The following is a 72,089-nucleotide window of genomic DNA, read 5'->3' as shown; positions in this document are numbered from 1 at the left end:
GGGTGTAGTGTATGGTAAAGGTGGGACATGTACTGGTGTGTTTTACATGTCCTAACAGTGAAATACTGCTAAACTCAGCTTTCACTGTTGCAAGGCCTATCTCTCTCATAGGTTAATATGGGGGCTGCCTTTAAAGCCTTCAAAATATCCCTAAAGTGTAGATTCCCTTTCGGAGCAGATATAAATATGGAGTTTGAGGCTCTGAACTCGCAATTTAAAAATATATCTTTTGGTGACGTTGGTTTTTAAATTGTCAGTTTGAAAATGCCCCTTTTAGAAAGTGGGCATTTTCTTGCTTAAACCATTCTGTGACTCTGCCTATTTGTGGATTCCCTGTCTGGGTCAAACTGACAGTAGGGCTGTTTGTGAATCCCCTCTAGACAGTGACACAAAGGGAGCTGGGGAGTGGCCTGCATATCCTGATGGGTCATCTGAGCTAGAGTGGAGGGAGTAGTGGTCTTTTACACCTGAATGGGCTGTGCCTGCCCTCAGAAAATGCAGTCTCCAAACCTCTCGTGTGAGTCTGGAGCCTGGCCTGGGCAAGGCAGGGTCTTGTGAACAACAGAGACTTTTCTTTGAAGTTTGCCAACTTCAAAGGCAGAAAGGGCTATAAGTATTGGACCCAAAGCCCCTAAAAATCAGATTTCTTCAAGGATTCAAGAGGAACCTCTGCCAAGGAGAAGAGCTGAGAAGTGCTGCCCCTGCATGTGACTGTGCTTTGTTGGGCTATCCTGCAGTTGCTGCTTCTGCCTGTTAAAGGGGACAAGGACTGGACTTTGTTGTGCATTCCTGCTTGAGAAGAATATCCAAGGACTCTTGTTTTGAAGTCTCAGGGCCACCAAAGACTTCCTTTGCCAGCACCTGGACTCTCTGCTGAGACTCCTACCCTGCCAAGTGGTGCCCCTTCCAGTCCCCGGGCCCTTGAAAGGTGAAGCTGGTGGAAAAGGGCTGAAATCCACGCACAGACCACCGTGCGAGGGCATTTTTGACGCACTATCTGCAATATGGCTGATAAACGACGCGCCACTGGCCTTGCGGCTGAAATTGATGCTCCACCTGCATCACGGCTGGAAGATCAACACATCGCAGCTGGAGAAAGGACGCGGAACACCTGCTTGCGGCTGCTGGTAGCGACGCAAACCCCATGCAGCGTGGTTTTTTGGCACCTTGCGACCAGATTTCAAACATAAGATCGCTGAGCGTGAAAAAACGATGCAAAGCCTGCCCAGACCCGAGGTGCCCGTCCAGAAATCGACACATTGCTCTCATGCGAGGGAGAAAAATTACACACGGCCTCGCTTGTGATTAAGGAATCGATGCATCGCCCGTGCGGCTTTATTTTTGATGCAAACCAGGTACTTTTGTGTAACAGCGTTCTCACTGTTTTCTACGGATTAAGACTCTTATTTTTTTTAAAATTCATATCTTGATTTATGTATGTTGGATTTTTGTCGTTTTGGTCTTGTTTGATTTAGATAAATATTACCTATTCTTCTAAAGTGGTGTATTGTCCATTTTTTGTGTTTTCACTGTATTACTCTATGTGTTGGTACAAATACTTTACATATTGCTTCTGGGGATAAGCCTTTCTGCTCGTGCCAAGCTACCAAGGGGGTGAGCGAGGTTTAGCCAGGTGTGTTTCCCCTTTACCCTGACTACAGTGAGAGTCCCTGCTTGGACAGAGTGCAAACTGACTGCCAACCAGAGACCTCATTTGTAAGAATAGTGTTGTATTCTAAGGATTCTGTTCCTCGCGCCGTGCGATGGAGATTGGTGCGTGTTGGCGCGAGGAATAGAATCAGGGAAAGAGAGAGCGAAGGAGGCAGCGGCGGTTGCGGTGTCTCCGTGTCTTCCTCCCGGTTATGTCCGGATCTAAGCCTCTGTTATTAAACAGACTTATATAAGAGCCCACAGCTTCTGTTTGGATCATTTCACTGGCGACGAAGGTGTACTGCTGACCGGGAGGAAAGACAAGAGACTTCAGATGTTGTTTATTTTTATGGCAGCCCTCCGATGGAACTGTGTTTACGTATCTCGTGAATCCTGCAATTGATCTTCGTGAGGCTGCAGTTTCATTGATAATTAACCCTGTCTCAAGGGAAGGATCATAGTGTTGCTAAGCAACAAGGCAAAGCATTTTCCTGGAGGTTTTCAACGGCAAGAAACTGTAGTTGCCTAGCGACCGTGAGTAGTTTTTCAGGAAGTCTTTGGGCCTAGAATGTTGCTAGGCAACCGGTGTCATAAGGGTTTTGGCTGTTTCCAAGCCTAAATATGGTATATTCTGGTCACAATTTAACTTTTGAAGGGGTTGGAGCTGCAGTTTTATATTAAACAGCTGGAAGTGGCATTTTGAGGTGCTAAGACAAGTTTATTGAGAAAATGGAAGGATTTACTGCACCAAGTTTTTTTTTTTAACACTCCTGGAGAACCTATTGTAGCCTGGGAGGACTGGAAAGAAGGTTTTGAAGCGTATGTCCTGGCCGTGGGTGGAGATATATTTACTGCATCCAGAAAATTGGCCATGTTGAAGCATTGTTTGGGTGCAGAAGGAAGACGCATTTTGAAACATTTACCATACCCTAATGAGGATGGAGACCAGGATGAGGATGAATATGAGGTTGCCATGGAACAGTTAAACTCCAATTTTGGAAAGAAGAAAAATGTCGTTGTGGAGCGTTTTAAATGTTTAAAAAGGAGCCAATTGCCAGGAGAGTCTGTGGAAAGCTATGTGGCAAGTTTGAGGATTTTGGCAGCCACCTGTAATTATGGGCATTTTCAGGATGAAATGCTGAGAGACCAGCTGGTTTTGAAAGTTAATGATAGGAAAATTCAGGAGAAACTATTGAATACAGAAGATTTGACATTGCAAAAAGCCATAGACTTTATCAAAAGGGTTGAAATAACGAATGATGGCTTAAAGGAACTATCTACCGCATCTGGAGTGGTGAACGTGGTCAAGGCGGAGGATTCTAAATTCAAGAAAAAGGATACATTTGGAACTTCTGGGAAGATGGATGGAAGGAAGGACGTTATTTGTTACAAATGTGGCCTTAAAGGGCACATTGCGACTGATGTTTGTTGCCCTGCGGCTGGACAAGTGTGCAGGAAGTGCAAGTCCAAGGGTCATTTTGCAAGGGTGTACAAAGGGAGGCAGATGAGTGCAAGAAGGGGTAGAGGTGCAATCAATTCAGTGGGGAGTGATAGTGAGGACGTTGACAGCCAGCAATTTATTTTGCAAGTGGTGGATGTTGGGAGTGTGAGTTCTTGTGGTCCACATTGCGTAGTTAGAATTGATGGGGTAGATGTACTCGTGATGGCTGACTCAGGGGCAAGATATACTTTGATTGGAAAAGAAAACTTATCTAGTTTTCCATCTCATGAGATCAAACCACCGGATGTACGATTACTAGCTTATGGTAACAAGCCCATTGAGCTTGTGGGGTATATGGATGCTACGTTGGAGTTCCAAGGGACAGTTGTCAACTCTAAAGTATATTTTGTGGAGGAGGGTACAAATTTATTGGGTTGGCCGCAACAAAAAGATCTCGGCATAATTCTTGATCCAAATCACCCTGATCAAGTTTTGGGTTCGAAGTCTAATGTACACATGGTGCATGTGTCTAACTTTGTAGGGGAATTCCCTCAAGTATTTAGTAACAAGCTAGGAAAGTTGAAGGGTTTTATGCATAAAATTGTTTTAAAGCGGGATGCTGTACCTAAGGCGCATAAACCGCGTCCAGTTCCCATTGTGATGAGGGAACAATTACGATGTGAATTATCCAAGTTATCCGAGCAAGGTTTGATTGAAGAAATTGAAGCGTCTGAGTGGTTGGCCCCAGTGGTGATCGCTAAGAAGGCCAATGGTGACATGCGTTTGTGTGTGGATTTGCGCGATCTTAATGCTGCTATTTGGGTGGATAGGCATCCTTTGCCCAACATTAGTGAGATGTTATCTACAGTGAAGGGGGCAAGTGTATTTTCTACTTTGGATTTATCATCTGCGTATCATCAGATTGAGTTACACCCTGAGTCGCGAGCATTAACCTCTTTCATTACTCCAGAGGGGGCATACAGATTTAGGCGCATGCCTTTCGGCTTGGCATCAGCGTCGTCTGTATTTCAACGGGCAATGCACCATTTACTGAAGGATATCTCAGGAGTAACTTACTTTCAAGATGATATTTTGGTGTTTGGGAGTGACCAGAAAGAGCATGATGAAGTTATGAAAAAGGTGTTGAGTGTTTTCAAGGTGAATGGATTGACAATCAAGTTGGAGAAATGCAGATTGAGTGTGCCAGAAGTGGAGATTTTGGGTCATTGCATTAATAGGGATGGAATTTCGCCTAAACTGAATTTAGTAGAGGCGATAGAAAGCGCGCCTTCTCCAGCTGGCAAAGATCAATTAAGGTCATTTTTAGGTCTAGCGGAATATTACTCAAAGTTTATTTCCAGGTTTGCTGACAAAACTGTGCACATGAGGAAGTTATTATGCGTGAGGGAGAAATTTGTATGGAGTGAGGATTGTAAGAGGGAGTTTTGTTTGTTGAAAAAACAAATTGCCTCGGCTCCAGCTCTTAAGCCGTTTGACACCAGGGATGAGATCATTATTAATACGGACGCCAGTTCCGTTGGGCTGGGTGCTGTGTTAATACAAAGAAGAGGGGGTGAAGAAGTTACAATTGCATATGCTTCCAGACCGTTGAGCTCATCTGAAATGAATTATTCCACCATTGAAAAGGAGGCATTGGCATGTTGGTGGGGTGTTGACCATTTCCGCAAGTTTGTCTGGGGTTTAAAATTTGTGATTCGTACTGATCATCGTCCATTAATAGAAGTATTTTCGACTAAAGGAGCAGTTAGGGCCACTCCTAGAATTGCTCGTTGGGTGGCCAGAATGTTGGAGTACAATTATGATTTGGTGTGTTTTCCTGGAAAAAAAAATGTGTTGGCCGATTGTCTGTCTAGGCTTCCTGTGCGTTCAGTACTGGGGGGAAAGGGAGAACCTGAAGTTGATGAACTCATTGCATATGTTGGTGTGGATATTGGATGTGTGACAGAAGGTAGAATTTCACATGAGGAATGGGTGTCAATGGTTCAGAAAGATGTCGTGCTGCAAGAAGTGATGGGTTATTGCCGTCATGGGTGGCCAAGTAGAGGTAGTGCTTCTTGCGATGCAGAGCATTTCCGCCATGTTGGTGTGGAGTTGGGTATGGTGGATGGAGTTATGTTCAGGGGCGAGCTGTTGGTGGTTCCTACTGGCTTGCGGAAACGAGTATTGGAATTGGCTCATGAGGGCCATCTCGGAATGAGCGCAACTAAAAGACGAATCAGATCGGAGAACTGGTGGCCAGGGCTTGATAGGGAGGTGGAACATCATGTAAGGGAGTGTGTGTTGTGTGCTTGGAGTGATAAGTCACAAAAGGTTGTTAAAAAGGATCCTGTGGTGTCTGACAAATCGGATGGGCCGTGGAAAAAGATAGCTATTGATATTATGGGTCCGTTTAATATTTTGGGAAGTGTGCCAAAATATGCTTTGGTGGTTGTGGACTATTTTTCCAGGTGGCCCGTCGTGAAATTTGTAGAAAACATAAATACTGTGTGTGTTGTGGAGTTTTTGTCGGATTTATTTGACATAGAAGGTGTTCCGGAGATGATAGTTTCTGACAATGGTGTGCAATTTGTATCAAATGTTATGAAAGAGTTTTTGTGCAAATTTGATATAGAGCACATCAGAGCATCTGTTTATTATCCACAGAGTAATGGTTTGGTGGAGAGATGGAACAGAACGCTGAAAGAGGGGCTGCAATTAGCGATCTACAATGGTATAAATTGGCGGAAGGCTGTGAAGGACCTAGTTTGGTCATACCGTACAACTCCCCACAGTGTGACGGGAAAGTCACCTTTCGAGGTCATGAGAGGTAGAAGACCGAGGGCATTGTTGTCAAAGGGTGTGGTGAATAAAAATTTTAATATGAGTGATATACCTGGTGATTACAAGGTTGGTGATTGGGTGCGAGTAGTGAAGGGTGCGTGGACAGCCAAAGGGGAGTCTAAGTTTTCAGAGCCTTTGGAGGTGAGAAAAGTCTATAGGTATGGTATGTTGCTGAGTGATGGTAATGTGTGGAACCATGGGAAGGTTATAAGAGTGCCTGGAGGGGGCAATCGGGAAAAGTTGCCCGACGTGGGAAGTAAATCGGGTAACAGTGTGGATGATAATACCAGCACTGGAGAAACCTCATTGTGTAAAAGAAGGCATGAAGGCGTGAAGGTGAGAGACAGGTCAATGTTGAAAAGGCCTAAGAGATTAGATGATTATGTAGCACGGTAACTTTGACAATGTGATTCTGTTACGATGTACTTTATTGAATCGACAATATTTTGTTTATTATTCATAATTAATCATTTCGTCTCAGTGGGTTACAATTATTGTCATAGATCTGTTCATGTTAGGCTAAAGTTTTCATGTTGGAAAATATGTTGATGTTATTTTATTTTGAAGAAAGGGGGGTGTGTTGTATTCTAAGGATTCTGTTCCTCGCGCCGTGCGATGGAGATTGGTGCGTGTCGGCGCGAGGAATAGAATCAGGGAAAGAGTGAGCGAAGGAGGCAGCGGCGGTTGCGGTGTCTCCGTGTCTTCCTCCCGGTTATGTCCGGATCTAAGCCTCTGTTATTAAACAGACTTATATAAGAGCCCACAGCTTCTGTTTGGATCATTTCAAATAGCTTAAAAAAATAGAATCTATGTACCCATCCAAATGTCAGTCAATGTTTCTGTCAAATGCCTTTGTAGTTGTTTGTCAAGTAGATATTAAATATGACTAAATGACTGTTCATTTGGTAATCGAATTGTCACTGGAGTTTCATCTTTTTAAACAAAGTGACAAGGACAGTGGATCAAGGATCTATTGTGCATAATCAGATTTCCAAATATGTGAATTTTGAAAGGTACCTCTATGGATTTCTCTTTTAGTCCTGTTCACTCTTCGGTACTGATTATCCTCTTGTCAAATACTTTATTGTTCTTAACATCTATTGTACCACTGACTTCTTGCAGGCAGTATTCAGAACAAACAACAACTATAGCCACGTAGTCAGAGCACCAATTATGGTTTCTGAGTGTAAAGAGGCCACTTCCTGTGTCCTGTAGACTGACAGTGACATGATCCTTCCTTCTCAGAGCTGGTGGTGTCATGCCTGTGATGTAACAAAGAATGCTTTGGGGAAACCTATAGAAACATTTGAAAAGTTCTCAGAATAGTCATCACAAGAGTTTGCGGAAGTAAAGGAGTGTGGTTGTGTCATTGATTATTTGTTGCACTCCCAAGAAACGTTTAAGTAAATTAATTGGCGGGAACTCCTCTGCATGGACTGGAAATGCTACACCATCCTATTCTGTCAGTTACCCTGGCTATGTCCATGTCCCCTCTGCCCCATCCCTCACCCTCCTGCTGTTGTTTCTCCCTCTTCTCTCTAACCTACTCTCTGTATTTACCTCATTGTCTTCCCTAACCTCATCTTTATCCACTCTCAGTTTCTGTCTCCCACTTTCTCCCACCTCCTTCCTCGGTTTTTGTCACTTTATTCTTCTGTTTCTCACTTCCATGTCTTTATGTCTTTGCCTCACTTTTTACCACTATTTCAACTCCTTTCCCAGTCACCCCCTATGTTTGTCTCCCTCTCACCTCTACTCACTGCGCTCCTCCTCCTCCTTTAATTTCAACATAACAATAATGTATAATTGACTTAGGTGAAGCCCTTCACATTTGCTGAGGCTATTTCAAACAAACTTAAAAATGATCTGTCATTTGTTCAATCAGTAAGAGATTTGAAAAGCGTGGCAGATCACCCGTGAGTAGTCACAGGGAGATTAAGAGCCTTATTACGAGTACGGAGGTGCATGGACTGCCGTATCCGCGGTGGTGGTCTGACCTGCACTTTACCGGACTGGCGGTCAGCCAACCAGCACACCACCACCACCGCCAGGATCAGACATCCTGACAGGTTGGCGGCAGTGCAAGTCGTGGTCAGCCACGGTGGTGCCGAGTTCGGCACCACCATGCTGATCACGACTTTCCGTCAGCCTTTTCATGGCAGTGTCACCGCCATAACCATGTTATGGGCAGTACTGGGCCCCCTCATCAGCACACTTGGAATGCTCACTGTCTGCCATAACAGACAGTGCACATTTGAAGTTTGCTGTCTGCGGCGGCATTTGCTTCATCTCTCTCTGAGAGCCAATGCAGTTTCACTGTTTCCGCCAGCCAGCCCGGTGTAAACATTGTAATATGGCAGTGGAGAGTCCATCGGCTAGGCAGCCGCCTCCTCACCGTCTTGTTGGCGGTCCGGCGGATGGACTGCCAACTTCGTAATGAGGTCCTAAGTGATTTCCCAGAACCACAAAATGTTGCACCGATGCCGAGACTCAAACCTGGTCCCCAGCTGCAAAGTCGGCAGCTCTGGCTGTGACGCCACATCTTCTCACCCGTTTGCGTCGAGCATATTAATGGTTTGGCCAAGAATTAAGTGCAACAGCCCTAACATCTCAACAAATAGTATTGAATTTTTTTTAAGCTCTTCCAAATGTTTCTTGAAGTCATGTGACCCCACCCTACAGTGAAGAACAATGTGCGTGATGCGTTTAACGCACCTGCACCGGCCTCAGATACTACTAGGGTTGCTACCTGGTATTTTAATGTCCCGGCCGGTACATACATAAACAACATTACCTAACGCTGGTATTTTTAGCCCTTATCTGTACATAAGTCAAACAGCAGATATAAATAGAAAGCACTTCTAAATGTGTTCTAGAGCTGTCTTAGAAGAGTCATGTTAACAAATAAATACATATGAAGTTGTTTAAAGCCCTATTTAGTTTCACGTCCGGGCCTTTGCGGGCTCCTAAAACAACAAGAAATGGCCAGTATTTTATTCTTGGGAAGGTGGCAACTCTAGATGACGCCTGTCATGGGCTTAGCTGCTGAGACCTCATTCAGGACAGGCTGCTGGCCCCGGGGAAACGGGCCAGTGTGTGCTGTCCAAGATCAGACATTGAAACGGGAAATTGGTGCCCGAGCACAGACCCTACACTGGTTTGTGGCTGGAGCATTAATACTCAAAGTAAGGACGCATGCAGCCCCCCTGACCTTTACATGCGGCCCTCAGGGCAACAGGATCACTGGGCTGAGTTTACTGACTCAGCACTAACAATAAAACATAATAAATAGACAGGTAATCATTTATTTCAAGCTTAATTGGTGTTAACGAAATGTAACTAGGGAGCCCTGAGCTTCACTTCAGAAATTTAGTGAATTTAGTGGGCGTTTTAGGGGCAACCTGATAGTATTCAATGGGACACTTACCTTTGGGTGGCTGCAACCACTACAGTGACTACTTCCTGTGGGAGGGTGTGGGTACTTCCCTAAACCTCATTGGCCAATATGGAGAAAACTGAGATAGAGGGTCCACTTTGCATGCAAGCCCTTAAGGGTGGTGCATGCTTAGTGAGGCCACTCCTCCTACCCTTTGTCTGGTTTCCTGCCTTCGTTCATGCCAAAAGTAGGGGGTCTTCAAAGGGGGTAGCCCTCTGCTGCTAGCAGCAGGCCTGGGGGCTTGAGTTTCAGGGGCTGGAGCCCTTTGAAGCTCACCACCAGGGTGTTGCACAGTCCTTAGGGAGGGGGTGTTAGCCCCCCACCCAGGAAGGGCATTGTGTTACAAACCAGAGAGCCAGGGCTCTCCCCCAGGTTTATATATTGGCCGTCTGGAGTGGCAGGTGGATGGAACCAGTCAGCAACTCTACTAGTTGGGGTTAGCGTTTGCAGGGGGTACCTCTAAGGTGGTCCCTGGGTACATTTAGGGATAAATCCAATACTGCTACCCGTTTGGATTTATCATTCTGAGTTGTTTGATACCAAACAACCCAGGGTGGAGAGTAGCCATCATGTTGCTGGAAACTCGTATTTGACCAGTGTCCAGTACATGCATGTAAAATGGCTGCTCTGTTCACTCACCTTGTCCTAGGTGTGGCAAGGACACAAGGGCACATTGCTCAGGCAGCTATGTCCTCACATATAGTATGGTGCACCCTGCCTTAGGGCTGGAAGGCCTGCCAGAGGGGTGCCTTACCCATAATATATGCACTGTAGGGTGGACAGGGCACACAGAGGGTGTGCCTTGTCGAGTTTGTCCTTTTTAGGGTTGCCCCAGTACACCCAGCCTGAAATGTCAATGCTGGGTGCATCTGGGTGCAGGGCCCTTGGGGGTGGCACAATCAGCGCTGCTGCCCCTAGGGGCCCACCCTTAATATCTCTTGCCCTGGGTACTAGGGTACCCATTAACTAGGCACTTACAGGGGTATTTAAGAGTGTATCCAATTGTGCCAAGCATCCCAACAGATTTAGGGAAAGATCTCTGCCCAGGGAACCTGTTTAGCAGGAGCACTGGGCATTACCAACTTCTAGAACACATCAACATCAGGCAAAAAGTGGGGGCTAACCATGCAAAAAGAGACCTCCTCTCACACTAACTCAGTCTAAATGAAAGAGGATGAGACTACCCTTTCCCTAGTGAGTCTTCATCTTCTAAGTGAAAGAACTTGGAGAGGCAATCTGCATTGACATGGGCAGTCCCAGGTCTGTGTTCCACTTTAAAGTCCATTCCCTGTAGGGATATGGACCACCTGAGCAGTTTGGGATTTTCACCTTTCATTTGTTGTAGTCATCTGAGAGGCCTGTGGTCAGTCTGAACAGTGAAGTGAGAGCCAAACAAGTATGTCCTCAACGTTTTCAGGGCCCAAACCACAGCAAAGGCTTCCCTCTCTATGGCACTCCATTTGTGTTCCCTAGAGAGTAGCGTTTTGCTAATAAAAGCAACTGGCTGGTCATGTCCATCATCATTCCTTTTGGAGAGGACCGCTCCTATTCCCAACTCTGAAGCATCTGTCTGGACTGTGAATTCCCTTGAGTAGTCTGGTGCTTGAAGTACTGGAGCAGAACACATGGCTTCCTTCAGCGCGTCAAAGGCCTCTTGACAACACACTGTCCAGTTGATCTTTCTGGGCATCTTCTTGGAGGTAAGTTCTGTGAGGGGGGCAACTATTGTGCCATAATCCTTCATGAACCTTCTTTAATATCCAGTTAAGCCAAGGAATGTCCTGACTTGTGTCTGGGTTGTAAGAGCTTCCCAAGCCAGAATAGTCTGAATCCTGGCTTGTAGAGGTTGTTCTTGGCCTCCACCAACCAGGTGCCCCAGGTACACAACTTTTCCCTGCCCTATCTGGCACTTACTGGCCTTGATAGTGAGGCCTGCCTGTTGCAGGGTCTCAAGGACCTTTCCCAGGTGATCAGGTAATCCTGCCAGGTGGAACTGTAGACAGCTATGTCATCTAAATAAGCTGCATTAAAAGCTTCCAGTCCAGCAAGGACTTGGTGCACCAACCTCTTGAAGGTGGCAGGTGCATTCTTTTATCCAAAGGGCATAACAGTGAACTGATAATGCCCACTAGGAGTAGAAAATGTGGACCTCTCTTTTGCTCCTGAGGTCAGGCCAATCTGCCAGTCCCCTGATGTTAAATCAGAAGTACTCAGATACTTGGCTGCACCTAATCTGTCTGAGCTCATCAGCTCTTGGAATTGGGTGCGCATCAGTTTTGGTTACTGAGCTGAGGCCCCTGTAGTCCACACAAAACCTCATTAATTTCTTGTCACCTTTGGGAGTGAGGTTTGGGGACTAACACTACTGGTATGGCCCAAGGGCTCCCTGAGGGTTCAATGACACCCAAATCCATCATTTTCTTAACTTCAGCTTCTATATTTTCTCTGACATGGTCAGACTCTGTAAATTTTGTTTTTGACAGGCAGTCTGTCACCAGTGTCCACATCATGGGTACACCAGTTTGTCTTCCCAGGGGTCAGAGAAAAAAAGCCCAGCATACTGGTTGAGCACTTTCCTGCAATTAGTCTGCTGTTGTCCTGAGAGGGTATCTGACAAGATCACTCCATCCACAGAACCATTTTGGGGATTGCTGGAGAGGAGATCAGAGAGAGGTTCACTCTCATCTTCCTGTCCCTCATCTGTGACCATGAGCATGGTCACATCAGCGCTGTCAAAGTAGGGTTTTAGGCGGTTGACATGGATGATCCTTTTGCATTTGTTTTGCAACTGTCCAGGTCCACTAGATAAGTGACCTCCCCTTTTCTTTCAAGAATGGGATATGGCCCAGACCATTTGTCCTAGAGGCCTCTTGGAGCAACAGGCTCCAACACCCAAACTTTCTGCCCTGGTTGGAACTCCACCATAGCAGCTTTTTGGTCATACCAGAGCTTTGAAGCTCTTGACTGGCCTGAAGACTTTTGCTGGCTTTCTCCATGTACTCAGCCATTCTAGAACGTAGGCCAACCACATAGGCCACAATGTCCTGTCTGGGCTCTCTGAAAGGTCTTTCCCAGCCTTCCCTTACAAGACTCAGTGGTCCCCTAACCGGATGCCCGACAAAAGTTCAAATTGTGAAAAAACGACTCCCTTTTGTGGGACACTTCTGTAGGCAAATAGCAGGCAAGGAAGTAGGTTATCCCATCTCCTTCTGAGTTTTTCAGGGAGTCCTAAAATCACGCCTCTTAGGGTCCGGTTGAACATTTCTACCAGCCCATTGGTCTGTGGAGGGTATGGGGTAGTAAATTTATGGGGTAGTAAATTTATAGGTCACTCAACATTTCAGCCACATATGTTTAGGTATGCAGACATGAAGTTTGACCCCCCTGTCTGAAACTACCTCCTTAGGGAACCCCACCCTGGTAAAGACACCCAGGAGGGCTTTGGCCACTGCAGGTGTAGTGATGGTTCAAAGGGGAATAGCCTCAGGATACTTAGTGGCATGATCCACCATCACTAAGATGTATCTATGTCCTAATGCTGTTGGAGGGTCAAGGGGGCCAACAATGTCAACCCCTACGCTCTAAAAGGGAACCCTAGCCACAGCAGTGGAATTAAAGGGACCTTTAAGTGCCCACCTGCTTTGCCACTGGCTTGGCAGGAGGGACAGGACTGGCAAAAACCCTTCACTTTCTGTGACATACATGCCCAGTAGAAGTGGTTAACTAACCTACTCCATGTCTTGTTCTGGCCCAGATGACCTGCTAGGTGGATGTCATGGGTTAAAGTGAGAAGGAAATCTCTGAACTTCTGGGGCACTACCACCTTCATGGTTGTGCCGGGCTGGAGGTCTCTGGCCTCAGTGAACAGGAGCACCTCCTCCCAGTAGACCCTGTGGGTACCACTGACATTTCCTAGCTCTTCCTGAGCAGCTTGCTGTCTCAGGCCTTCAAGAGTGGGACACTCTTTGTCCCTGGCACAGATCTTCCCTAGAGGGTCCCCCTGGGCCCACGAGCTCTGGGTGGTAAGGCCCAAGCTCCTCAGGCTCAGTTCCCTCTAAGGAGGGTGACTCCTTCTTCTCCTGAGGAGAGAGGTCCTGTCTTGGGATCTGTTGTGAAGCTGGCCCCCCAGTCTTCTTGCCTTTTCTCTTGGGAGGCTGGTCCACTATTTCAGGGTCCTGCTCTCCCTTTTCTCTCTGAGGTTTGCGCTGTGCCCTAGTCTTGACACAAGCCCACTCAGGGATTCCAAGCATTGCTGCATGGGTCTTCAGCTCTACCTCAGCCCAGGAGGAATGGTCCAGGTCATTACCAAGTAGGCAATCTACAGGGATGGATGAGGACACAACCACTTCTTTTTTCCCTGCTACTCCTCCCCATTCAAAGTTTACCATGGCCATGGGGTGAAACTTGGTCTCATTGTCAGGATTGGTGGCAGGATAAGGCCACCCTACCAGGAACCGAGTTGTGGGGACCAGGTGCTGAGACATCATAGTAATGCTCGCCCCTGTATCTCTCAGAGTTTCTATTTTTCCCCCCATTAATCACAGGGTGGTGTCTGTATTTGGTCATATTACTTGGCCAGGCAGCACAGGATAAATCTACCCCACCCTCAGTGACTAATGTTGCCTCTGTGGGGACACTGACATGGTCAGGCCACACCTCTGACCCCATCTGGGTGTTGGCAACTGCATTTAATGCAGGTGACTAGAGGCATTCTTTTTGATGTAACAGCCAGACTCTCCAGTTCAGTGCCCTTTGGTCTTACCGTCTTGGCACCAAGCCTTGCTGGGATCAAAGTGTTTCCCTTTTAAGAGTGTATCCAATTGTGCCAACATCACACCCGATTTAGCGAAAGAGCTCTGGCCCAGGGAACCTGTTCAGCAGGGGCCCTGGCCACTCCCAACCTCTAAAACACATCAACATTAGGCAAAAAGTGGGGGCTAACCATGCAAAAAGAGTCCTCCTCTCACACCCAGCATCAGAAAAACAAGAACAGGGGGACGCTCTTTCTCCTACCTGACTGCCACAGCCTGGAACGCCCTACCACCCCACCTCAGACAGACTACACCCCTCCTCAACGTCACAAAAAAGCTGAAGACATGGCTGTTTGAAGACATGGATATTTGAAGATGTACCGAACTGTTGGATGCTCCACGCCCTCCCCCCGTCTCACACACACACTTCAACGCCTTGAGACCCTCACGGGTGAGTAGCTGCGGTTAACAGATGCTGATTGATTGATTGATTGAGGGGGCCAGTGAATATACTGTTCACCCCACATGGAATACAGGAATAATAAAGTGCACAGACACGAAGGGAATACAGGAATAATAAAGTGCACAGACACAAAGGGAGGTACCCTGGGGAGGTGCAAACTTGGGGATTCATCCGGCTAGGAGGCTCAAGAGTGCACCCAATCAACCCCAAACAGGGCCTGTGGGAGGAAAAATAAATAATAACCTCACAATATAACCGGGTCTACAGCACCAACAATACACTTTGCTTAAGACAATAATTATCTGGGATCAGGAAAGCGGCTGGTATTTGGGAGTCTTGGGCATTAATTACAGTCAGTGCCAAAACCGAATGACAGAATATATAATTGTTTCATTCATTTTCCGCTTCAGTAGTGCCTGATGTTATGAAAAGGTTCAGAGCATTGCGGAAAAAAACATGTAATGTTTGTGCCATATCTGTGCTCTAGGGTTGGGAAAGTGCTATACAAATGACTATGCAATATTCAAATCTGCTTGACACTTGCATTCTCTGTCTTTTGTTGAAGTTAAAGTGTGGTGAAGTGCCCCGGCTGTGTATTTTTTAGATGTGTTAAGGTGTGGTGAAGTGCTCCTGTTGTGTAGCCATTTTAGTTATAGGTCCATGCACATTGTTTTAGCACACTAGGTCTGCCGCTGTGCACTTTAACCTAGATATATTTTATTCAGCTTTGTTTATTTTTTCAACAATAGCCACATTTGCGGTCTTGCTTTATTTCTCCAGATCTAGCTGTTCTTTGCCTAGGCCAGCACTGTGTTCTTAAAGAAGACATTTCTTTCACTCTGTGCTTCTCTCAAGGCTGCAGTAAGATAGGTTGCTGGTAAACGTGGCTTTGTCTGTGGTATTCATAGAAACGTACACATCCTTGCGTAGGGACATTTTCTCAGAACATCAGCTGTTTTATTATAAAAACATTTCCCTGTCCCATACAAGTTAGAGGGAGATTCCAGCCAGATGACCACAACTGTATGCTGATTGCTGAACGCTTCACTACAGCTGCTTATGCAGACTTCAGGCCTTTGCTCAGGTATGAGGGATGATGTCTTCCCAGGGGAATCCGAAGGGCAGAAATAGAGCTTAACATGCTGTGCTCCAACATAGCCTAGGTAGGAATTAGCCTTTTGACTTTAGTGACAATATGGTAGCATTATTTCTATGCTTCAGTCTCCTTGTCACAATTTTAATTGTGTCAGTCTTTATCGTCCTGGTTATTGCAGTACATGCTTTATTATCTAAGATGCAATTGCTTCATTAAAACCTTATTGAACTATACTCTGCCTCTGCTTGTCTTTGTATATGTGAGACCAATGTAACTGAGGGAAACGGATGAGATCTTAGTGACCACGATTTCCCTGAGGAGTCAATTGTCATGCGCTCGACCGCCCAATCATCCCTGCTCTTGGGTAGAGATGAGGCACTGTTAGTTAGCCGGAGCAAAACCCAGATGTGGCCGACAGGTGTCACCTGTAGTGGGCTAGACTCAGTCTCCAACGCCACAGGCGAATCTGCCGCCCAAATCCAGTAGTCTCATTAGGATAATGAGAGCCTATGCGACACCCCAAGATGTGTATTTGTAGATGTGTTAAAGTGTGGTGAAGTGCCCCAAGCTGTGTATTTGTAGATGTGTTAAAGTGTGGTGAAGTGCCCCTGCTGTGTATTTGTAGATGTGTTAAAGTGTGGTGAAGTGCCCCTGCTGTGTAATTGTAGATGTGTTAAAGTGTGGTGACGTGCCCCTACTGTGTATTTGTAGATGTGTTAAAGTGTGGTGAAGTACCCCAAGCTGTGTATTTGTACACGTGTTAAAGTGTGGTGAAGTGCCCCAAGCTGTGTATTTGTAGATGTGTTAAAGTGTGGTGAAGTGCCCCAAGCTGTGTATTTGTAGATGTGTTAAAGTGTGGTGAAGTGCCCCTGCTGTGTATTTGTACACGTGTTAAGTGAAGTACCCCAAGCTGTGTATTTGTAGATGTGTTAAAGTGTGGTGAAGTGCCCCAAGCTGTGTATTTGTAGATGTGTTAAAGTGTGGTGAAGTACCCCTGCTGTGTATTTGTAGATGTGTTAAAGTGTGGTGAAGTACCCCAAGCTGTGTATTTGTACACGTGTTAAAGTGTGGTGAAGTGCCCCAAGCTGTGTATTTGTAGATGTGTTAAAGTGTGGTGAAGTGCCCGTGCTGTGTATTTGTAGATGTGTTAAAATGTGGTGAAGTGCCCCAAGCTGTGTATTTGTAGATGTGTTAAAGTGTGGTGAAGTGCCCCAAGCTGTGTATTTGTAGATGTGTTAAAGTGTGGTGAAGTGCCCCTGCTGTGTATTTGTACACGTGTTAAGTGTGGTGAAGTGCCCCAAGCTGTGTATTTATAGATGTGTTAAAGTGTGGTGAAGTGCCCCAAGCTGTGTATTTGTAGATGTGTTAAAGTGTGGTGAAGTGCCCCTGCTGTGTATTTGTACACGTGTTAAGTGTGGTGAAGTGCCCCAAGCTGTGTATTTGTAGATGTGTTAAAGTGTGGTGAAGTGCCCCAAGCTGTGTATTTGTAGATGTGTTAAAGTGTGGTGAAGTACCCCTGCTGTGTATTTGTAGATGTGTTAAAGTGTGGTGAAGTGCCCCAAGCTGTGTATTTGTAGATGTGTTAAAGTGTGGTGAAGTACCCCAAGCTGTGTATTTGTAGATGTGTTAAAGTGTGGTGAAGTGCCCCAAGCTGTGTATTTGTAGATGTGTTAAAGTGTGGTGAAGTACCCCTGCTGTGTATTTGTAGATGTGTTAAAGTGTGGTGAAGTGCCCCAAGCTGTGTATTTCTACACGTGTTAAAGTGTGGTGAAGTGCCCCAAGCTGTGTATTTGTAGATGTGTTAAAGTGTGGTGAAGTACCCCTGCTGTGTATTTGTATATGTGTTAAAGTGTGGTGAAGTGCCCCAAGCTGTGTATTTGTATATGTGTTAAAGTGTGGTGAAGTGCCCCAAGCTGTGTATTTGTACACGTGTTAATGTGTGGTGAAGTGCCCCAAGCTGTGTATTTGTAGATGTGTTAAAGTGTGGTGTAGTGCCCCAAGCTGTGTATTTGTACACGTGTTAAAGTGTGGTGTAGTGCCCCAAGCTGTGTATTTGTACACGTGTTAAAGTGTGGTGTAGTGCCCCAAGCTGTGTATTTGTACACGTGTTAAAGTGTGGTGAAGTGCCCCAAGCTCTGTATTTGTAGATGTGAAAGGATCTGATAACTCGTCCTTTCATCTCTGTTGATCTGTTTCCAGGCACTTGACGTAGCCCACCATGGCACGATTACAGATTGAACAGTGTAGCAGGGGTACAAACTCTGCCCCAGTAATTAGATGCTAGGGTGCAGTAAGAACCCAGCGGCACAGTGCAATTATGAGTTCTACCCCAGTGAAACAGAACCATATTTATCAAGTGGGATTCTGCATGGTATTTGCTTTTCCGTGGGGTTTAGCGTACACATTCTGAGTAGGTGGTAAAGTGTGGAGGGGACTGTTGTAAGGCAGGTGGGAGGAGAAGTGGTCAGGACTGTAAAGGAAGGGGTGGAACATGTTGGCTGACAGCCAGTAGCAAGTAATGCTGCCCTGGGCCTTGTCTGAGGTTAAGGAAGTGGGCTGGGCTACAATGCACCACAGTGATTTTACATGCTGGATATTCCTGCTGCAAAATCTGGTTTGTTGTTCCTGCACCCAGTAAATTTGATGGCATGAACACCAGGTCTCTTATAATTCTGTGGAATGGAATTCCACTCAGGAATTCCTCTCTGCACAGTATCTAATTGGGGTCCAAGCCTTTTATGGGCACCCTGCAAGTGGGCTGTTAAGGCAGAGAAAGCCTGGCACCACAAGGCACGAGATGCAACAAAAAAACAAAGTTTCCTCCACGTGTAAATGTCTTTTGTATGACCTCTGTGACTGAGTTTGTGGGATCCGTTGGGTATGATTTTTAAACAATTAATTTTATTGGTTTTACATGACAGCATGTTGTCAAGATAGTGTCTGCCTTGGAAATAATGCGTCCAATCTCTTTTAATTTTACAATAAATGTTTCTATATTTTGTGTTAAAAATAACTGTTCCAAAATGGCTGACATTCAGATGCCTCTTTCTGAAAGGTAAGGGGGGGACCTCCTGTTCTTAGAGGCGGGCAAGTGAGTGAAGGCTCAAACCAGGCTTCAGCGAGATGTCTGTCTCTGGCTCAGCTCAAGGTCTTTTTGGACCTTCCAGCTAAGAAAAGCTGCAGCTGAGCTTTCATGTGGCTTCAGCCTGTCACCCACACTCTAACCTCATGCATCAAGAATTAATAAAAACAAAGCAGTGACCTTCGATGTGATAAAGGAGAGAGAATGAGATACCCATCTAGTGGCTGAATTTGAACAATGTTAAAACAGAAATCCTGGAATCAATCCCGGCCTCCCCCGTGACCACTCAGTGTGATCCTAGGCAAATATTTATCCGAGCCTACGTTTTCTTCGTTATCACACATGAGAGCCCTTCAAATATGTGAGTTCAGGCTGTGTGCTTAATAGACTATAATGTTGCTCAACACATAACAACAATCTAGGCCACATATAGTACACACAACAGCCAAAGTGTCTCAGTTCACTAGTGGCTTTGTCCTCATGGCAAAGGGGGTGGGGGCCTGAGTGTTTCCAACTTCTTGTTCATCACTTTTCATGATTGCCCCTTGATGGAGTGATGTCATCTGATGTAGTAAGGTGAAACTCTTCTGCATTTTAAAGACATACACAATACAGAACACCTGGTTTATACGCAAAATATTTTCAAGGCTCAGCTTGTGCAAGGCTCTCGGAGCCAAACCAGACTCTTGGCTCATTTCTTGCTCCTCTTCCTGTTTTGTGAATCCAAGGAAGAGGCAAACATTCAAGGGAGAAACAACCCTTCTTGCCAGGTACCTTGCTACCTGGAAGAAATGTAAGCATGTGCTATTGGCAGAGCCTATAAGGTAATCAGGCAGTGCCCGATGGACTGGTTGAGAGGGCAGTGTGTGGGCCTGGTTTGTGGTCTGCTGGAGCAGTTTGTATGATATATTTCCCAGATATTAAAAGAAACATTGAATGCAGCAAGTTAAATCAATGTAGTCTTTCATACCTTGCAAAACACTTACACAGTATATTTTTTCAAGTTCAAGCTGCCCTGATTTGCAAATATGGGCAACTTTTTTACCTTTCTAATATACTAATACAGCCTGCTGGGATGGAAAACGCCTGCACCGTAATGGACGTGTATCACTGCCCTGTGTGCCAAATTGTATTGTTGTCTGAATCCCTAATGCTGATTTTTGTGTCATAGACAAACACGGATGTGAGAAAGTACCTCTTTTAACATGGTAAGCCCACGAGTTGTGCCTGTTATATGATGTGGTTTCAAAGTTCCAAGTGCCCTGGGCCCCTGATAAATAGGTCCACAGGGCGAGATCTCTTTCCCAAAACTGTTTTGATGCATTGACACAATTGGCAAAACCTTTGGCTGCCACTATAAGTTCCTAGTACAGGGCATGGGGTGCTAAGGATAAGCCCCTGAGAGCAGCAGCACAAATTGTGCAACCCTCAGGGACTCTGCATCCAGGGGCTCTCAGCACTGCTGTTGCTGGCTGAATGTCCTGGTGCAATCCTAAAATGCAAACATGACACGGCACACAGCCTCTGTGACTTGTCCACTGCACACTGCATGCAATATTGGTAAGCCACCCCTCTAGCAGGCCTTCCAGCCTAAGGCAGGGTGCACTATAATGCATGTGTGGGCATAGGTGCGTGAGTAATATGCCCCTACTGTGTCCTTGTCACACCTGGGACATAGTGAATGTACAGAGCAGATATTTTAAAAGCATGTGCTGGACACTGGTCTGTACGAGTTTCACAGCTACATGATAGCTACACTGAACCCCGGGTTGTTTGGTATCAAGCAACTCAGTACAACAAATCCAAACTGGTAACAGTATTGAATTTATTGCAAAATGTACCCAGGGGACACCGTAGAGGTGACCCTTCGAAAGCTAACTAACCTTGGCATGGTTGCTGGCCAGTCTCAATCAGCCTGCCACCACTAGACAAGATTCTGGATCCCTGGGGTGATGGCCTTTGCTCTCTGGGGACAGAAAACAAAGCCCTTCCTTAACAGAGGTGTTACCGTTCCTCCCCCAAGAATGTGCACTGCCCTGTCTGTGAGCTTCAAAGATCTTGCCGGCCTTGACACTCGACCCTCAGCACTGCTGCAAGCAGCAGATGGCTGCCTTTGTTGCAAACCCCCACTTTTGGTGGGAGCAACAACAGGAAAATGCACAAAGACTATGAGGAGGGGGCCACCCTCTGCCTGCCCAACCCCTCAAGTGTAGCAGGCAAGGTGACCTCTCCAATTCCTTTTCCTCCACCTTGCATGGTAGGAAAATAGCTAATCAGGGTTAGGGATGTGACCTCTCACCTCCGGAAGTTGACACATTGTGGGTGTAGCCACCCTAGGGTAGATGGCCCATTGGCCACTAACAGGTACCCCCCTAAATGCAGTATTTAGTGGGTATCCCTAGACCTGCAGATCAGATCTGACTGACGCAAGAAGGCCAGCAACAGAGAAGTCCTGCTGATCAAAGAAAAAGGCACCAAATCTTGCCTGCTGCAACAAGGACTCGGCAATTGTAACTGAGGAGTCAACTGAACATTGGATAGACTCTAAAAAACCCCAGAGGACCTCCAACCTTCTATAAATTGCCAAGGACCTCCCTCCAGAGTGAAGGCATCGCTCTTTGCCACCAAGAAGCAAGAACTAGTGAAGCCCAATTCACTGAACGGCCGCTGACCAATGAACCTGACAAAGCAGCCAGACCAAATTCCACCCAACAGATCTGGAGGACAAGCCCTGAAAGTGTGCCAAGTTTGGTGGCACTGTGACCTCTAGTGGCTGAACCGTGCAATAGTCATTGGGACTGGACCCCCAATGTCCTGCACATAGAAGAAAAGCCCACTCCAGACTTTCCAAGGACCAGAAGCAAGCACCAGTCGAGGGACTCTGGGACAGATAAAAACCACCCCCCAGACCAGACTTGCAATCCACACTCCAAGTGACCTGCCCCTGGTTCCCAAGACTCCTTTGCTCACAGCTCTTGGCTGACCTATTTACTCTGCACCCAGCCTCCCTGGCCCTTTCATCAGAGAACCAGAAGTGCTCTAGGGCTCCCCAAACCCCTTGTGATCTCTACACTCCAAGGGGACCCACTAGACTCACCTTTAAGTGTGCCTGTGCAGTGCATTTCCAAGTGGTTCCCCTCACCTGTTTTGCACCTGCTGCAGTACTTTCAGCCGCTGCTCCCGCTCAAACCGAAACCGTCTAAACTTCTCTGGCTGGCCCACATGACATTTCGATAACCTCGAACTTTAAACAGAAGGTGACATTTGTGAAAACATTGCCTGATTTTATACGCATTTTTTAAGTTTTCTCTGATTGATTCCTATGGTGCGTAATTATGCACAAAAGGCTATTTTTGCTAAACTTTGAAAAATCATAACTTAAAAAGTACTTACCTGATTTTGATGCTCTTGGTCTTAACAAAATTATAAAAATCTGCAGTATGTTTGTAGATTGATCTCAAGTTATTCTTTTGAGTGTGTGTACACATTTATTTATACTGTGTGTACAAAAAATTCTTAGAACTTCTCCAAGAGTGGCATAAGTGCTCGGCCAAGCTACCACAAAAATTAGAGCATTAGGTGGTCTAGTTTTTACCTCTGTGAACCAACATGGAGTTGCATGGACTCTCTGCACATCATTTGTGTGCACTATATAGAGAGCCAGCCTCTTACAACGGATCATGTGTGTGACCTGTCTCATAGATTGTGGTCTTGTTGGACGGGGAGACGCACCCAAAGCGTTACCCTCATAGGAGTGGGAGGCTGTGCCTTCACCACGAGCTAAGCAGCACAAGCGTAGCGGTGCCAGCATACCGTGTAGTAGAACAGGAGGTCCCCTCTCTTCCTTTTCAGAAAGAGGCATCTGAAAATCAGCTTTATCCATTTTGGAACAGTTATTTTTATCAGAAATACAGAAAAGTTTATTGTACAATTAAAAGAAGATTGGAAGCATTATTTCCAAGGCAGACACTGTCTTGACAACATGCTGTCATGTAAAACCAATAAAATATATATTTTTTTTAAATCATATCCAACGGATCCCACTAATAAATTCACTCACTGAGGTCATAAAAAAACATTGTTGCATCTTGTGCCTTGTGGTGCTAGGCTCTCTCTGCCTTACAGCCCACTTGCAAGGTGCCCATAAAAGGCTTGGACCCAAATTAGACACTGCAGAGAGCAGTTCCTGAGTGGAATTCCATTCCACAGAATTATAAGAGACCTTTTGTTCATGCCATCAAATTTACTGGGTGCAGGAACAACAAACCAGGTTTTGCAGCAGGAAAATCCAGCACGTGAAATCACTGTGGGAAATGTTGCATTGTAGCCCAGCCCACTTCCTTAACCTCAGACAAGGCCCAGGGCAGCATTACTTGCTACTGGCTGTCAGCCAACATGTTCCACCCCTTCCTTTACAGTCCTGACCACTTCTCCTCCCACCTGCCTTACAACAGTCCCCTCCACACTTTACCACCTTCTCAGAATGTGTACGCTAAACCACACGGAAAAGCAAATACTATGCAGAATTCTACTTGATAAATCTGGTTCTGTTTCACTGGGGTAGAACTCATAATTGCACTGTACTGGTGGGTTCTTACCACACCGTAGCATCTAATTACTGTGGCAGAGTTTGTACCCCTGCTATACTGTTCAATCTGTAATCGTGCCATGGTGGGCTACGTCAAGTGCCTGGAAACAGATCAACAGGGATGAAAGGACGAGTTATCAAATCCTTTCACATCTACAAATACAGAGCTTGGGGCACTTCACCACACTTTAACACGTGTACAAATCAGTGGCGGCCAGGGGCTTTAGGAGGGAGGGGGGCGGGCGGGAAACACACACACACACACACACACTCATTCTTTCACACACACGCACGCACGCACATAATATTCAAACATGCACGCACGCACCAAACATTCATATTTTCATATATATCTCTCTCTCTCTCTCCCTCTCTCCCTCTCTCCCTCTCTCCCTCTCTCCCTCCCTCCCTCTCTCCCTCCCTCCCTCCCTCTTCCCCCCAGGTCCCAGGAGGGTTTGGACTGTTGCCTTCCCAACGAACCAGCCTCGTCACAGAGTGGGATGGGGTCAGTGAGACTGCTGACCCCACCCCACTCTGTGACGAGATGTCACTGATTGACACTCGCCCTGGGCACTTCAGGGCTTAAACCTGAAGTGCCCAGGTCGAAGTCAATGGGTGACGCTTTCCTCGTCACCCGGGGGAGGGCCTTGAGGCACCTTTGCTGAGCCGAGGAGGTCACACCCATAGGAGCTGTGACCTCTTCACAGCAAAGTTCAGCTCGGGCAGCCAGGAGTCTGCACAAATCACGCATGTCTGCTCCTGGCTGCCTGAGCTGAACATGAAGAGTGTTTGTCAGGCTGACCTTTGCTCAGCCTGACAGACACTCTTCATGAGGGGCAAAAGGTGGGAGGGTGCGGCCCCTTCACCCTAAAGGACGGGCCGCGCCTGGTAAAATGCACAGCAGGGGCAGTTCACCACTATAACACATCTACGAATCACAGCTTTGGGTACTTCACCACACTGGGGCGGTTTCTAGTGTTAGGGCTGTTTTTTTTAGGTTTAGGGCTGGGTGGTTTTTAGGGACTAAGAGTTAGGCCTGGGCAGTTTCTAGGGTTAGAGGAAGGGCTGGGGTGGATTTTAGGACTCAGGGTTAGGGCTGGGGCCATTTCTAGGTTAGATGTAGGGCTGAGGTGGTTTTAGGGCTTGAGGTTACAGCTGGAGCCATTTATAGGGTTATGGCCAGGTCTGGGGTGGTTTTTAGGGTTACAGCTAGGGCTGGTTGTTTTTCAGGGCTGAGGGTTAGGGCTGGGGCCGTTTACAGGGTGAGAGCAAGGGCTGTGTTTTTTTTAGGGTTAGAGCTAGGGCTGGGGTGGTTTTTAGGGCTCGGTGTAAGAGCTGTGGCCATTTCTAGGGTTAGAGGTAGGGCTGGGATGGGTTTTAGGGTTAGAGATAGGGCTGGTTGGTTTTTAGGGCTCTACAAATACACAGCAGGGGCACTTCACTATACTTTAACACATCTACAAATCCACAGATTGGGGCACTTCACCACACTTTAACACATCCACGAATACACAACAAGGGCACTTCCTCATATTTTAACACATCTACAAATACACAGCAGGGGCACTTCCTCATATTTTAACACATCTACAAATACACAGCAGGGGCACTTCACCACACTTTAACACATCTACAAATCCACAGATTGGGGCACTTCACCACACTTTAACACATCCACGAATACACAACAAGGGCACTTCCTCATATTTTAACACATCTACAAATACACAGCAGGGGCACTTCCTCATATTTTAACACATCTACAAATACACAGCAGGGGCACTTCACCACATTTTAACACATCTTCAAATAAACAGCATTGGCACGTTAACCACACTTTAACACATCTACAAATACACAGTGAGGGTACTTCACAACACTTTAATACATCCACAAATACACAGCTTGGGGCACTTCACCACACTTTAACACATCTACAAATACACAGCAGGGGTACTTCACCACACTTTAACACATCTACAAATACACAGCAGGGGTACTTCACCACACTTTAACACATCTACAAATACACAGCTTGGGGTACTTCACCACACTTTAACACATCTACAAATACACAGCAGGGGTACTTCACCACACTTTAACACATCTACAAATACACAGCTTGGGGCACTTCACCACACTTTAACACATCTACAAATACACAGCTTGGGGTACTTCACCACACTTTAACACATCTACAAATACACAGCAGGGGTACTTCACCACACTTTAACACATCTACAAATACACAGCTTTGGGCACTTCACCACACTTTAACACAGCCACAAATACACAGCCTGGGGCACTTCACCACATTTTAACACATCTACAAATACACAGCATTGGCACGTTAACCACACTTTAACACATCTACAAATACACAGCGGGGGTACTTCACAACACTTTAATACATCCACAAATACACAGCAGGGGTACTTCACCACACTTTAACACATCTACAAATACACAGCAGGGGTACTTCACCACACTTTAACACATCTACAAATACACAGCTTGGTGCACTTCACCACACTTTAACTTCAACAAGAGACAGAGAATGCAAGTGTCTAGCAGACTTGAATATTGCATTGTCATTTGTATAGCACTTTCCCAACCCTAGAGAGACCCAAAGCACAGATATGGCTCAAACATTACTTGTTTCTTTATCGTAATGCTCTGAACCCATTCAGGCACTTTTGAAGCAGAAAATGAATGAAACAATTATATTTTCTGTCTTTCGGTTTTAGCAATGACTGTAATTAATGCCCTAGACCCCCAAATCCCAGCCGCTTTCCTAATCCCAGATAATTATTGCCTTAAGCAGAGTGTATTGTTGGTGCTGTCGACCCGGTCATATTGTGAAGTTCTTTTTCCTTCCACAGGACCTGTTTGGGGTTGATTGGGTGCACTCTTGGGCCTCCTAGCTGGATGAATCCCTGGGTTTGCACCTCCCCAGGGTAGCTCACTTAGTGTCTGTGCAGTTTAATATTCATGTATTCTGTGTGGTCTGAACAGTATATTCACTGACCACTCCATAGATTGCAAGTATTGGCTTTTGCAGCCGCGTCTTTCCTCATATGTTTCTCCTACACCCATGAGTAAGGGCAGCTACGGACTTAATTATGTCAGTTTAAGCCATATCCACACACGAAAACATTTCAAACGTGGGCCCGCTGCACTTGCCCACTTCTGTCCTTCAATTAGCATCTACTGCCATCTCTTACTCCTTTTCTCTTCCCATTCATGATTCACAGCAACGAAGCATCTCTAGTCGCAAGAATGTCAATACAGAGTTAGGCGAATCTCTATCAACATAACCTACCCCTGCTTTCTATAGACTTAGGCCCTCATTACAACCCTGGCGTTCGGTGTTAAAGCGGCGGTAACACCGCCAACAGGCAGGCGGAAAAAAAATTTAATTATGACCATGGCGGAAACTGCCAACATCGACAGCCACTTTAACACTCCGACCGCCATGGCGGTAGAAACAAACAGCACGGCGGCCACCACCAACAGACAGGCGGAAGACAATGTTCCACTCACACTATTATGAGAGGCCAATCTGCCACCTTTTCCGGGGTGGAACCAACGCGAACAAAAACACGGCGGAAACAGGACTTGGAAGGGAAAACACTCACCACTCCACACCCCACGAGGAACCAGGACACCATTGAGCCAGAACTCCAAATACTCCCTGCAATGGTATTCCTGCTCCTCTATCAGGAGCACTAAAGACGGTGGCGACGACCACGGTGAGTACTGCACCTACAACACGGGAGGGGGGAGGGAAAAGAGAGTGACACACACACGCAAAACCCCCACCCCCACCCTCACCCACAACAACATACACACAAATACATGCTGCAACATTACATTTACACCCCCATGCCCCCCCTGGAAGAACGCAAGGACAAAAGGAAATTAGTTGAACGATTGTAATCATGAAAAAAACAGTAGTCAAAACTCGATATACAGTATATACAATTATGTACACCAACTACACAAGTCCGGATAGTGCACCAATTATTGTCCGTGGACCACGGGGCCCAAAATGCATGGGCGAGGCCCACACTCGATACCAGACTTTAAACGGAGAGAACACTGCAGGGGCATCAGATCGAAATGAAACAGGCACCTCAGGGGGAAGGGAAGGGGGGGCACCCCAGCTGGATGAGTGCACGACGCCACTGCTCCACGAGGGGGCTCCATGCCCACTGCTGTATCCTGGGGAGTGCAAAGCCACAGTCTCTCAAGTCTTCCCAGTCAGTGGTTTGCACACTGCTCTATCCTGGGGGGTGCAAAGCCACAGTCTCTCAAGGGGATGCCTTTCTCCACTGGTTCTGGAGGGGGCTTTGTGCCCAGAGTGCTTCATCCTGCCAAGGACTGAGGTAGTGGATGTTATACTCCACTGGTTCTGGAGGGGGCTTTGTGCCCAGAGTGCTTCACACTGCCAAGGACTGAGGTAGTGGATGTATCTCTCCACTGGTTCTGGAGGGGGCTTTGTGCCTAGAGTGCTTCATCCTGCCAAGGACTAAGGTAGTGAATGTGATACTCCACTGAAGGTGGTGCAACATGGAAGCTGCCCAGGCTCCTGGAACTGACCACCAGGCTCGGACGACTGACCACTGAGGATGGCAGCCATGTCTGCGGTGGTGCCACTGGGTCAGGATGTCGCTGGGCCGCTGGGGGTGCTTGCGGCGGTGTCAGTAGCGGCGGTGCTGGCGGTTGACTCTGTGGCATCGGTGCTGGCGGCTGACTCTGTGGCAGTGGTGCTGGCGGCTGACTCTGTGGCAGCGGTGCTTGTGGCGGCCTCTGTGGCATCAGTGCTGGCGGCGGACTCTGTGGCAGCAGTGCTGTAGGAGGCTGGACTGGCTTGTAGTGAGTACCAAGGGGTACTTGCACCTTGCACCAGGCCCAGTTATCCCTTATTAGTGTATAGGGTGTCTAGCAGCTTAGGCTGATAGATAATGGTAGCTTAGCAGAGCAGCTTAGGCTGAACTAGGAGACGTGTGAAGCTACTACAGTACCACTTAGTGTCATATGCACAATATCATAAGAAAACACAATACACAGTTATACTAAAAATAAAGGTACTTTATTTTTATGACAATATGCCAAAGTATCTTAGAGTGTACCCTCAGTGAGAGGATAGGAAATATACACAAGATATATATACACAATAGCAAAAATATGCAGTATAGTCTTAGAAAACAGTGCAAACAATGTATAGTTACAATAGGATGCAATGGGGAAACATAGGGATAGGGGCAACACAAACCATATACTCCAAAAGTGGAATGCGAACCACGAATGGACCCCAAACCTATGTGACCTTGTAGAGGGTCGCTGGGACTATTAGAAAATAGTGAGAGTTAGAAAAATAACCCTCCCCAAGACCCTGAAAAGTGAGTGCAAAGTGCACTAAAGTTCCCCTAAGGACAAAAGAGTCGTGTTAGAGGAATAATGCAGGAAAGACACAAACCAGCAATGCAACAACTGTGGATTTCCAATCTAGGGTACCTGTGGAACAAGGGGACCAAGTCCAAAAGTCACAAGCAAGTCGGAGATGGGCAGATGCCCAGGAAATGCCAGCTGCGGGTGCAAAGAAGCTTCGACTGGACAGAAGAAGCTGAGATTTCTGCAGGAACGAAAAGGGCTAGAGACTTCCCCTTTGGTGGACGGATCCCTCTCGCCTTGGAGAGTCGTGCAGAAGTGTTTTCCCGCCGGAAGGATGCCAACAAGCCTTGCTACACGCAAATCGTGCGTTTGGCGTTTTTGGACGCTGCTGGGGCCCAGGAGGGACCAGGAGGTCGCAAATTGGACCTGCAGAGAGAGGGGACGTCGAGCAAGACAAAGAGCCCTCACTGAAGCAGGTAGCACCCGGAGAAGTGCCAGAAACAGGCACTACGAGGATGCGTGAAACGGTGCTCGCCGAAGTTGCACAAAGGAGTCCCACGTCGCCGGAGACCAACTTAGAAAGTCGTGCAATGCAGGTTAGAGTGCCGTGGACCCAGGCTTGGCTGTGCACGAATGATTTCCGCCGGAAGTGCACAGGGGCCGGAGTAGCTGCAAAGTCGCGGTTCCCAGCAATGCAGCCCAGCGAGGTGAGGCAAGGACTTACCTCCACCAAACTTGGGCTGAAGAGTCACTGGACTGTGGGGGTCACTTGGACAGCATCGCTGGATTCGAGGGACCTCGCTCGTCGTGCTGAGAGGAGACCCAAGGGACCGGTAATGCAGCTTTTTGGTGCCTGCGGTTGCAGGGGGAAGATTCCGTCGACCCACGGGAGATTTCTTCGGAGCTTCTGGTGCAGAGAGGAGGCAGGCTACCCCCACAGCATGCACAAGCAGGAAAACAGTCGAGAAGGCGGCAGGATCAGCGTTACAGAGTTGCAGTAGTCGTCTTTGCTACTATGTTGCAGGTTTGCAGGCTTCCAGCGCGGTCAGCGGTCGTTTCCTTATCAGAAGGTGAAGAGAGAGATGCAGAGGAACTCGGCTGAGCTCATGCATTCGTTATCTAAAGTTTCCCCAGAGACAGAGACCCTAAATAGCCAGAAAAGAGGGTTTGGCTACCTAGGAGAGAGGAAAGGCTACTAACACCTGAAGGAGCCTATCAGCAGGAGTCTCTGACGTCACCTGGTGGCACTGGCCACTCAGAGCAGTCCAGTGTGCCAGCAGCACCTCTGTTTCCAAGATGGCAGAGGTCTGGAGCACACTGGAGGAGCTCTGGACACCTCCCAGGGGAGGTGCAGGTCAGGGGAGTGGTCACTCCCCTTTCCTTTGTCCAGTTTCACGCCAGAGCAGGGGCTAAGGGGTCCCTGAACCGGTGTAGACTGGCTTATGCAGAATTGGGCACATCTGTGCCCAACAAAGCATTTCCAGAGGCTGGGGGAGGCTACTCCTCCCCTGCCTTCACACCATTTTCCAAAGGGAGAGGGTGTCACACCCTCTCTCAGAGGAAGTTCTTTGTTCTGCCATCCTGGGCCAGGCCTGGCTGGACCCCAGGAGGGCAGCTGCCTGTCTGAGGGGTTGGCAGCAGCAGCAGCTGCAGTGAAACCCCAGGAAGGGCAGTCTGGCAGTACCAGGGTCTGTGCTACAGACCACTGGGATCATGGAATTGTACCAACAATGCCAGGATGGCATAGAGGGGGCAATTCCATGATCATAGACATGTTACATGGCCATATTCGGAGTTACCATGGTGAAGCTACATATAGGTAGTGACCTATATGTAGTGCACGCGTGTAATGGTGTCCCCGCACTCACAAAGTTCAGTGAATTGGCTCTGAACAATGTGGGGGCACCTTGGCTAGTGCCAGGGTGCCCTCACACTAAGTAACTTTGCACCTAACCTTTACCAGGTAAAGGTTAGACATATAGGTGACTTATAAGTTACTTAAGTGCAGTGTAAAAATGGCTGTGAAATAACGTGGACGTTATTTCACTCAGGCTGCAGTGGCAGGCCTGTGTAAGAATTGTCAGAGCTCCCTATGGGTGGCAAAAGAAATGCTGCAGCCCATAGGGATCTCCTGGAACCCCAATACCCTGGGTACCTCAGTACCATATACTAGGGAATTATAAGGGTGTTCCAGTAAGCCAATGTAAATTGGTAAAAATGGTCACTAGCCTGTCAGTGACAATTTGGAAAGAAATGAGAGAGCATAACCACTGAGGTTCTGATTAGCAGAGCCTCAGTGAGACAGTTAGTCACTACACAGGTAACACATTCAGGCACACTTATGAGCACTGGGGCCCTGGGTTACCAGGGTCCCAGTGACACATACAACTAAAACAACATATATACAGTGAAAAATGGGGGTAACATGCCAGGCAAGATGGTACTTTCCTACACAACCCCCCCCCCCCCCAAACGAAGGACAATAAGACTAGCCATTACCTGATGAGTCTTCATTGTCTAAGTGGAAATATCTGGAGAGTCCATCTGCATTGGAGTGGCTACTCCCAGGTCTATGTTCCACTGTATAGTCCATTCCCTGTAGGGATATGGACCACCTCAACAATTTAGGATTTTCACCTTTCATTTGTTTTAGCCAAAGTAGAGGTTTGTGGTCTGTCTGAACAATGAAGTGAGTGCCAAACAGGTATGGCCTCAACTTCTTCAGAGCCCAGACCACAGCAAAGGCCTCCCTCTCAATGGCAGACCAACGCTTTTCTCTAGGGGTCAACCTTCTACTAATAAAAGCAACTGGTTGATCCTGGCCCTCAGAATTAAGTTGTGATAGGACTGCCCCTACTCCTAATTCAGATGCATCAGTTTGGACATAGAATTTTTTAGAGTAACAAGGGCTTTTCAGCACATGGCCTGCTTCAGCTCCTCAAAAGCTTTCTGACAGTTTGCTGTCCATAATACCTTTTTAGGCATTTTCTTGGATGTGAGGTCATTAAGAGGGGCTGCAATGGAGCCATAGTTCTTAATGAACCTCCTGTAATACCCAGTGAGGCCTAGGAAGGCTCTCACCTGAGTCTGAGTGGTAGGGGGAACCCAATCAATAATAGTTTGGATTTTCCCCTGAAGTGGTGCAATCTGTTCCCCACCAACAAGGTGTCCCAGATAAACCACCTTACCCTGCCCTATCTGGCACTTTGAAGCCTTGATAGTGAGGCCTGCCTTTTGCAGAGCCTCCAAAACTTTCCAAAGGTGGACCAGGTGATCATCCCAGCTGGAGCTAAAGACAGCTATATCATCCAAATATGCTGCACTGAAAGCTTCCAGCCCTTGCAGGACTGTGTTCACCAACCTCTGAAAAGTGGCAGGTGCATTTTTCAAACCAAAAGGCATTACAGTAAACTGGTAATGTCCTCCAATGGTAGAAAATGCAGTCTTAGGTTTAGCATCTTCTGACAATTTGATCTGCCAATACCCTGCAGTCAAATCAAAAGTGCTTAGATACTTGGCAGATGCCAGTGTATCTATAAGCTCATCTGCCCTGGGTATAGGGTGAGCATCAGTTTTGGTTACCAAGTTGAGACCTCTATAGTCTACACAAAACCTCATTTCCTTCTTTCCATCTTTAGAATTGGGTTTTGGTACCAGTACCACAGGAGAAGCCCATGGACTGTCAGAGTGCTCAACCACTCCTAGTTCCAACATTTTCTGAACTTCTTGCTTTATGCAGTCCCTGACATGGTCAGGCTGCCTATAGATCTTACTTTTGACAGGTAAACTGTCTCCAGTATCTATAGTGTGCTCACACCAAGAAGTGGTGCCTGGCACAGTAGAGAAGAGTTCTGAAAATTGTCCTAGGAGATTTATGCAATTATCTTTCTGCTCAGCAGTAAGACAATCAGCCAAAACTACACCTTCCACAAGAGCATCTTGTTCTGTGGAAGAGAAGAGATCAGGTAGAGGATCACTGTCTTCTTCCTGTCCCTCATCTGTTGCCATGAGCAGGGTGAGATCAGCCCTGTCATAGTAGGGTTTCAGGCGGTTGACATGGAGCACCCTAAGGGGACTCCTGGCAGTGCCTAAGTCAACCAAGTAGGTGACTTCACCCTTCTTTTCAACAATTGTGTGGGGTCCACTCCATTTATCTTGGAGTGCTCTTGGGGCCACAGGCTCCAAGACCCACACTTTCTGCCCTGGTTGGTACTGAACCAAAACAGCCTTCTGATCATGCCATTGCTTCTGGAGCTCTTGGCTGGCCTGAAGGTTTTTACTGGCCTTTTTCATGTACTCAGCCATCCTTGATCTGAGGCCAAGTACATAATCCACAATATCCTGCTTAGGAGCTTTTAAAGGTTGTTCCCAACCCTCCTTTACAAGTGTGAGTGGACCCCTAACAGGGTGTCCAAAAAGAAGTTCAAAGGGGCTGAAGCCCACTCCTTTCTGGGGTACCTCCCTGTAGGCAAAAAGGAGGCATGGTAGAAGGATATCCCATCTCCTGCGGAGTTTTTCAGGGAGTCCCATAATCATGCCTTTGAGAGTTTTATTAAATCTCTCCACCAGTCCATTTGTTTGTGGATGATAGGGTGTTGTGAACTTGTAAGTTACACCACACTCCTTCCACATGGCCTTTAAGTATGCAGACATGAAATTGCTTCCTCTGTCTGATACTACTTCCTTTGGGAAGCCCACCCTGGAAAATATTCCTAGGAGGGCCTTTGCCACTGCAGGAGCTGTAGTGGTCCTTAAAGGAATAGCTTCAGGATATCTTGTGGCATGGTCCACTACCACTAAGATAAACCTATTGCCTGAAGCAGTAGGAGGGTCAAGGGGGCCAACTATGTCAACCCCTACCCTTTCAAAGGGAACCCCAACCACAGGCAGTGGGATAAGGGGTGCCTTTGGAGTGCCACCTGTCTTGCCACTGGCTTGACAGGTTTCACAGGACTTACAAAATTCCTTTGTGTCCTCAGACATCCTAGGCCAATGAAACAATGGAACCAATCTGTCCCAAGTTTTCATTTGACCCAGGTGCCCAGCTAGGGGAATGTCATGTGCCAGTGTTAGGAGGAACTTTCTGTACTCCTGAGGAATCACTAGTCTCCTGGCAGCTCCAGGTTTAGGATCCCTATGCTCAGTGTACAAGAGGTTGTCCTCCCAGTAAACTCTGTGAGAGTCACTGACATCCCCATTAGCCTGTTTGACAGCTTGCTGTCTGAGACCCTCTAATGTGGGACAGGTTTGCTGTGCCACACTCAGCTCCTCTCTGGCAGGCCCCCCTTCACCCAAAAGCTCAGCAGTGTCTGCTTCCATCTCCTCTGGTGTAGGTTCTGCACAGGGAGGGAATTCTTCTTCCTCAGAAGTAGAATCCACTGTAGAGGGAGGGATAGTAGGAAGTGGTTTGCTTCTACTAGCCCTAGCTTTAGGGAGCACTTGGTCCATTGTTCCAGGATCCAAGCTTCCCTGTCCTTTTTGCTTTTTGGCCTGAGCCCTTGTCAAAGCAAAAATATGCCCTGGGATGCCCAGCATTGCTGCATGGGCCTCCAACTCCACATCTGACCAAGCTGATGTCTCCAAATCATTCCCTAATAGACAGTCTACAGGTAAATCTGAAGCTACCACAACTTTCTTTGGACCAGTTATTCCCCCCCCAGTTGAGATTTACAACAGCCATGGGGTGGCTTTGTGTTATGTTGTGAGCATCGGTTACTTGGTACTGGTGTCCAAGTATGTGTTGTTCAGGGTGCACCAGTTTCTCAATCACAATTGTGACACTGGCACCTGTGTCCCTGTAGGCCTGGACCTCAACACCATTTATTAGGGTTAGTTGCTTGTACTTCTCCAAGTTATGGGGGCAAGCAACCAAAGTGGCTAAATCAATAGCCCCTTTAGAGACTAAAGTAGCCTCTGTGGTCTCCCTAATTAGACCAACCCCAACTAAATTACCAAAAGTGAGCCCAGCTACTCCCTTGGATTGGCTATTAGTAGGTTTGCTCCCACCACCACTGCTATTAGTAGGGACACTAGGGGGCATATTTATACTCCGTTTGCGCCGAATTAGCGTCGTTTTTTTCGACGCAAATTCGGCGCAAAACTAACGCCATATTTATACTTTGACGTTAGACGCGTCTAGCGCCAAAGTATGAAGAAAGAGCGTCATTTTTTAGCGTGAACGCCTTCCTTGCGTTAATGAGATGCAAGGAAGGCGTTCCCGTCTAAAAAAATGACGGCGACGCAAATGCGTCGTATTTATACTCCCGGGCAAAAATCACGCCCGGGAGGTGGCGGGTCAAAAAAACCCGCATTTGCGCCTGAATTTAACGCCTGGGTCAGGGTAGGCGTTAAGGGACCTGTGGGCTCAGAATGAGCCCACAGGTGCCCTCCCCTGCCCCCAGGGACCCCCCCTGCCACCCCTGCCCACCCCAGGAGGACACCCAAGGATGGAGGGACCCATCCCAGTGAAGTACAGGTAAGTTCAGGTAAGTATAATTTTTTTTAATTTTTTGATTTTTTTTGTGGCATAGGGGGGCCTTATTTGTGCCCCCCTACATGCCACTATGCCCAATGACCATGCCCAGGGGACACAAGTCCCCTGGGCATGGCCATTGGGCAAGGGGGCATGACTCCTGTCTTTACTAAGACAGGAGTCATGAAATGGCGTCTGGGCGTCGAAAAAATGGCGCAAATCGGGTTAAGACGATTTTTGAGCGTCAACCTGACTTGCGCCATTTTAAGACGCCCTAACGTCATTTTTTCCCAACGCCGGCGCTGCCTGGTCTACGTGGTTTTTTTCCACGCACACCAGGCAGCGCCGGTCTGATTGCGCCGTCTAACGCCATTCCATAAATACGGCGCCCGCATGGCGCTTCAGAATGGCGTTAGACGGCGCAAAATTTTTTGACGCTAAACTGCGTTAGCGCAGTTTAGCGTCAAAAAGTATAAATATGGGCCTAGGTGTAGCAGTAGGGGTTGTAGTGGTAGGAGCTGTGGTGCCTTTCTTTGGACAACTGGGATCTGTTGTCCAATGGCCTTTTATTTTACATAAATAGCACCATGGTTTCTTTTCCTTGTTCTGATTAAAGGAGGATTTGGACCCACCACCCCCACCAGAGTGTTTTTGTGGGCCTGATGAAGACTCATTTTTAGATTTGTCCCCACCCTTGTCAGAAGACTTACCATCCTTCTTTTTGTTGCCATCTTTGTCACCCCCTGTATGAACTTTTCTGTTCACTCTTGTTCTGACCCATTTGTCTGCCTTCTTTCCCAATTCTTGGGGAGAGGTCAGATCAGAGTCCACCAAGTACTGGTGCAACAAATCAGACACACAATTATTAAGAATATGCTCTCTCAGGATTAAGTTATACAGGCTGTCATAATCAGTAACTTTACTGCCATGTAACCACCCCTCCAAGGCCTTCACTGCCTGGTCAATGAAATCAACCCAGTCTTGTGAAGACTCCTTTTTGGTCTCTCTGAACTTTATCCTGTACTGTTCAGTGGTTAAGCCATAACCATCCAGGAGTGCATTCTTAAGAACTTGGAAATTATTAGCATCATTTTCTTTTACAGTAAGGAGCCTATCCCTACCTTTTCCACTAAATGATAGCCATAGGATAGCAGCCCACTGCTTTTGAGGGACATCCTGTACAGCACAGGCCCTCTCAAGTGCAGCAAACCACTTGTTAATGTCATCCCCCTCCTTATAAGGGGGAACTATCTTGTGCAGATTCCTGGAATCATGCTCTTTTGCAGGATGACTATGGGGAATACTGCTGCTGCCACCATGGGTATCTAAACCCAACTTCTGTCTTTCCTTCTATAATTCTAAAGACTGTCTATCCAAATCCAGCTGTTGCTTCTTGAGCTTCAGTCTGGTTTGTTCCACTCTCAATCTATTGAGCTCCCTTTCTAACAATCTGTCATCAGGGTGGGTGGGAGGGACATTTCTAGATACAGAGGTATGATGGGAATGAACAGAAGGAGACCTGTCCCTTACAGAGGGCACCCTAACAGCTTGGCTACCAGTATAATGTGAGAGCACACCATCAGTATGGTGTGATTCAACCTCTGTACCAACTATGCTAGACTATCTAGTAATGGGCAGGCTGAGAAGTTTCTTTCCTGAACCTTTTCCTGGGGGAGTCCCTGGATCAGATTGAGAACCATTAGCTACTTTTTCACCAGATTGGGCACTTATGGCCTTATCCTGTACTCTAAGCATATTAATTAACAGTTCTAAGGAAGGATTCTTCCCTACACTCAAACCTCTCTCTATGCAGAGACTCCTTGCTCCTTTCCAGCTAAGGTGATCATATGCAAGTTTGGACAGTTCAACATTTTTTCCTGTGCCAGACATTTTTTAGAGAGAGTTAAAGTGATAGAAAAAGAGAAAAAAGTTTTCAGAACTTTTTGGAAAGACAGAAAAAACTTTTTAAACTTTTAAGAACTTTTTGAAAGTTTTAGAAGTACTTTTCAGCACTTAGAAAAGAGTGCAAAGAGGAAATGCAAAACTTTTTGGCTATGTGTATATACACTGACCTTGTTTTGTATATTTTTCTCTTATGAAAAGTACCATGACAAGAGTGGTAAGTAGTCTCAAGCACTTATCCCACCACTGCACAACCAATGTAGGAGGCTGGACTGGCTTGTAGTGAGTACCAAGGGGTACTTGCACCTTGCACCAGGCCCAGTTATCCCTTATTAGTGTATAGGGTGTCTAGCAGCTTAGGCTGATAGATAATGGTAGCTTAGCAGAGCAGCTTAGGCTGAACTAGGAGACGTGTGAAGCTACTACAGTACCACTTAGTGTCATATGCACAATATCATAAGAAAACACAATACACAGTTATACTAAAAATAAAGGTACTTTATTTTTATGACAATATGCCAAAGTATCTTAGAGTGTACCCTCAGTGAGAGGATAGGAAATATACACAAGATATATATACACAATAGCAAAAATATGCAGTATAGTCTTAGAAAACAGTGCAAACAATGTATAGTTACAATAGGATGCAATGGGGAAACATAGGGATAGGGGCAACACAAACCATATACTCCAAAAGTGGAATGCGAACCACGAATGGACCCCAAACCTATGTGACCTTGTAGAGGGTCGCTGGGACTATTAGAAAATAGTGAGAGTTAGAAAAATAACCCTCCCCAAGACCCTGAAAAGTGAGTGCAAAGTGCACTAAAGTTCCCCTAAGGACAAAAGAGTTGTGTTAGAGGAATAATGCAGGAAAGACACAAACCAGCAATGCAACAACTGTGGATTTCCAATCTAGGGTACCTGTGGAACAAAGGGACCAAGTCCAAAAGTCACAAGCAAGTCGGAGATGGGCAGATGCCCAGGAAATGCCAGCTGCGGGTGCAAAGAAGCTTCGACTGGACAGAAGAAGCTGAGGTTTCTGCAGGAACGAAAAAGGCTAGAGACTTCCCCTTTGGTGGACGGATCCCTCTCGCCTTGGAGAGTCGTGCAGAAGTCTTTTCCCGCCGGAAGGACGCCAACAAGCCTTGCTACACGCAAATCGTGCGTTTGGCGTTTTTGGACGCTGCTGGGGCCCAGGAGGGACCAGGAGGTCGCAAATTGGACCTGCAGAGAGAAGGGACGTCGAGCAAGACAAAGAGCCCTCACTGAAGCAGGTAGCACCCGGAGAAGTGCCAGAAACAGGCACTACAAGGATGCGTGAAACGGTGCTTACCGAAGTTGCACAAAGGAGTCCCACGTCGCCGGAGACCAACTTAGAAAGTCGTGCAATGCAGGTTAGAGTGCCGTGGACCCAGGCTTGGCTGTGCACGAAGGATTTCCGTCGGAAGTGCACAGGGGCCGGAGTAGCTGCAAAGTCGCGGTTCCCAGCAATGCAGCCCAGCGAGGTGAGGCAAGGACTTACCTCCACCAAACTTGGGCTGAAGAGTCACTGGACTGTGGGGGTCACTTGGACAGCGTCGCTGGATTCGAGGGACCTCGCTCGTCGTGCTGAGAGGAGACCCAAGGGACCGGTAATGCAGCTTTTTGGTGCCTGCGGTTGCAGGGGGAAGATTCCGTCGACCCACGGGAGATTTCTTCGGAGCTTCTGGTGCAGAGAGGAGGCAGGCTACCCCCACAGCATGCACAAGCAGGAAAACAGTCGAGAAGGCGGCAGGATCAGCGTTACAGAGTTGCAGTAGTCGTCTTTGCTACTATGTTGCAGGTTTGCAGGCTTCCAGCGCGGTCAGCGGTCGTTTCCTTATCAGAAGGTGAAGAGAGAGATGCAGAGGAACTCGGCTGAGCTCATGCATTCGTTATCTAAAGTTTCCCCAGAGACAGAGACCCTAAATAGCCAGAAAAGAGGGTTTGGCTACCTAGGAGAGAGGAAAGGCTACTAACACCTGAAGGAGCCTATCAGCAGGAGTCTCTGACGTCACCTGGTGGCACTGGCCACTCAGAGCAGTCCAGTGTGCCAGCAGCACCTCTGTTTCCAAGATGGCAGAGGTCTGGAGCACACTGGAGGAGCTCTGGACACCTCCCAGGGGAGGTGCAGGTCAGGGGAGTGGTCACTCCCCTTTCCTTTGTCCAGTTTCGCGCCAGAGCAGGGGCTAAGGGGTCCCTGAACCGGTGTAGACTGGCTTATGCAGAATTGGGCACATCTGTGCCCAACAAAGCATTTCCAGAGGCTGGGGGAGGCTACTCCTCCCCTGCCTTCACACCATTTTCCAAAGGGAGAGGGTGTCACACCCTCTCTCAGAGGAAGTTCTTTGTTCTGCCATCCTGGGCCAGGCCTGGCTGGACCCCAGGAGGGCAGCTGCCTGTCTGAGGGGTTGGCAGCAGCAGCAGCAGCTGCAGTGAAACCCCAGGAAGGGCAGTCTGGCAGTACCAGGGTCTGTGCTACAGACCACTGGGATCATGGAATTGTACCAACAATGCCAGGATGGCATAGAGGGGGCAATTCCATGATCATAGACATGTTACATGGCCATATTCGGAGTTACCATGGTGAAGCTACATATAGGTAGTGACCTATATGTAGTGCACGCGTGTAATGGTGTCCCCGCACTCACAAAGTTTAGTGAATTGGCTCTGAACAATGTGGGGGCACCTTGGCTAGTGCCAGGGTGCCCTCACACTAAGTAACTTTGCACCTAACCTTTACCAGGTAAAGGTTAGACATATAGGTGACTTATAAGTTACTTAAGTGCAGTGTAAAAATGGCTGTGAAATAACGTGGACGTTATTTCACTCAGGCTGCAGTGGCAGTCCTGTGTAAGAATTGTCAGAGCTCCCTATGGGTGGCAAAAGAAATGCTGCAGCCCATAGGGATCTCCTGGAACCCCAATACCCTGGGTACCTCAGTACCATATACTAGGGAATTATAAGGGTGTTCCAGTAAGCCAATGTAAATTGGTAAAAATGGTCACTAGCCTGTCAGTGACAATTTGGAAAGAAATGAGAGAGCATAACCACTGAGGTTCTGATTAGCAGAGCCTCAGTGAGACAGTTAGTCACTACACAGGTAACACATTCAGGCACACTTATGAGCACTGGGGCCCTGGGTTACCAGGGTCCCAGTGACACATACAACTAAAACAACATATATACAGTGAAAAATGGGGGTAACATGCCAGGCAAGATGGTACTTTCCTACAGGTGCCTGTTGCGGACTCTGTGGCAGCGGTGCTTGTGGCGGACTCTGTGGCATCGGCGCTGGCGGTGGGCTCAGTGGCGGCGGTGCTGTTGGCGGGCTCAGTGGCGGCGGTGCTGGTGGCAGGCTCAGTGACTGTGGTGCTGGTGGCGGTGCAGGTGGCGGTCTTGTCCGCCACACAGGTTGGCGTCGACGTGGACAGAAGGTGTGACACTGGTCCCATTGTTGGTGCCACCATGCCCTCTCCTGACCTGCCCTTGATTTTCTGGCCCTTCCCCACCTTGGATGGTGGCACAGCTGTCTTGCCACTATCCCCTTTTGTTTTGCCAGAGCCCTTGGTGGCAGGTGTTTTCGCCTTCTCCCTCCGGGATGTGGGCAACTTTTTTATTTTTGCAGGTGGCGGAATGTCCTTGCCCTCGCTCCGTGGCACACTGGCAGCCCTGATGCTTGGCGCACTCCAAAAGCCTGCAGTTGCTGGCACCACTGTGCCCAGTGATGTGGTGGCTGAGGTGCTGGGTTGGGACCTGGAAAGCCTGGCCCTAGGGGACAGACGGGGGGGAAGTGTAGGGAAGAGGTCAATATTAGCTAGGAAAAGTTTTTTCAACTCACTGGGACGGGTAGATGGAGGGAGTTTGGGAGTGGAGGAAGAGGTAGTGGTTGTAGGAGGTGTACGTTTACTGAATTTGGGTGAAGGTGCATGGGCTGGAGGCTGTTTTGAGGTGGATGGCTGTTTGGTGGGTGTGTGGCTGCGTTTGGGTACTTTGGGAGGAGGGCTCACAGACACACTGGTAGAGGACACAGGGGATGTGTGCATGGTAGTGGGGGTGGTGAGTGCACATGAGCGGTGTGTGGTGATGGGCGTGCTGGTGATGGAGGTAGTGGCTGAAGATGTAGTGCATGCAGGTGTGAGTGGAGACGAGACAGAGAGGGAGGAGGGAGACGTGGAGGAGGGGGACACAGTGGAGGCAGTGGATGTTGGTATGTGTACATGGGTATGATGCTTGTGTGAGTGCCTGTGGGATGTATGGTGCTTATGTTTGCCTGAGCCACCCTTGTGTGTTGAGGTGTGTGCATGCTGGTCTGATGGTGTGCTTGGGATACACTGAGGTACAGGGGATTGGGTCTCGGTGGAGGAAGTTGGAGGGGGGAGGCTGGACACAGGGACAATGGCTGCCATCAGTACTGAGGCCAGAGCCTGAAATGCTCTCTGTTGGGCTGCCTGCCCAGAATGAATGCCCTCCAGGTATGCATTTGTTTGTTGCAAATGCTTCTCTACACCCTGGATGGCATTCACAATGGTAGATTGCCCAACAGTGAGGGATCTCAGGAGGTCAATAGCCTCCTCACTGAGGGCAGCAGGGCTGACTGGAGCAGGGCCTGAGGTGCCTGGGGCGAAGGAGATGCCTACCCTCCTGGGTGAGCGGCCACGGGACACATGCTGAGGGGCTGTTGGGAGGGCGGTGCCGGTGGTGGGGGGGGGGTGGCGGCTGTACCTGTTGATGCGGAGGGCACAGAGGGGCCCACCACTGCAAGGGAGCTCCTATCAGAGGAGGAGTCGCTGATGTCACCTCCTGTCCCCGCCGTGGAGCTCCTGTCGCCCTCTGTCCCACTGGTGGCTTCAGACTCCGTTGTCTCGCCTTCCAGGGCCAAGTGGGATGCAGCTCCCTCCTGCTCCGGTGCCACAGCTCCTCCACCTGATGATGCTATTGCACACAAGAACAGGGAGACCACAAAAAGGGGGGGGAGACAGATGAAAGACATGTTCAGTTCATGCAATACCACTACCGTTGGCGGACACTACAGACACAGCAGCCCTCTGCACTACGCCATGCACTTATAGTTCCTAGATTAATCACATGCCCATGGGGTACAAGGCCTATGCCTGATTGCTGCACACATGGAAGTCACAGGAGCCTGATTAGATGTAGATGGCTCTTACCACTGGGGATTGGGGTGCCACATAGCCTGCCTCACAAAGGGTCCTTGCCTACAAAGCTCGCCCTGGCCTAGGGAAACCCACTGCCCACCTCCCCCACCCAGACACCTCGTAATGCGCGCAGAGTCAGATGGATGTGATGGTACTCACCCCCTTGTGGCTGCTGTGATGCCCTCAAGCGCCCATCCGACTCCGGATACGCCACCGCCAGGATCAGGAACATCAGGGGGGTCATGGTGCGATGGGCAACCCTCCCACGTTAGGAGGCCATCCCCAGCTGGGCCTCCGCCGTCTTCTTACTCCAGCGGCGAATGTCCTCCCATCTTTTCCGGCAGTGGGTGCTCCGTCTGTGGTGGACCCCCAGGGTCTGGACATCCTTGGCGATGGCACGCCGAATATCCTTCTTCTGGTGGGCGCTGACCTACAGGAATAGTACAGGGGAATAGGTACAACTTTAACCGTCCGGACCATCAGTCATTGGCCCCCGTTCCCACCCTTGCCCTGGCGCACATACACTCACCGTTCGCACATGCAGGCCTCATCCCCCCCATGTATCTTCCATCCACACCACTCCAAACACAGTGTACTCACCTGTTTGTCTGGAGGACCGTAGAGTAGCGTGTACTGGGGAAGGACCCCATCCACTAACTTCTCCAACTCCTCCGAAGTATACGGAGATCACAGCAGCACTTGCAGTGTAGGTCCTCTCCTGTCGAAGGTCAGGTATCAAGTGAGTGAACAGACAGAAAATGGCAGTCACGTCCGCGGCGGTGCATACCGTCACCGCCGGCGTACATCGTCATTGGCTCCTGGGACCCATAGGGTCCAATGTTAACCAATGCAGGATTGCGCTGCGGTCTTCGACCGCCTACCGCGACGGTGTAGAACGCCAGCGCATGTACCTCATATCCCCTTGTCCCACCTTACAGGTCAGGCAGCCGCCATTTCAGGGGGCCACATATCATTAATAACAACTGCGTCACACCTATCTAGGCCTTGCATACACAGAGTAACATGCAAATTGCGGATTTACAAATGTTTGCTAATGACATTTAGTAATACCTCAGTGTTGGCTGACTCTCTGCTCGCTGTTCTCGGCCATAGGGCACGTCCGCTGGGGCAGGTGAGGAGAAGGCGGCATCCTCCGGTGTACAGACCGTTGGTGGACCTGTCGACAATGGAAGAGAGACACGTAATAGTCACCTACAGACTTGATCGTGCAACAATTCATGAACTGTGAGCCCAGTTGGAGCCAGACCTGATGTCAGCAATCCGCCATCCCACAGGAATCCCCCCTCCAGTGCAGGTCCTGTCAGTACTCCATTTCCTGGAAAGCGGGTCTTTTCAAACTACAGTGGCCAATGCATTAGGGATGTCACAGCCAATGTTCTCAAACGTGTTGTCCAGAGTGTTGTTTGCCCTGCTGAAACACATGCGCAGCTACATCGTGTTCCCTCAGGTGGAGGATTTGCCTACAGTGAAAGGTGACTTCTATGGCCTGGGACATATCCCCAACATCTTGGTACCCCTCCCCCCCAGGAGTGAACAGGTGTACAGAAACCGGAAGAGCTACCATTCAATGAATGTGAAGATGGTGTGTTTGGCCGACCAGTACATCTCCCATGTGAATGCCAAGTTTCGTGGCTCAGTGCATGACGCTTACATTCTGAGGAATAGCAGCATCCCTTATGTGATGGGGCAACTCCAGAGGCACTGTCTGTGGCTAATAGGTGAGGACAAGGACCCTATAACCTGAGAATAGTTGTCTTGGTCTGGGGTTGTCCCTAAAGGTTAGTGTGTGTCTAACAGTTGTCCCTCGACATTTGCAGGTGACTCTGGGTACCCCAAGCTGTCATGGCTACTGACCCCAGTGAGAAATCCCAGGACAAGGGCAGAGAAATGCTACAATGAGGCACATGGGCGAACTAGGAGAGTGATTGAAAGGACCTTCGGCCTCCTGAAGGCCAGGTTCCGGTGCCTCCATATAACAGGTGGTTCTCTCTACTACTCACCAAAGAAGGTGTGCCAGATCATCGTGGCCTGCTGTATGCTGCACAACCTGGCTTTGCGACGACAGGTGCCTTTTCTGCAGGAGGATGGTCCAGAAGGAGGTCTTGTGGCAGCTGTGGAGCCTGTGGACAGTGAAGAAGAGGAGGCTGAAGAAGAGGATATCGACAACAGAAACACCGTTATCCAGCAATACTTCCAGTGAGACACAGGTAAGATGATGTCACTGCCTCACACATCTCATACACTTGTTAGACCTATCATATGTCTGTCACTTTCACCCAGTGTATGGACCCTGACTTGTCACTTTGCCTTTCCATTTCACAGATGCGGCTCCCACTGTGTGACCTCTGCTATATTACCTCATGGACTAGAGCTGTGTTACATCGGTGTGTTGACAATACAATCGACATTGCTATTTTCCATAGTTATTACTAATACACATTTGTGAAAGCACAGACTGACTCCAGATTGTTTGGTGATTCAAGGGTGTTTATTTCAGTGCAAATTAGTGGAGGGGGTTGTAAAATGGGTAGGGGTGATGGGGGAGGATTGTCCAGTCTATTTGTTTCACAGGTGCATTGTCCAAAGGGGCATGGGAAGTGGAGCTAGGGCAGTTGATGGATGGACAGGGTGACAAAGTGGGACAGAAGGATGACATTCAGGGGGGGCTCATTTCCAGGCGGGGTCCTGGCATTGTTTTCCGTCTTTGTCCTGGATCTCAGGGACTGTTTGCAGGGTGGTTCTCCATCTGCAGGGGGTGGGGTGCTGGTGTCGTGGTCCTGTGGCGGTACCTACTGTCCACTAGCGCCGGCGGGGGTGGTGGGCTGTTCCTCATCCAGGCTAGTGTCAGGGGCCCCTTGTTGTGCCACAGTGTCCCTCCTGGTGTTGACAAGGTCCTTCAGCACCCCTACAATGGTGACCAGGGTGGTGTTGATGGACTTGAGTTCCTCCCTGATCCCCAGATACTGTTCCTTCTGCAGCTGCTGGGTCTCCTGAAACTTGGCCAGTACCGTTGCCATCGTCTCCTGGGAATGATGGTACGCTCCCATGATGTTGGAGAGGGCCGTTTGGAGAGTTGGTTCCCTGGGCCTGTCCTCCCCCTGTCGCACAGCAGTCCTCCCAGTACCCCTGATTTCCTGTTCCTCTGTCCCCTGAACCGTGTGCCCCCAGGTCCCTGATTTTCTTGGGGTGGTGGGTTTCCCTCGGTTCCATGTAGTGGTGGACACACTGCTGCTTGACATGTCCTGGGGACAGAGGGATGGGCCCGCTGGGTGGGGGCTGTGCTGGTGTTTCCTTAGGGGGAGGCTCGGTGGTGGCATGTGCCAGTGTCAGGGGAACCGACTGTCCAGAGGTCCCAGATGGGCCGGGCTGGTCATCTTGACCTAGTTGGACAGAGCTGATGTCATCACTGTGGGCCTCTTCTGTGGGGGGAGTGGACATATCTGGGACCTCCTGTCCGGTGACGTTGGGTAGGGGTCCTGCAGGGGTGTAAAAGCATGATTATTGCATGTGTGTGTGCCGTGGTGTGCAATGGGTGGGTGACCCTGTACTCCAGTGCTTGCATTCTTGTCTAGGACCTTGTGTGATAATTGGTTTGGGGTCTGTGTGGGTATCTGTAGTGGACATGCTTTGGTGATGGGTGTCCATGCTTTGGTGTTGCATGCAGGGCTTGGTGTTGGGATGGGTGGGTTGTGATAGTAGGACATTTGTGAGGTGTTGGAGTGATGGGGGTGAGGGTGGGGTATGTGATAGCATGCAGGTAGGGTGGGGGATGTAATAGTTAAGATTTGACTTACCAGAGTCCATTCTTCCTGCTACTCCTGCGAGGCCCTCAGGATGCAGTATATCCAAGACTTGCTCCTCCCATGTTGTTAGTTGTGGGGGAGGAGGTGGGGGTCCACCGCCAGTCCTCTGTACTGCAATCTGGTGTCTTGAGACCACTGAACGCCCCTTCCCATGTAGGTCGTTCCACCTCTTCCTGAAGTCATCCCTAGTTCTTGGATGCTGTCCCACTGCGTTGACCCTGTCCACTATTCTGCGCCATAGCTCCATCTTCCTAGCTATGGAGGTGTGCTGCACCTGTGATCCGAATAGCTGTGGCTCTACCCGGACGATTTCCTCCACCATGACCCTGAGCTCCTCCTCAGAGAACCTGGGGTGTCTTTGAGGTGCCATGATGTGGTGTGGGTGATGTGTGAGGTGGTGTGTGTTGTGATGTGGAGGGTATATGTTTGTGTGTGTTGTCTGTGGTGCGTGGATGTTGTGTGAGTGATGGTGTTGTGTGCCTATGGATGTTAGTGTTGTCTCTGGTGGTGTCTCTCTCTGGCCTTCTGTCACAATTCTGGTCGTAAGGGTTTGTGAGTGATGTGGGTGTGAGTTTTATATTGGATTGGGTGTGGGGGAGTGGTGTGTGTATGTGTATCAGGTGTGTGTATTTCGAATTGTCCAATGTGGATGTGTTTTCTAAATGTGTGTGTATTTTGAGCGCGGCGGTGTGTACCGCCAATGGATTACCACGGTTGAAAGACCGCCGCATGGATTCGTGGGTCGTGATAGTGTGGGCGTATTCCTGTTGGCGTGACTGTGTTGATTTTGTTATCGCCAGTTTATCACTGACCTGTGGTGTGGCGGACGTGTGTGGGTGTCTGGATTTTGGCGTATTCAGAGCTGTGGGTCGTAATAGCTGTAGCTGATTTCCGCCGCCGCAGCGGTGTGTTGGTGGTCTTCTGCACAGCGGTAAGCGAGATTTACTGCCAATGTTGTAATGAGGGCCTTAGACTACTCAGTCACCGATTCAAAGTTGTGTTTTAGACTCCAAACCATGCACACAAGGATGTTTGCACGCAGATCAGAGTTGTGAGGTGTGCACCAACTACCATACTCTATAAACTTCATCTGACAGATTGCATCAGAGAAAAATCTGAGGAAATATATCAGGATATAATTCTAAAACATAAATGCACAACATGCAGTAATTAGTGCAGACAGCACCAATTCTTGTTAGTTCAGCACCAAGATGCCCTAGGGCCGTTGTTGCACTTTATATGTAAAAAGTCAACCCAACCCATATCCTGCGTGCATATGTTGTCAGTATATTTAGTGGTTGCCTTCAGGCACTAAACTCAGGGTGGTGGCAGTTTTCATTCATTATCACATCCAGGAGGACCTTGAAATACATGATTTCATGGTGTACGCGGTACAAAACCTGCTCCGGTGTTTGTTTTAATAACTTATAATGTTGTTAGTGTGCAGTAGGAATCCAGTCCACCCAAAGAGTGCACATAACAACTGACTGTCTCTTTAATTCACTGTTGGCGTTGTTGCCAGGGTAGGGGGAAGAATTTATGTTTCCAAATTCATGTTTGAAAACTATCAATTTTAAATTAATATCTCTCAATGCACTGATATAATAAATTGTACCAGATATAATAAATTGTACCAAGGTGAAAAAGGTCTGCATGATAACTAAAAACACTTTTTGAATTGTGAAGAGACTGTCATATTTTTACACTTTTGCTGCAAGATGTCCTTAAAAATGAAGGTGTTTCTGAAGTGAAGCTCAGGGCTCCCTAGTTCCCTCATTTCGTTAATACCAATTAAACCTGAAATAAATGATTACCTGTCTATTTAATATGTTTTATTGTTAGTGTTGAGTCAGTAGAGGCAGGCCAGTGATCCTTTTGCCCTGAGGGCGCATGTAAAGCTCAGGGGGGCGCATGTAAAGGTCAGGGGGGCGCATGCAAAGGTCGGGGGGCGCATGCAAAGGTCGGGGGGGCCGCATGTAAAGCTCAGGTGGGCCGCATGTAAAGGTCAGGGGGGTGTATGTAAAGGTCGGGGGCCGCATGTAAAGCTCAGGGGGGCCGCATGTAAATGTCAGGGGGGCCGCATGTAAATGTCAGGGGGCCCGCATGTAAAGGTCAGGGGGCCCGCATATAAAGGTCAGGGGGCCCGCATATAAAGGTCAGGGGTGGATACGGCTTACCTTGAGTATCAATGCACCAGTCACAGACCAGCGCGGGGTCTCTAGAGGTTGCCAATTCCCCGTTGTAATGTTTGATCTTGGACAGAAGACTGGTTCATTTGCTCAGGGCCAGCTGCCTGTCCTCAGTGAGGCCTCAGCAGCTTAGCCCATGGCATCTAGAGTTGTCACCTTCCCAAAAGACAAATACTGGCCATTTCTTGTTGTTTTAGGAGTCCGCAGAGGCCTGGCCGTGATACTAAATAGGGCTTTAAACAAAAGTGTATGAATTCACTTGTAGCATACCTCTTCTGTCTCTGTGTATATTCATCATTAGACATGGAATATTAACTCAGCTCTAGAACACATTTAAAAGTGCTTTCTGTTTATATCTGCTGTTTGACTTATGTATAGATAATGGCTAAAAATACCAGATTTAGGTGCTCTCCTTATTTTTGGGGGGCCACGACATGAAGATAGAGGTGCCAGTAGAAAGCCGGTCAGGTGGCTACCCTGGGGGGCATGTGACACTGGTGCCAGTGCAGGTGTGTTAAACTCACATCGCACACACTGTTCCGCACTGTACGGAGAGGGTCACATCACATACACCCCACCAACACAACCCACACCTCCCACTACCAAGCCCTGCATGTAACACTAATGCACGGACCCCCATCACAGACCTGCATGGACACCCATCACTAAAGCATGCACACTAGAGAGAATCACCTAACCCACCAAATCACTACTCACACAAGGCTAAGCTGCCAGGGCAATAACAACCATAGAGGGCAACACACCCATGCACAAGATGTCACATGCAGAAACAATAACACTGCATTTACTACCCCACAGGTCCCCTACCCAACGTCATAGGAGAGGAGGTGCCAGCAACATCCAGCCCCCCCGCCAAGAAGAGGCCCACAGTGATGACAGCAGCTCTGAATGCCTGGATCTGGATGACCAACGTGGCCCATCAGGGACCTCTGGACAGTCGGTTACCCAGGCACAGTCCCATACCACCACGGAGCCTCCCCCCTCAGGAAACACCAGCACAGTACCCACCCAGTGGGCCCATACCCCTATCCCCAGTACACGTCAATCAGCAGTGTGTCCACCACTACAGGGACCCCAGGCCACCCACAAAACACAGGACAATCAGGGACCTGGGGTCAGTGGCAGTGGGCACACGGTTCAGGGGGCAGAGGCACAGGACAACAGGGAAGCTGGGAGGACTGCTGTGCGACAGGGGGAGGACAGGGCCCAGGGAACCGACTCTCCAGGAGGCACTCACCAAGATCCTGGGAGCATACCACCATTCCCAGGAGACGATGGGCCAGATAGTGGACAAGTTGCAGGAGACCCAGCGGCTGCAGGAGGGACAGTACCTGGGGATCATGAAGGACACCAACATCACCTTGGTCACCATTGCAGGGGTGCTGGCAGACATGGCCAACGCCATGAGGGAGGCAGTGGCACACCAGCGGCCCCTGACACTAGCCAAGCCGATGAACAGCCTTCCACCTCCGCTGCCGAAAGTGGACAGAAGGCCCCGCTACTTGACCAACAGGCCACGAGCACCCCTTCCCCTGCAGAAGGAGAACCACCCCGCAAACGGTCCCTGCGATCCAGGCAGAAGCCAGAGACTATTGCCAAGACCCCCACCAGGAGATAATACTCTCCTGATTTTCACCCTTGTGTCCCACCCTGTCACCCTGTCCACCTTGAACTGCCATTTCTCCACTTCCTATGCCCCCTTGGACAATGCGCCTGTGATCCACATAGACTAGACTCTATCCTGGACATTCCTCCACCATCACCCCAGCCCATTGCACATCCCCCTCTACTTATTGGCACTTAAATAAACACCATTTGAATAAATACAAGTATGGAGTCTGTCAAATGATTGCACTATGTATTCATTTAACAAGCTTTAAACACTGCAATACAACTTACAGTAATGTATACATAGGAATAGCCAGTAGTTGGCTGCAGTCAACACACCAGGAGTGATAGTGGGGCACAAATATCTGCAAATAGATATGCCAAAGGGTACAGTAAGTGGCCACAGAAGTGGGAAAATCAGCCTGCCAGTGACAATGTCAAACACAAAATTGTCAATGAAAAGTGAAGTTACTATCTTACCTGTGTGTCATTGGAAGTATTGTAGTATTATTGCACTTCTGTTGTCCTCATCCTCATCCTCTGCCTCTCATCTTCACTGTCCACAGGGACCACTGCTGCCATACGCCCATCTCCAGCCTCATCCTCCTGCAGAAAAGGCACCTGTGACATAAGGCAAGGTTTTGCAACATACAGCATGCCACAATGATCTGGCAGACCTTGGGTGAGTAGTACAGGGATTCACCTGTTAGATGGAGGCAACGAAACCTGGCCTTCAGGAGGCCGAATGTCCTCTCTATGATTCTTCTTGTTCTCCCATGTGCCTCATTGTAACATTCCTTTGCCCTTGTCCTGGGATTCCTCACAGGGGTCAGGAGCCATGAGAGGTTGGGGTAACCAGAGTCACCTGCAAATATCGAGGGACAACTGTTAGCCACACACTAACCCTTAGGGCCCACAACATACCCATACAGCAACATCCACTGGGTGGGAACCAGGGATCACCTATTAGCCACACCCTATGCCTCTGGAGTTGAGCCATCACATATAGGATGCTGCTATTCCTCAAGATAAAGGCATCATGCACAGACCCAGGATACTTTGCATTGACATGGGAGATGTACTGGTCTGCCAGGTGCACTATCTGCACATTCATGGAGTGAAAGCTCTTTCGATTTCTGAACACTTGTCATTTTTCCGGGGGAGGGGGGCAAATGCAATATATGTACCATCAATAGCCCCAATAATGTTGGGGATATGTCCCATTGCATAGAAATCAGCTTTCACTGTGGCCAAATCCTCCACCTGGGGGAAAACGATGTAGTGCGCATGTGTTTAATCAGGGCAGACAACACTCTGGTCAGCACTATTGAGAAAATTGGCTGAAACATTCCTGCTGCCAAACCCACTGTCACTTGGAAGGAGCCAGTTGCCAGGACATGGAGCACAGATAGGATTTGAACAAGAGGGGGGATCCCGGTGGACTGACGAATATCAGATATCAGGTCAAGCTCCAATTGGGCACACAAGACAACACACAGGAGTGGTTCAGGCATACACAAGCACCACACATCATCCCACAGGCACTCACACACACACCATCCAGATGCAGACATACCAACATCTACTGCCTCCACTGTGTCCCCCTCCTCGTCCACCTCCCTTCTAGTTGCGTCTACAATCACACCTGCATGCACTACATCCTCATCCACTCCCACCATCAGCATTACGCCTATCACTACATCCCCCTCACTGGCAGTCACCACCCCCACATCCATGCACAAGTCCCCTGTGTCCTCTCCCACTGTGTCTGTGCCCCCCCTCCCAAAGTACATAAACGCAAGCACTCAGACACCCAACAGCCATCCACCCCACAACAGCATCCAGCCCATGCACCTGCACCCAAACACTGCAGACAGACACCTCCTACAACCACTTCCTCTTCCTCCACTCCCAAACCTTCACCTTCTTCCCGCCCCAATGTCCCTAAGAAGCTTTTCCTCTCCACCGTTGACCTCTTCCCTACCACTCCTCCCCTTCCCCCCCACTGTCCTTCACATCAGGCCAGGGTGGTCAGAACCCAGGCAAGCACCTCAGCCACCCAGTCCACGGCCACAGTAGTGTAGACAGCTACTTCAGGTGAGAGAGGATCCCGGGCACCAGACAGCACTAAAAGGGTGCCTGTACCAGGTGCTTCAAGGAAGGGCAAGGAGGCACCACCAGCTGTGACAGGGAAAGGCAAAGAGGTACCACCAGCAGCGTCTAGGAAGGGCAAGGATGCACCACCAGCTGCGACAGGGAAGGGCAAGGAGGCACCACCAGCTGAGACAGGGAAGGGCAAGGAGCAATCCCTGGCTGCTGACAGGAAGGGCAAGGGGACTGCACCAGCAGGCAGGAAGGACAGGAGGCCTGGTGCTGGGACACATTTGGAGCTCCCTCCACTAACCATGGTGGTTCAGCCGTCTGAGGCTGCAAGGGAATGGCTGGATCCTCCCCCCACCACTGCCAGCATCCCCGCCAGCAGCAGCAGCCCCAGTGGGCAGCCATCCAAGGCTGTAGGGGATGGGCTGGAGCCTCCCCCCACCACTGCCAGCCCTGACACCAGCACCGCCACTGCAACTACTGAGCAGCCGTCACCGCCGGCAGACAGTGTGTAGTCCTGCCTCCATGGGCTATTGTGCATCCTAGCCCCTGCAAATCCTGTGGGTCTGACACCCAGGTGAGAGACTGTGACCTTGCACTCCCCAAGATCTGCATCACAGGGCACAATGCCCCCTCCAGAACCAGTGGAGAAGCCATGCACTCACCCCATCCTTCCCAGGATGAAGCACACTGGGCATAAGGCCCCCTACAGAACCAGTGGAAGAAGCCATCCACTCACCCCATCTTTCCCAGGATCAAGCACACTGGGCACAAGGCCTCCTCTAGAACCAGAGGAAGAAGCCATACACTCACCCCATCCTTCCCAGGATGAAGCACACTGGGCACAATACCCCCTTCAGGACCAGTGGATGAAGCCATCCACTCGCCACATCCTTCCCAGGATGAAGCACACTGGGCACAATGCCCCCTCCAGAACCTGTGGAAGAAGCCATCCACTCACCCCATCCTTCCCAGGATGAAGCACACTGGGCACAATACCCCCTCCAGAACCAGTGGAGAAGTCATCCACTCCCCCATCCTTCCCAGGATGAAGCACACTGGGCACAATGCCCCCTCCAGACCCAGTGGAAGAAGCCATACACTCACCCCATCCTTCCCAGGATGAAGCACACTGAGCACAATGCCCCCTCCAGACCCAGTGGAAGAAGCCATCCACTAGAGAGACTGTGGCCTTGCACTCCCCAGGACCAAGCAGTGGGCAAACTACCGACTTGAGAGACTGTGGCCTTGCACTCCCCAGGACAGCACACACGGCATGTTGCCTCCTCCAGAGCAAGTGGGCAAATCACCTACTTGAGAGGCTGTGGCCTTGCATTCCCCAAGACAGCGCACAGGGCATGTTGCCCCCTCCAGGACCAGTGGTGTTGTATCATCTTCCGGCTGAGGTGCCCCCACATTCCCCGTCCCCCTGAGGTGCCTGTGTATTTTTGACCTGGTGCCCCTGCAGTGTTCTCTCCGTGTTGTTGCAGGAGTGAGGTGAGGCCTTGGCCTATGTGTTGTGGCCATGTGACCCATGGACATTGAGGACTGGGCAGTGTCCCAACATTTGTAAATATGTATATACGTTTGTATTTTGATGCACTTATTCATAGTATTTTATTGTATTACACTCACTTTCTTCAAATCATTTTGTCCTTGCATTATTCCAGAGGGGTACGGGGTGAATATGTAATGTTTGCGCATCTGGTTGTGTGTATGGTGTTGGGGGTGTTGCATGTTGCCTGTGTGTGTCACTCTCTTTTTCCTTCCCCCTCCCTTGTGTGCTAGGCGGCAGTACTCACCATGGTCGTCTTCTCCCACATTGATGTTCATAATGCAACAGAATATAGATGAGCATCGGAAATATGTGCAGCTTGGGCTCCATGGCGTTGTGGTTGTTCCCTGAGTCTCCACAGGTGAGTCCTTTGACTTCTGTGCAGTGTTTCTGCCATGCTTTTGATTTTGTTGGTACCGCCCCAGAAAAGGTGGCGGATAGGCCGGTCGTAATAGTGTGGGCAGTACATTGTCTTCCACCTGACTGTTGGAAGTTACCGCTGTGGTGCTTGTTGATTCCGCCGTGGCGGTCAGAGTGTTAAAGTGGCTGTCTGTCTGAGCGGTTTCCGGCGTGGTCATAATTCCATTTTAGTTACCACTGGCCTGTTGGCGGTGTTACCACCGCTTTATCACCGACCGCCAGGGTTGTAATGAGGGCCTTAATCTCCTGCACCTACAATATAGTGCCTTGAGACCCTCCTGGGTGATTTTCCACGCTTTACAAATCCTGGATTGATTGAACAAATTACGTGGATCATTCTGAATCAGCAAATGTGAGGGGCTTCATCTAAGCCAATGATACTTGTTAGACTTGGCATCCTTGGTGTGGTCTCTCCTAACTTTTTGCCTCTGTTCCCCAGGTTGTTGATGTGTTGCTGTTTTTGTTACTCTGGGCACTTTACCACTGCTATCCAGTGCTAAAGTGCAAGTGCTCCTATGTAAAATGTATGTGTAATTGGCTGCCCAGGATTGGCATATTTGATTTACTGGTAAGTCCCTAGTACAGTGCAGTGGGCCTGCAGCACAGGTTGTGCCACCCACATTAGTAGCTCTGTAAACATGGCTCAGACCTGCCACTGCAGTATCTGTAAGTGCAGTTATAACTGCCAATTGGACTTGGCAAGTGTACCCACTTGCCAGGCCTAAACCTTCCTTTTTCTTATTTGTACGACACCCCTAAGGTAGGCCCTAGGTAGCCCCATGGGCAGGGTGCAGTTTATGTTTAAGGTGGGACATATACTAATGTGTTTTATTTGCCCTGAAAGTAAAATACTGTCAAATTCGGTTTTCACTGTTGCAAGGCATATCTCTCTCATAGGTTAACATGGGGGATGACTTTAAATATTATTAAAGTGTAGATTCCCTTTGGGAGCAGATAGATTTGGAGTTTGGGGTCTCTGAACTCACATTTTAAAAATACATCTTTTAGTGAAGTTGTTTTTTAGATTGTGTGTTTGAAAATGCCACTTTTAGGAAGTAGGCATTTTCTTGCTTAAACCATTCTGTGACTCTGTGACTCTGCCTGTTTGTGGATTCCCTGTCTGGGTCGGTTTGACAGTTGCGCTGTTTGCACCTCTCTCTAGACAGTGACACAAAGGGAGCTGGGGTGTAGCCTGCATTTCCTGATGAGCCATCTATGCTGGGAGCAGGGGAGGAGTGGTCACTCGCACCTGAAAGGGCTGTGCCTGCCCTCACACAATGCCGTCTCCAACCCCCTGGTGTGTGTCTGGGGCCTGGCCTGGGCAAGGCAGGATCTCACAAACAAGACTTTCCTTTGAAGTAGTCCTACTTCAAAGGCAGAAAGGGGTATAAGAAGAGCACCCAAAACCCCTGAAAATGAGATCACTTCCAGAATCAAGAGGAACCTCTGCCAAGTCAGAAGAGCGGAGGACAAGTGCTGCCCCTGTCTGTGACTGTGCTTTGTGGAGCTATCCTGCAGTTGCTGCTTCTGCCTGTGAAAGGGGACAAAGACTGAACTATGTTGTGCATTCCTGCTTGTGAAGAATCTCCAAGGGCTTGAACTGAGCTTGCCTCCTGTTGTTGAAGTCTCAAGGACATCAAAGACTTCCCCTGCCAGCACCTGGACTCTCTGCTGAGACTCCTGCCAAGTGGTGCCATATCCAGTTCCTGGGCTCTTGAAAGGTGAAGCTGGCAGCCCAAGACTGAAAATCCACGCACAAACAGCCATGCAGGGAAGTTTTCCGTTACGTGGGTGATAAACGATGCGCCGCCGGCTTCGCGGCTGAAATCAACGTTCCACCTGCATCGCGGCTGGAAGATCGACACAACCCAGCTGGAGAAACGACATGCAACACCAGCTAACGGAGGCTGATGACGCAAACCCCAGGCAGCACGGTTTTGTGATACCATGCGACCGGATGTTCAACACATCGATGGGTGTGGAAAAACAGCGCAAAGCCTGCCCGGACCCGTGGTGCCTGTCCAGATCGACGCATTGCTTTCTTGTGGGAAAGAAGAAACGATGCACGCCAACCCGACCGGAGGAGGAATGACGCACGGTCTCGCTTGGGAGTGAGAAATCAACGCATCGCTGGCCTTTTTCGACACACACTCGCCCGTGTGGCTTTATTTTGATGCTACTTAGGTACTTTTGAGTGCTAATCGTGTTCTCACTGTTTTCTGAAGGATTTAAGACTCTTTCGCTTTTTAAATTCATAACTTGACTTGTGTATGTCGGATTTTTGTCGTTTTGTTCTTGTTTTGTTTAGATAAATATTACCTATTTTTTTTAAACCTGTGTAGTGTCATTTTGTAGTGTTTTCCCTGAGTTACTGTGTGTGTTGGTACAAATACTTTACACATTACTTCTGAAGTTAAGCCTGCCTGCTCGTGCCAAGCTACCAATGAGGTGAGCAGGGGTTAACTGAGGGTGATTCTCCTTTACCCTGACTAGAGTGAGGGTCCTTGCTTGGACAGGGGGTAACCTGACTGCCAACCGGAGACCCCATTTCTAACAATACTTTATTGTTCTGTTGAAATTAAAGGAGGAGTAGAGCTGCGCCCCTTGTTAGAAGTAACTCGTCGCTTTATAAAATACTTTGTTATTAGAAGGGGAGAAAAGAGGGAGGCAAATGTAAGGGGGGACTGGGAAAGGAGGCAAAGGCATCAGGACAAGAAAGTGAGAAACAGAAGAATAAAGTGAGAAAACCAAGGAAGGAGGCGAGAGAAAGTGGGAGGGAGAAACTGAGATTGGAGAAAGATGAAGTTAGGGAAGGACACGAGATTAGCACAGAGAGTAGGTTAGAGAGAAGAGGGAGAGGGAGAAACAACAGCAGGAGGGTGAGGGATGGGGCAGAGGGGACATGGACATAGCCAGGGTAACTGACAGAATAGGATGGTGTAGCATTTCCAGTCCATTGAGAGGAGTTCCCGCTAGTTAATTTAGTTAAACTTTTCTTGGGAGTGCAACAAATAATCAATGACAATCACACTCCTTTACTTCCGCAAACTCTTGTGATGACTAGTCTGAGAACTTTTCAAATGTTTCTATAGGTTTTCACAAAACATTCTTTCTTACGGCCACAGGTGTGACAACACCAGCTCAGAGAAGGAAGGATCATGTCACTGTCAGTCTACAGGACACAGAAAGTGGCCTCTTTACACGCAGAAACCATAATGGGTGCTCTGACTACGTGGCTATATTTGTTGTCTGTTCTGAATACTGCCTGCAAGAAATCAGTGGTACAATAGATGTTAAGAACAATAAAGTATTTGTTAAGAGGATAATCAATGGCAAAGAGTTAACAGAGCCATACAGGAAAAACAGAGGCTACCTTTTAAAATTCACATATTTGGTAATCGTATTATGCACAATAGATCCTTGATCCACTGTCTCTGTCACTTCATTTAAAAAAGAAAGGAACTACAATGACAATGTGATTACCAAAAGCACAGTCATTTAGTCATAGTTAATATTTACTTGACGAACATAACTACAAAGGCATTTGATAAAAACATTGACTTACATTTGGATGGGTACATAGATTCTATTTTTTTAAGCTATCTAGTTTTTAAGTCTTATTTACCGCATTTACTTTGGAGTGCAAAACTTGTTTTGAGCTGGAAAGTACCCTAAAAATTAACACAAAGCTGTGTTAAGCACTGCTTTGCATTACTTAACACCACAGGACGTGACATGGGTGCTACATAGGCATCCCATGCAACCACCCTTCTTTTGATGCCAAACCCTGTCGACAAACAATAGTAGACAGGGCTTTGGGCCAAAAGTTAATGTCATGTGAAAGCAGGCATTAAAAAGAGAAGTGTTTTAATTTCTCCTTTCTTTTCTGACTTTGCATGCATGCTGTACCTTGCAGCACACATACAATGTAGGAAAATCTTTAAAGTGTGTCTACACAGTATTTTGTACTGGAGGGGTACTCTTGCAGTACAAAACCTATGCTAGACTTACGCACACATCCTAGCGCTATGGAGCTAAGGTGAGTGCGTGGAGCTCAGCACCATGTTAGGGAGAGGGGAAGAGAAAGCCATATTTCTGTAAATATGGTGCTGTTCTCCCCTCTCCTTCGTGCACAGGGCAGCACAGCATTTTTCGCTGCTGCGCTGCATGACTGTTTGGTAAATCTGGGCTACAATTTAATGGGCTTCAGCCCGCCCATAGGCTTAACATTTCTTCACTCCTTCGTTGCTCGTGTCCTGTGATCCCATTTGTCCATAGCAAGTCAGTGACTGGCTGTGGTCTAGCTAGTCCTGGGTGGGCGGCTCCCCCATTTCTTGATAGTGAGATTGAACTCAAACAAATATTGTGTCTTACGATCGTGCGATGAGAAGTCACGTCAAGCTTACAGCTGCCTTCAATGTTTTCATGGTCGGTACAGGGAGAGCCATTACACTGCCTGGTGCAAAACCTGTACTATGTAGTACTTGGAGGTGGAAGAAGTGCAATATGAAGCAGAATGTAAAAAACACATTCTTTTTATGCTGCTTTTAGGGCTCCGTGAGTTAAACGCTCACTCCTGACACCAGCTATAATTCGAAGGTCATACATTCAAATCCTGCCTACATGTCTCAGACTTCAATTCTCCCACAAGGCAGACTCAGGCTTCCATCCTTCTGCGATTGTTTTCCAATAAAGTTGTCCTTAATGCTCTTTTTCTTGATGACATCCGGCGTACACCATTTTTAATATTAGAAATAAGCATCAGCAAAGATCAACTATTTGCCAGCTCTCTAAAGCCACAGGTCAGTGAAGTAACACATCCAAATCACCATTAATTTACATTTCAGTGAATGCAGATGTTTTCTAAGTTGAAGCATATTTACAGTCACCTTGCACGGTTCTTGAGTGATGTAATCAATCATCTGGTAAGTACAGCCCTGGCTCCTAATGCGGTCAGTGCTGGCTGCGACATTGACACTGTCATTAGCTTTCTGTTTTGCTTAATTGACTGAACCAGAACTACTTATCCCAGAATGCACTGGTGTGTTGCGTGGAACTTTAGGGCAGAAAAGGAGGTGCTCTGATAACATGGAGCCGGTCAGTAATCCTATATCTAGCCCTGGTACATGCTCATGACTTTATAAGAGTGAGTACACAGGTGTAGAAAAGTAAACAGCTTCTCCTGGTCTTAAAAAGGATCTATCCTTTTTATCATTAGCCACCTCTTCAGGTACATTTAAATTGCTGGAGTATTTGTGAAGTAAGTGACAGCTCCATGATGGGCCGCCAAGTTACTGTGCCTTAGCCCTTGGTGTAATGGGATGACAGTGTGTGCCCTGTCTAGAACACTTAACTTGGAAACATTCGAACATCCTCTTTCATGGCCACTGGAACTGTTACACCCGTGAGTTAGTGCTGTTCAGGCACAAATTGCACTTTAGCTAGTTTTCACACTAACTTGGATAAGCTGGGTACTAATTGTGTTCACTTCATTTGAAGTTCTACCTGTGGCGAGCCCATGTCGAGATCTGCACTAGGCACAATAATACTTCAGCTGCTTAGGAAGCAGCTGGGTAAACAATTAACTTTCTCTGCTAGTCGCAAGGGTACTTGTCAAATTGTGCATAGTCTGCTACCCAGCGAGCCACCGGTAAATAGTAGAGTTTCATAGCTATTTACAGGGGCACTGACCAAATAGTGTATGACGTATGCTCTTCAGACAGCGACCATGTATATAATATAGCCTTACAGCCCACAGCCGAGGGCTATACCAGTTGTTAAAGGCCCTGAACCCGAGTTATAGGCCCGAGCTGCAGTAGCTGGGAGTACTGACGGGAGGTACAGAATTGTTATTACTGATACAAGTGTAAATTGGATCTCAATGCGAAGTGAGATATTTTGAATGCTAGGTTTTGAGGGCGCTGTGATTTATTGATTTAACTCAGGGTTGAATACATGTCAATGTTCATGTCATCCATAGTGAAGTGCGTAAAGTATACTTGAAGTGAGAAGTATGTAAAAAGAGGAAGAACATTTTGTGGGGTGCCAGGTTTTAAAAGGAATTTGAAGATCTCAAAGAAGAACTTCTGCAATTACAGGAAGCGTACTCGCAACGTTGCACGAGCAGAAGTTTACCGGTTGAGTGCCCAAGCATAAAGGGAGAATGATAAGTTGAGATAATCGAAAATACGGAGTAGGAAAATCTTAGGGGAGATACAAAGCTATTGGAGTAGTTGAGAAATAGCGGCAGGGAGTTCTCCAACTCCAACTTGTATCGAATTGGTGTCATACAGCCCTAATGAAGTCATTGGGTTATTTCCCAACAAAACCCATATTGGCTGGAGTTTGTTTGGAAGATGAACATGGAAATAAAATTGTGAAGAACTGCAACAAATTGCTGGACTCTCTAGGAGATGCATTCCATCTTTGGTAGGAGTTGGGCCTTCTGTACTTGTTTCCATCATTACTACAGATCCCATGCATTCTTACGAAGGTGAGAGGGACTAAGCGCAACATCATGGTGGCCCAGGTGAGGCTGCGAGGGATAGCACTCTGATCTTGTGCCTCTGACTATCTTCCCTCCTCTTCAATTTTCTGTTTGAGATCTGCTGATCCCACAACAGGGCAGGGTGTTGTACCAGAACCTCCACAATGTGCACTTCCATGCGTGTAGATTGAGTAGGGCCAACTGAGAGGCTTGGACCTATTAGCTGATGTAGTGAACATAATTCTGATTGTGTGCCAACCTTGCACCAAGCCTATCTACTCTGGTCCCTGACCTTTCTTTGTCTCCCGGTGTGTGGAAATAACTATGTTTACCCTTTGCGTGCTAGAATGCGCTCCTATTTGTTCTGTTCTTAGCTGGGAATAGCTTTGCTTTTTGGCACAATTAAAGGTTACATGTTAGCCCTGTTGGTCTCTCTGTGTTTACCTGATGAACCTATGTTATTCATTTCTCCAGTCATGATGTATTTGCTGAAATGGGTGTCACAAATATTTTCTGCATCTCCTTTTGTGATCAATCGATCAATCAAATAAATATCTTAAGCGCAATACTCACCCGGTAGGGTCTCAATGCGCTGGGGGGGGGGGGGGGTTACTGCTCAAAGAGCCATGTTTTGAGGTGCTTTCCGAAGGTTAGGAGGTCCTGGGCCTTGCGTAGGTTGGTGGGGAGGGAGTTCCAGGTTTTGGCAGCGAGGTGGGAGAAGGATCTGCCACCGGAGGTGGTGCGTTGGATGCAGGGGACTGTAGCGAGGACGAGGTCGGCTGAGTGGAGCTGTCGAGTTGGTTTGTGGAAGTTGATTTGTTCGTTGAGGTAGGCCGGTCCGGTGAGCGTGGACAAGGATTTTGAAAATTATCCTTTTGTTGATAGGCAGCCAGTGTAGGGATCCGAGGTGGGCGGAGATGTGTTTGTGGTGAGGGAGGCAGAGGATGAGACGTGCAGCTGCGTTCTGGATGCACTGGAGTTTTCTCTAAAGCTTGGCTGTGGTCCCTGCTTATGAGGGCGTGGGTGATCGTTCTTCTTGTTTCTAAAGGAATCCATTTGAAAGTCTTGCGTAGCATGCGAAGGGTGTTAAAGCAGGAGGATGATATGGCATTGATTTGCTGAGTCATGGAGAGAGAGGAGTCCAGTATGATGCCGAGATTGCGTGCGTGGGTGGTGGGTGTTGGAGGTGGTTCAAGGGTGGTGGGCCACCAAGAGTCGTTCCATGCGGTCTTGTTGGGACCGAAGATGATGATCTTGTTTTTTTTCTGAGTTCAATTTGAGGTGGCTTGCTGTCATCCAGTTAGCAATGGCGAGGAGTCCGGTGTGTAGGTTATTCTTGGTGGTAGATGGGTTCCTCGTGAGGGAGATGATGAGCTGGGTGTCGTCAGCGTATGAAATTATGGTGAGGCCGCGGGGCGGATGATGTTGGCAAGAAGAGCCATGTAGATATTGAAGAGTGTGGGGCTGAGGATGATCCTTGGGGGACCCCACAGTGATGCCATAGTGGGATTTGCATTTAGCATTCTCTTTCCTGTTGTGTGCACCAGTTAAGCCATTTCATAGCTGCACTCTTAGACTCTTAAAAGTGATAATTGTTTTCCTTCTTGTGATTGCTTCTGGTTGCTGCTTTAGCAAGGTTGAGGCTCTGTTGGTCCATCCTATTTACAACCTTCTTTCTAGACAAGCTGTTTTAACACAGGTGGTGTCGCACTTTTATTTAGGCCAATCAGTCACACCTCCCATGCCCTTTCACACCCATCTAAGGAAGAGGAATGGCTGCATTCATTGGATCCTCACTGCTCATTTCACAAGCCCCTTGTGTTCTAAGCTAATTGTGTCACTGGCTGGCACCATTGAGATCTTCACGCAGGGATGGATTGGCAAATAGGCTGATGGGCTGGTGCCTCTGTGCCAGCAGTGGGCTGTGTTATGGGGGCACACTGTCAATTGCCCACAGTCTCCTACTGTTCCTCCTGACCCCTGCTACGTCTGCTTCACCAGGCCACTGTCAGATGGTCAGCATGGGCAGGCAGGCTAGAGATACCAAGTGCCATGCTTAGAGTGGGGGGGGGGGGGGGGGGGTTGCTGCGGCGTTGTTGGGAGGCCAGTGTGGTGGCTTTGGTTGGGACATTTTCACCTTGGCCCCCAGCAGCAGTGTCCTCCCCCATCATAGACTGGAAGTAAAGATGTATAACTCCAGTTGGGGAGGCATCATAGACAGGACACAGCTTCACACTCCTCCCTTCCCTCTCTCACCATGGTCTCAATGAGACACCTGTCTATGAAACCTCACTAACTGGGTCTTACTGTCTATACATTCAGCCTAAGATGTGGAGGGGAGAGTGGTACTATGCAGAGGCTTCACTGAGAGGCCAGGTGTTTCTGTAGCTCTTGGGTCGTTCTCACCTCCGCCCCCCATGGAGTTAGCCTGGCTCAGAACTGAAGCAGTGCCTTTCACCTGACCCCTCATCTACAGGCCTTCACATTCAAGCCATAGTGGAGAGGGAGTGCACAAAGGCTGAGAGACCTCACTGGAAGGCCTGGTGAGGTGTCCTGGCCATCAGGCCATTTTGACCTTGACTCGGCCGACCCAAATTTCAATAATTAACCTACCAGCATATTCCCAGTTTTTAAGAGACGACATGTACTTGCTGGAGTGATCTGTGTTTTGTCTAGTCACAGTTTTGGTTTATCATAAGTTAGCTCAGGGAGCCCCGTGCCTCCTGCAAAGATCTCAGATTTTTATTTTGCAGATGGGTCAGTGGATTACTGCTTTGACCACAGAGGTTTTTTAATTTCAGCAATTTGTATTGTATTGTATTGAAATACAAAAGGGATAGCTACAAATACAACACTAACTACTTAGAATCTGAATAAGCAAAAAAAACATGTCATTAAACAGAATACAAAGAAAGCTGGGCTGGAATAAAATAAAAAAGCTTATTGTAAGCATCTAGTAATGTTTCTCGACATAGGGAAAATAAACAGTAATAACATTTAATGAAGAAAATAATGGTGGTAATTTAATGAAGAAGCAAGTGAGAGTAAACTTCACCCTGGCTGTAAGTACTTAAGGGGGTTTCCACTTGTTACTCGCAAGACTAAATATATAATTTTGAAACTCTTGGTTGATGGACTGTGCATTTCCAAGTATGGCACTGAGGATTATTTCCCCCACAAGTTTGTGAAGAGCATCTCATAATGACCCAGAAAGCTTTTGCACTGGGGAAAGTATGCACTTATCAACACTCCCTGAAATGCCAAATAAACACCTTATGCAAACTGTATGGACACCGTCAATCTGAAGGATACGACGACCTATTTAATGATGATATTAAGAGAAGAATCAACAGGAAATAACAAACATTGTCAAAGCCATTAGGTCTGGTAAATGGGAGGGCGGTGGGGTTGGTCAGCAGAAGGGTGTCTGCTGCAGTGCTGAGGGCGGATCACGGACGGGGCAGAGCGGCAAACAAGAACACATCTGTATTTGGGCCCCAAAGATAGTCACTCTGCGGGAGTAGGTGCTCTAGGGTCACCCGGGTCACAGAGAAACCACAGAAAGAGTTGTAAAATCCATACATGAAGGAGGGCAAGTGGGGATGGGGATGAGATGAAACAGAGGCAGGTGAGACCTGTTTGGAAACCTTGCAGCCTCGGGGACCGCCACCTCCCTGAGGCTTTAGTTAAAATGAATGTGGGTAGGCTGCACGGCCCCTTTGCAGCCCCCTGGGACCCCCATCTCCCATGGGCTGATTTTAAAAATAATCAAAGTGGTCTGTTTGGGGCCCTGGGGACCACCACCTCCCTGGGGCTACTTTTCAATGTTGTAGGGGAACCATGTGTCCCCCCTCGTTGACCCAGTAAAGGCTCAGAGGACCACCACCCCCCAGCACCAGCTCCTGTTATGTTCCTGGGTGCCCACCCCGGGACATAGGTGTTTGCTCTGACTTGACGGCAGCTTTGACAGCTGCCGCCAAGTCTGAGCAAATACTCAACTTGCACTAAGCGAGAACTGTGACTAAGCGAAAGCTCTCAAACAGCTCTCTCTTGGTGGGAGTGGATGTTTCCTCTGTTTCCCCACGTGCAGGGAAACAGAGGAAACAATTGCTCTTGCACACAGGGAGCTGCATGTTTAGCAGCTTCCTGTGTGCAAAAGCAATGCCTGGTCTCGCAGGAGGCGGGGAGCTGGTTGGGACCGCGGAGGCCAAGAGGCTCCCCCGCGGTTCCAAGAAGCTGAAAGGCAGAGAGACAGAAGCCAAGAAACAAGCAGAAAGGCAGAAACAGAAAGCAAGAAAAGAGCAGAAAACAGGCAGAAAGGCACAAACAGGTAAGAAACGAGCAGAGACACACAAACAGAGCAAAAAAACTGACAGAGAGGCACAAAAAGAGGGCAAGAAAAGTATAGAAAGGCAGAAAGAGAAAGCAAAAAAAGCTAGCAGAAAATGAGCAGAAAGGCACAGACAAAGGGAAGAAACGAGCAAAAAGTCAGAAACAGAAGGCAAGAAACAAGCAGAAAAGAGGCAGAGAGGCACCAACAGAGGGCAATAAATGAGCAGAAAGGCAGAAACAGAGAGCAAGAAGCAAGCAGAAAACAAGCAGAAAAGCACACACAGGGCAACAAAGGAGCAGAAAAGGGGCAGCGAGACACAAACAGTGGGCAAAAAAGAAGCAGAAAACAAGCATAAAGGAAGAATCAGAGGGCAAAAAAACGAGCATAAAATGAGCAGAAAGGCACAGACAGAAGGCAAGAAATGAGCAGAAAAGAGTCAGAGATGCAGAAACAGAGGGCAAGAAACAGACATATATGCACAAACAGAAGGCAGGAAACAAGCAAGCAGAAAATTGGGTTATAATTACTTGAAAAACCTTCAACTATAGCTGCTAAATTTCTGTGGTTTTGTACAAGTAAATTCAGAACCTACCTATAACGTCCATGTAACATTTGTTTTTTTTCAGTGAATTTCCATGTTTAAAAAAAAATATATTTCCTAACTATAACGTCCCTATAGCCTTTGTTTTTTTCAGTGTTTTATATATATATATATATATATATATATTCCAAACAAAAGGTGCTGCACTCCCGGAGGCTTTAATTTGGCAAATTCCATTTATTCACACAACAGCATTACAAACACCACGACGCGTTTCAACATTCCGTCTTTCTCAAGTGGCTTCAGTTTGTATGTACACATTGTTCTCATTAACATGCCTTTTATCATCTTAGGGGCATTCTGGGAAGTATAGTACAAGTTGCCCCCTCGCAGAGTCCTTACTCGGCTGTGGCTAATTAACCATACATCCACCTTCTGTTGATTTAACTAACATTCAAACTTATGAGATAAGTAACATTGTCGCTGTTTTATTAGCTCAGTGCATTTAATCTCCTGCTTGCACTTTTAAAAACAACACTCCCATGAAGTTATATATGTATGTATGTATATATATATATATATATATATATATACAGATAAATAAATATAAATGAAGGTGGCTTCGACTAAAGAAACATGAAAAAGGATTGATATTTAGACTAAACATTTCTGGAATGTGTGCAACAAAACAGTGACTGTAATGTATTCACTGTGAGAAGATAATTGATGAAGTCTAGAACATATATATCTTAAAGGCAGTGACCTACGTCATGGAAAGAGCTTTTGACGTAAACACGTAATCATCCAAAAAGGAACCCTTATTCTGAATGATCATAGATACTCCTCAACACCCTTCCCTATGCTAGAAATATTGAGGGGCATATTTACAAGTCCCTCGCACCACCGGAGCCTCACTTTTAATGACGCTCCGGTGGCGCTGTGCACTGCGCTGTATTTACAAGGCGTCATTAAGCCACTTTTTGTGGCTTAACGCCACCTTGTAAATACGGACCCTTACATGCAGCACTTTTGTGGGTAAGGGGCGATCAATTGGTATTGCTATGGGCCCTCTACTGCAACATCCTTTGCATTGTGACACTGCTACAGATTTACGAAAAATCATAAATCTTAGGCAGCGCCAAAATCTAACACCACCCCAGAGGTGGCGTTAGCATGGCACAATGAGAAGAACTGCTTTCATTTCTCCTCGTTTTTTTGCTCTTTCTATGTGTGCTGCATTCTGCAGCACACATAGAAATAGCCAATCGCCACTGAAGATTGTTTGCATGCCGCAAATGTAGTGCAGGAAGAAACACAGGGGTGCGCCATAGCCTTGTTAAGGACCATCTCTGCATTTCTAAAGTGACGCAGCGTTGCACCACTTTATTGTAAATATGCTCCTTAATGTTTTATAGAGCTATGATGTCTTTTATTTAAAGCACCTTAACCAGTGTGTGCTTCAGTTCTTCTTTGTATGGATTGTAATTTACAATCATTGTAAATTTAACTTCCGTTGATTTTTTTTATTTTTTTTTATTAAACATGTCTATAGTACATTTTAAATAGCACTCTGGAAGGGATCTGGTTAAATCATTTTTCATCTCTGCTAACTTCACACCTATTCACACAGGCACTATGAACAGCCCAGTTCAGATTTTCCTGCAAGTGGACTAATTAGGAAGAGAATGCAGCGCATGGTCCTGTGTGAAGGATCACAGAACGAGACAAACGCGTGGCTTTTCCAATTAGGACCCCGTTGGGTTAGTTGGCCTAAATCTACTCTGTAGCTTGCTTCTTTCCGGTGTGGTGCAAGGACAAGGATTCTTGTGGAGCGGACTTTTGGGCACCTGAAGGCAAGATTTCATTGCCTGGATATATCAGGAGCCCTCCTCTACTCACCCAACAAGGTATGTCAAATAATTGTTGCCTGCTGCATGCTCCACAACCTTGCCCTGAGATGTCAGATACCATTCATACCAGGTAATGGGGAGGCAGAAGAACCTGTGGGTGGCAATGCAGTTTTGCCAAGTGATGATGAGCCAGATGAAGATGAAGCTGGAGACTTCAGGGCAGATCTCATCAATCAGTACTTCAAAAGACTCAAGGTATGTGATGGTTTCTGTTGTATGTGACCTACCTTTAACATAGCTGTCAGTGTGTTGCTAATTTGCAGACCAATGTGCATGTCTCTGTGGACTGGCACAGGTGAGTGGCAAGCCTACAGATAAAGTGACCCATGTAAATGAAAGGTTCCTGGACTGGGGATATCAGTACTGATCTCTGTCTGTATCATGGGGTATGATTATTTGGAAGCTAAGTTATGGGTATGTGATAAGGCTTTAGCTGTTGATACAAAGGACCAATCTGTATGCCTCCTGGCTTGTAGTCCCTAATATCTCTATCCTGTGTGTTATTAGTGTATGATACCTAAGCAGACAATCAGAAGTCACTAGCAGTTTGCAAATCTAGGAATACATGTGTGGAGATATAGAATACAGCTGAATTGGCTTCTGTCTATGTTACAATCCCAATGTAATGAGTCTCCTGGTGAGTACATGTGTGATGTCCACAACAAAGGTTGTACAATACAGAGGGACATATTGACACTATAGTTAAATGATAGTTTTACATGGTAGTTGTACATGGTAGATAAATGACACACAGGACCTATGTTAAAGTGTTATTTATTGGGGAGTGCAAAACAACGTGTAAATAGTAACCAAAAAACACACAAAGTAGACAGTGAAGGGTTCAGTCATAGTGGCTGAAATCATCAGGGTAGCTGCCACACCATTAGGATACACAAGTCCAGTGTCCTTGCACCACAGGAAAATGGAGTTAGGTTTCAGAAAGTCAACAGGGTGTATCTGTGGCACACAAGGGGAACTAGTCAGGAGAGGTTCACTTCCTGGCACTGGGTTTGGTCTTGGCATCTGATCCTCCTGGATGTCTGGGTGGACGTCCACGTTTGCGGGAGGTTCCTCTGCTACAGAGGGTGGGGTGTCTGAGGAATGTCCTTCCCCTGGCAGGGCCTCCATTCCATTAGCAACCGCAGATGTTGAAGGGCCTGAAGAGTAATTACTAGTGGAAGAGGCCTGATGTTGTGTGGCAGACCTACTCAGGGTAGTATTAATGTCCCTCAGCACCCCAGCAATGGAAGCCAGGATGGCATTTTGTGTCTGCCACTCCTGCATAACTTCCTGGTTGTTGTCCCTCTGCAGCTGTTGGATTTCCCCCATCATGGTGACTACCTGGCCATCATGCCTTGGGAAGTTTGGTAGGCTCCTAATACTTGGGAGATGGTTTCCTGGTCAGTATTGCCCCTTCGAGCCCCCATCCTCTGGCCCCCAGCATTCCTCCCACACACCCTGCCCCCACATGCCTGTGTCCCTGGCACAGTGTGCCCACTACCAGTGGTGGCAGGACCATCATTGTCAGGGGTAATAAGGTAAGACTCAGGAACCTGTACTGGGGGGGCACACAATGGATGAAACAGTCCTTGGGACACAGGTTTGGGGGTGAATGGTTGCCTGTGATGTTGATGCAACAGGGCTGGCTGGGAGGAGTCAATGTGGGCTGGGTGAGGCTGACAGTTGTTGACTGACCATGTGTCCCTGATTAGCCAGCTTCATTCTCAGTGTCCGCACATCCAGGGGTGTTGTCCTCACTGGGGCTTTGATCCAGAGGGGTTGTGGCAGTCTCTGGTATCCTCTCCATGGTGGCAATGCCAAGGTTAGCTGTGGGAGACGTGGAGCACAGAGTTGCTGTAAGTGATACACAAGTGATGTTTCATTTAGAGTATTAGTGATGTTGTGTGAGATGCACACAGTGCCTTAAGATGATCCCCAGAAATGACAATGACAGCTGCTGCAAAATCTTACTTGGTATAACATGAGACTGTAATTTCAATACCATATACCATGCTTACAGATGTTAAACTGTTGGTAGTCATTAGACTGCTGATACCATCTCATGTTATCTGACTACTGACATGGGTGTTCAACTTTGTTGCCTAGTGAAGTGTCTGGCATGATACATGGCACAAAGAAAGCTGGACAATGCACAATAGTGTCAGAGTAGGGACACAGTATGGGAGTACGCAATAGACATTGACCTCTATCTGGATGTACTGCATGTGCATCCACTTTGGCATCTAGATTTCCAGCCCAGGTGAGTATATTTCAATCTTAAGAATCTTTTTTCTAAGGGCAGTTTGATGGGACACATGTTTTGGTAGTAATAGTAGTGGGAGTGGCCATTGCTTTGCTGTCACTGCCATAAACTGTTTCACAGTTGGGCATTCACGATGGGTTAGATTGGTAGTTAGTTTCACAAGCATGACATCTCATATTTGGTGCACTGTTCAGGTTTTCTTAATGGTGGGATATTGCCTTTTGGGAGTAGTAGTGCTATCAATTGCCAGTACTTTGCATGCCATTCCCAAGGGCTGTGGAGCCAGGTGAGTTTAATGGATGTGTGGCATGCCAGAGAGGGGTATTAGGACATTTGGAAATAGGGGTGGTGGGTGGTTTGTTAATTGAGGTGGGGTAGGGTGGTAAGGGAGCAAGCAGGACAAAACAATTGGGTGACATGAATGTAGTGGAGACTTACGAGACTCCACCCACCCAGGTATTCCTGTCAGGCCCTCAGGATGCAGATCCTCCCAAGATGTGAAAGAAGGGGGAGGAGGTGGCGGCCCATCGCCAGTATTCAGTACCTCGAGCTGGTGCCTGGATGCCATGGAACGCACCTTCCCCCGGAGGTCATTCCACCTTTTCCTGATGTCCTCCCTTGCGCGTGGATAGGTGCTTACAGCATTGACCCTGACGACTATTCTTTGCCACAACTCCATTTTCCTGGCTATTGAAGTTTGCTGGATCTGTGCTCCGAACTGATGTGGCTCTACCATGACAATTTCAGCCACCATGACGCTCAGCTCATCATCTGTGAAACATGGGTGTTTTTGTGGGGACATGAGAGTGCTGGTGAAGATGGTGTTTAAAAAAAAAAAAAAAGGCTGGAAAAAACATAAGTGATGAGGTGTAGGTGCTGTGATGTGAGTGGATGACGGTTGTTGTGTGTGAAAGTAAATTGTGTGTTGTGTGGTTATTGGATGCATACGTGGTGAAATTTGTATAGGTACCAAACGTTTTTTTTTTGTTTGTTTTTTTAGAAAATCTGTGCTGGTTATTGCTCTTCTGTGGTGTTTTGTTAGCAAAGGATTGTGGTTTGTGTAGGGGTGTGTTATATAGTGGTGTGTATAGGTGTGTCGAGTGTGTGTCAGGTGTGGGATTTTCAAACTATCCAATGTGGTGTTGTGTTCAGTGTAATGTGAGTTCAGACCACGGCGGTTGACACCGCCAATGGTTTTCCACCACGGAAGAACTGCTGTTGTGATTTCTGAATCGTAATATGATGGGAGGATTTGTGTCAGGCTGGAGGTTTCCATCCTCCAGTGTCCTGGCAGTTTCGAAATTTTGGCTGTTTTTTGGCAGACTTCAAGGGATACGGATTACCTCCAACATGGCAGTCTTTTGGCGGCCGCCACCGCAGCAGTCTTGCTCTGGTTAAGTTATTGGTGGATTCAGGAAGCCAGCTTACTTTGATTTCCAAGGAGACCTATGAAAATGACCTTAATGCACAGATTAGAGAAATACAACAAGCTGATGGGATATGGCAGCAAAAGGATCAGTATCATAGGAATGCAATGGGTGGATTTTTTTTTCTTTTTTTTAAAGAGAATGCTGTGCATGGGAAAGTGTTTGTGAATTATGAGGGGTCGAATCTTTCAGGGTGGTGCACAAAAGGATTTAAACATTGTGCTTGATCCAAATGCCAAAGAACCGGTTATGACAGTTGAACCGCCAAATGAGGGTAATGTGGTAAAACAAGAGGTAGATACAGAATGGGGTAAGAAGTTAATTGAAACATTTCCAGAGGTGTTTAGTGACAAGTTAGGTGTGTTGAAGAAATTTACACATCGAATAATTTTGAAGAAGAATGCTACACCTCCTGTGCATAAGGTGAGACCTATACAATTCTTGATGAGCGAGCCACTCCAGCAAGACTTGAATAACTTGCTAGAAGCAAAGATTATACAGCCAATGGAGTTGTTCAAATGGCTTGCACCCATTGTTGTGGCCCCAAAAGAAGGAGACAAGATCCGCCTTTGAATAGACTTAAGAGATCTCAATAGGAGTATATGGGTAGACAAGCAACCCTTGCCCAACATTGGCGAAATGTTCCTTTTACTTAATTCGTCACACCTCTGGGGCATAGCGGTACTGCAGGATGCCATTTTTTTCAACGGATCATGCAGAATATTTTCCAGGGAATGCATAAAGTATTCTGTTTCCAAGATGACATTATGGTGGTGGGGAGGTCTTTGGCATAGCATGATGAGTTGTGGGAAGAGGTACTGCAGAGGATTGGAGATCATGGTTTAACCATAAAAAAGAGAAGTGCCAGTTGAGGAGAGGGTAAGTAAACTATCTGGGACATGAGATATCTGCAGGAGGAATAAGACCAAAGAACAGCTTTGTAAAGGCAGTTGAGGATGTTCTGCAACCCAGTAACAAAGAACAACTGAAGTAATTTATGGAACTTGCATTATACTGTTCAAATTTGTACATAATTTTGCTGATGCAGTGAAAAGTGTTTTTGAAAAATGGCCAGTGTTTGAGTGGGGAACAGAATGTAAGGCTGCATTTGA

Source organism: Pleurodeles waltl, chromosome 8 (assembly GCF_031143425.1).
Source record: "Pleurodeles waltl isolate 20211129_DDA chromosome 8, aPleWal1.hap1.20221129, whole genome shotgun sequence".
Classification (NCBI taxonomy): Eukaryota; Metazoa; Chordata; class Amphibia; order Caudata; family Salamandridae; genus Pleurodeles; species Pleurodeles waltl.
The sequence above is the reverse complement of the archived record's forward strand: the minus strand, read 5'-3'. Positions refer to the sequence as shown.